The following is a 70,587-nucleotide window of genomic DNA, read 5'->3' as shown; positions in this document are numbered from 1 at the left end:
CTGTGCAGCATGTCCCCTGGCCACAGAGAGAAAGTGCAGCCATGGTGAACACTTCTGGCCCTCCAGGGGGTCTGCCCTTCTGATTGGCACAAAGGGACAGGCTAACCAGCAGTGCCCTTCTGAACCAAATTTAGGCCTTCCAGCAAGCTCACCTCACCACACGTGTGCCACCTGGAGCCAGATGAAATACCTGGAGTGAGGCATGTTCTGCTGCCAGCCCAAAGCCCACCTGGGAACATTGAAAATTGTGTGGGAAACCTGGTCTCACTAGAGACCTACTGCCACAGGGCATGGAGGGGCCAGGTAGCCCTCAGTAAAGAAGGGGTTAACTCCAGTGTTCCTGTGCTGAATACACAGCTCACCCTGGGGCAATGCCCTGACATTTGGCACAGTGTGGACATGGATGGACATGCTTGTGGGTCTGGCTACTGTGGGGATGGGAGGCTGAGCTCTCATGTGCTTGGTGCTGTCTATCTGAGACTCATCATTTGGATCTGGGAAGCATAGTTTGCATCCATTATAGAGATGTGAAAGGTGGGCCAGAGCTTTCATCTCTGCGTGTTCAGTGCTATTTCTGTGTGGATCCAGCATTCCCATCTGGTTACTTTGGTTCTGTCCATTTTAGAATGAATAGATGGGAATTACTTCCTTTACATAAAATTTGGCCACTGTTACTACCAAGGTGATTACAGTGGAGCTAGGCAAAAGTATATATTCATGACCAATGATCCCTCTAATTATTTCCATCTGTGGTGGAATAAATTTTGTCATGTGCACTGAGGCATGTGTGGATGTGCACCACCAGTAGAAACACATGCTGCTGGCTGTGGGAGCTCTGCTAATCAGCTGCACAGCACCTGAATCTCTCCTTGGTGGCCACCCAAGTGCTCATCTTCCAGGGAATGCTAACACAGCTAATTATAAAAAACCAAATGTATTTGTATATGTTGTTTTTATGAAAAATATATATTCTTTTTAATTGAAAATGTCCATTCTGGCTTTTCATTTTTTAAGACGTTTGCTTTATTTTTCTCTCAGAAAAGTGAAAAAATGGGAGAAAACACAAAGGCTGCGTCTAGACTGGCAAGTTTTTCCGCAAAAGTGGCTGCTTTTGCGCAAAAACTTGCCAGCTGTCTACACTGGCCGCTTGATTTTGCGCAAAAGCACAGATGTTCTACTGTCCGAAATCAGTGCTTCTTGCAAAAGCCCTTTTCCAGAAATGTTTTTTTCCCAAGAGGGCCAGTGCAGACAGCTAAAAACTGTTTTGTGCAAAAAAGCCCCAATTGCGAAAATGGCGATCGGGGCTTTCTTGCACAAAACTGCGTCTAGATTGGCACGGACGCTTTTCCGCAAAAAGTGCTTTTGCGGAAAAGCGTCTGTGCCCATCTAGGCGCTCTTTTCCTCAAATGCTTTTAACAGAAAAACTTTTCCGTTAAAAGCATTTGCAGAAAATCATGCCAGTCTAGACGTAGCCAAACACTAGTCATAAAACAGTTCTGAAAAGTGGAATGGAAGGAAATAGTTGCTTCATCCTGAAATTTTGTCATCAAAAATTGAAAACTTTTGATCAAAAGAATTTTCTGTGAAAATACTTGCCATGAATACTCCTGCTTTCACCCCCACCTCCCCAAAAAATAAAAGCCTGCCTTTTTGAGCACAGAATACTAACAAGGGGCATGGATGGACAGGTCTTGACCAGCTCTACTTTCAGGATTTGAAGCACAGACAGAACAAATCTACAACCCCCTACCCCCAGTATGACTGACACTGCACTTCTTGAAAACCATAAAGCATTAAGAGCCTTGTGGGTGATGAGAAACCACAACCGCCCTTGAAACTGAGCCCTCATGTCACTACAACACGTTAGAACAATACCTGGTCTGGATTTTGAAAAATAAAAATGGCTGGATAATTGTCAGTTCCTTGGAGCTAAAACTTTTCACGGGAATGCCCCAGTTTTGATGGGGAAAGTGTCATGGCTTCAGTATGGAATTTCTGGGCAGACAGTGAGCCCACCTGTGTATAGGTTAGGATGCTCATGCAGGAGATGTGTATTCAGCTCTTCATCTGATGGATATTTTATTATTCCTGTGATGTGGAGCATCTTTAAGAGGAGAGCTTGTAAGAGTCCCAGTCTCTAGCATGTTGTCAGTGAGGATTGTTTTCGTCTTTTTTGTGTGGTCCCGGACTAATTTTTCTGTGGGTCAGCGGCCCATGACCCAAAAAGGTTCCCTATCCTTGCCCTAGCCACCAGGCAATTGGCTGTTCAGAGGTTTGCTTTGTTCACCAAAAACATAACCTCCGGAGGGCTCCATTTCATCCCATCATGCAATAGAGACATTTTCATTGTCTGTTACTGTGCGCCCTAGCGGAATTCTGCACTGGACTGCAGCATAGTATCCAAGTGTCCTGGGCAACCATGGACAAGTCATTTCCCTGCTGTGTGCCTCAATTTCCCCATTTGCAAAATGGGGACAAGGCAACACCCCTCCTCTGTGGAGCTTGATGAGATGAAGCATGCTGTATTTGAGCTGGGCGTTACTAAAACCTGGAGATGAGCACAGCTGCGTGGCAGAGCTCAGAACTCTTTGCGGGCTGTCAGAGCTGGGGTTGGGGTTTAATCCTTTGCAAAGTCTGAGCCCGCTGCAAGGTTCAGCCCTGTGAATGAGCCAGCCACTCCCTGCCATTCTGGCTCATTCTGTATCCTCCGACTCAGTTTCCCTTCTCAACTCAGGGCTCCTTAAATTGCAGCCCCCAAAGAACTCTTCTGTGGGACAGCCTCAGGGCTGGACTTGTTAAAATAACGAAACCATTCTCAGTTATCCAGTCACCATCACGGCCATGCTCCCCGTCTTTCCCACTCAGGGGGTCCTCTCTGCATCAAAATTTTCCCCTGAAACTTAGGGCTCCCTGTTGGACACTGCTTGTTCCCAGCAGCTGTTCCCTGCCTTGGCACGCACCTGTACCCTGGCTGGGTTGCTCTCTGTGCAGCTTCTTGCTGCCTGAATATGGGAATCAACTCCCCCTGGATGGATCTACACCCTATCCCAGGGTGGCACATAGACCCATTGGAGGGGACTGCCCAGCGTCAGGCCTCGGGCCCTTCAGGCCCCAAACCCCACAGCTGTAGGCACAAGGTAGAGTGTGGCACCCAGAGCCCATGAATTAAATCACCTTGTGGTTTAATTTTTATTCACAATGATTTCACCCAGGTCTAACAGACCTTTGCAGCTGTCCCTGTACGAATGTAATAACAGGACTGATGTCAACGGGACTAGGCCAATGTACACCAGCTGAGAATCACACCAGGGTTTCTCTCTGTATAAAACTCCCTGCATAGTACAATGGGTCTCTATAGAGCACTTGCTGAGTTATGCATGGTCAGTACATACAGGAAACTATGCAAAAGTCATATGGTAACGGGGCTGTCACGCAATAAACTCTGTAATTAGCTTGAAAAATATCGGTGTGATATTTATAGCCCAGCTGTGTGATAACGTGTCTCCTAGTCATTTGCATCCACAAAAAGAGAATGTAGGAGAAAGCGTTTATCAGCATGCGGATCTGATCACCACACAACTTACTAGCAAGCTGCAAAGCCCTAAACTTGCGTCTATGCTGCTAACAATCCCAGGATGTTGCACTGTCATGTGGTGGGATTATATTACATGCGTGACAGTGAAACTATTTTAGAAACGGGTTAAAAGCTCTGACTGGCATTAATTTGCATCTTCCTCCACCTGCCAAACCAGTCTCCCTGAATATCATCCTCAGCTAGCCTAGATTTGAATTAGCTCCGTTAAATTCATTGGATCTATGCCAGTGCAGGTAAGGTGAGGTTCAGCTTCTGGGCTTTAGCCCTGGTGGCTTGCCAAATGTTAAGACATGTTGTTTGTTGTTCGTCCATCGAGGTCGATGAGGACCACCCAGTGTCATCAGTTTAGTTGGGTTCGGAGATGGCTGATTAGTCCAATCCGAGCCCGAAATTGACGGTTACAGTGGGGACATGGAAGATCGGACTGCCGACCGGAGGAAGAGAAGATACCAGCCCTGGACTTGCGAAGAAGACGTTTATCTGCAGCATAACGCAGTCTCTTTTGTTCGTGGGCTATTGCACCATCATGTATTCGTCTGTGCCAGGTGGAACGATCATCAGCAATACTCTCCCAATTTCCAGGATCTATGTTACAGTTCTTAAAGGAGGCCTTAAGGGTGTCTTTGAATCTCTTCTTTTGACCTCCAAGAGATCGCTTGCCATGTTGTAATTTGCCATAGAGCATCTTCTTGGGCAATCAATCATCGGACATGCGCACAACATGCGCTGACCATGTTAAGACATAATCCGGTTGTAGTTTTGGGCTGAATGTTACCTATCACACACCTCAGAGTACAGGTTGGACCTCCCTGGTCCTGCACCCTCCGGTCTCTGACCAGTCCCAAATGAGGGATTTTGCTGGACCAGTGGAGGTCATTTCTGGAGCCCTGGACACCAGCCTCCTGGCCAGCTTCCTTTTCCCCCACAGCTAGCCCCACCATGGCAGGCTATGGCCCTGCCACCGCAGCAGACGGTGGCCCCACCAAAGCCCACGGGTGCTCTAGCCACCCTGCCGGCTCAGTTGGACCCCTGTGACAGGGCTCCCAGCCACGGGCCCTCCACCAGGATTCTCTAGTCCAGGAACATCCATGGTCCAGATGTTGCCAGACCAGAGAATCCCGGTTTACAGTGGTTCGGCCTGTAGTGAAATTTGGAGAAGGGGTGATTGGGCAGTAGGTTTGCTGTGAGGTTTGGAATGTTGGAGGTGTTCCTAGCAGAGTGATAATGGCAGGCAGAGTACAGGCGAGGTTGCTACCTTACAGTGGATGATAAAGGCAGCTGGTTATATGGGTATCATTTCCACAGCATGCACATAACCCTGTTGTTGGAGCTCATTGGGAAAAGAATTTTCTGTTCTACAAGAAATGCCAACATTTTCATCAAAACAACAAAACCCCTCAATTTCTTGTGCAAGGAAAATTCCAAACAAATTTCCATTTGGGACTGTCATGTATAGACCATGTCAAAACATTTTGTTTCAATAAGGTAAAAATTCTTGATCTGCATAATATCAAAACGCTGTTATATAATGACCGGTTCTCCTGGGTACTACAGTAATTGTAAAATAATAATGCTTTCTTTTATAGTTCAGAAAACCGTATCTGTAAATACAACCTTAAAGCTTGTTATTTTAATGTAATGTGCAAGTCAACATGAAATTAATCAAAACAGCATCCAAACAAAATATTTTAACCTGGTTGAACTGAAAAATTTCAATCCGACCAAAACAAGAGAGTTACTATGATTCATTTAGACTTTTCTCCCATCACATTTTGTCAGAATCGACATGTTCCCATAGAATGTCTCATTTTCAACTAAGGTGCATTTTTTGGTCAGAAATGTTGTGACCAGCAAATCCTGGTTAACTGAACCTACTAGTCAAATTGTGGTTAGTTACCATCCTGAATATCACCATTCGTCACATGTTACTCTCAGGCTTAGGCAAAACTCCTTGAATGTGTCTAGCTGATTGGCTTGCGATTGACATAGAGGGTTCACTGAATTCGGTGGGTTTACACCAAAGCTGAATTTTACTTAGAGATTGAAGTTCAGTCTGTGCTGAGTGACCCCACAAGTTCTGTGCAACGAAATCCCATTTAATCTTAGATTCAATGGGTAGCTTGTGCTGGCTCATAGCACTGGCTGAGTCCTCTCAGAGGGAGAGGTTTTGATGGGACTATGACATTCATACTAGTGCCACAAATGTGGCAGAGCTCGTTGTGTTTTGGCTAGAATGTGCCAGCCAGAAGCCTATGCCAAGGACACCCTACCACTAGGAGAGCTGTGTACAAAGCCCAAGCACTGGGTTGGACGTTGGATTAATAGAGCGACAGATTTTCAACCAGAGAACTTCAGGCAGAGATTTCTATCCTGAGGCTGTAACTAGAACAGATTTTTTAGAAAGGTATCCAGGCTCCATGTAACGACTCCAAGTGATGGAGAATCCAGCAGATGTCTATGGATGTTGTTACAATAGTTGGCGATGCTCCTTGTTAAATACACATTTAGGCTGTGAATACGGATGTGGCTTGGAAACTAATAATTACTCCTGGTTTTGGCACATCCACAGCTGTTAATTTCACTTCCAGGGAAAAGTGTAAGTGTGGGACTCAGCCTCCCCTGTGGATCTAGCATGTGACAGAATATCTGTGTTGTGATTCATTTGGCTGGGAATGAAGAAGCTGAGTTCCGACCTTAGGGAGAGCTCACACTTTGCCCTGAGTCAGTGGAGGTCTGTGTGTTGCTCAAGGGATAGGCTCTGCTGGCATGTATATGGTTGTGATTTTCATCCTGTGTGTGTGTGTCAGCATGGCTGTGAGCACATGTACAATCTGTGCACCTGTGTGCATGTGTCTCATGTCGGGCATGTGGTATTGCTCACTCATGAGTGTATATGTCAGTCTGCTTTTGCAGCACATCTGTTAACTTCCCCCTAGGCCCTGCTGTTCAGAGGCAGGACAGGGTCTGAGTTTCTGGGGACACATGGTGCATTATGAATATTTGGTCAGTGTCAGAATCAGTGACACTCATACCAGTCAGTCTCTACTTATCCCAGACCATCACAGCAAGAATCCAAGTGGAATTCTAGGGAAGGGGTGGAGAATGGCCAGGGGCAGTGAGGCCAGGACAGGGGTGAGGGGAATGCTTAGGGAAGGTCTGGACAAGATGGGGTAGGAAGTGGTGAGGATGCTGAGGGACATCTTTGAACTTCCTCATCTCCTGCTACCAACTTTGCTGTTATAAGCTTGGCTGAATAGCAGGATGTTCCATTACATCATTTGCAACAGGGACATTGGGGGTGTGGTTTCCTAGTCCTAAACCATGGTGGATGCTGCTCTTTCAAGCAGTGGGATCCACAGTGGGTATGGCCCTCATTTCACATACATGTTTGCTTCACTCAGTGAGGGAATTTCATGACCCGAACAAAACCAGCTGCAATGGCCAAGGGGGAAGTGTGCTCTCTTTGATACCATCATAGGGTAGCATCTGGCAAAGAAACCACAGGCAGTTTCTATAGAGTTTTATTAACCTGGCACACAGAACAGGGCTTCTATCTTCTGGTTGCCCCGACCTACTGCTGAGTCTCTGTGATTGCCATGCCTGCTGTTGGTTCTTAGGGCTGGATAATGGGAGGACTTAGGGTGGGGTAAAAGAGGGCACCAGGGCTATGTGACAAGGGAGTCTAACCACTTTGGGGCCAAGGGTTTGGGGTCCAGCCAGTCATGTTTTGAAGTAGAGCCCCTTTAAGAAGAGGTGATTAGGCCTGCTAGAGAGAATGAGCAGGTCCAGTTGGGAAGGGATCATGCCAGTGCCCGTGGAGCATCTGATTGCTACAAAGCGCTCACTCGAGGGGGCCAGTTACAGGATGTCAATGGGTAGGAGGCAACTCCCAGGGAGATCCAGAGGACTAGGGAAAAGCTACCAGGGCAAGGTACGTTGAATTGCTACCGGGGCTTCCTGCAGGTTGCTGTGCATGAAGGGGGCTATATTGTTGATCATTGCTGGGCTGGGGAGTGGAGGTCCTGAAAGGATTTTTAAGTCAGAAGCTGCAGCCAGGGTGTGGATGGCCAGCAGAGTCAGGTGCAGAATTTGCTTCTGTTGGCTAATGTTATCCATAACTGTGGGGGGAGGGGAAGCTAAGCTAAGGGGCCTAGATGGCATCATGGCACAAGTGTTTAAAGGCTGTAGCTAGGGGCCAAGTGCTGGGTGCCACGGAAAGAGAAAACTAAAGTGTGGGGGATAGGACATCAAGTTGCCTGCTGTAAATTAGAGAAGGCCAGATAGACACCTGTCGTGGGTAGGTTAGATACATGTTGGCAGGGGTTAGCCTGGATGGCCCTGGGGTCCTTTTAATCTTATAGGTGTATGATGTGACGGTGTCCATGTGAGAGTGACCATGTTGGGCCAGACCCATGGTCCATCTAACCTGTATTCTGATGGAGACTTGTGCCAGACACTTCAGAAGGCGTGAACAGAGCAATTCTTGAGTGATCCATTCCATCATCCTGTCCCAGCTTCTGGCAGTCAGAGGCTTAAGGAGACCAAAAGAATGGGGTTGTTAATAGCCATTGATGGACTTATCCTCCATGAACTTATCTTATTCTTTCTTTTTATCCCAGTTATGTTTTCAGCCATCACAATATCCCCTGGGAACGAGTTCCATGGGTTAACTGTGCGCTTTGTGTGATGTACCTCTTTCTGTTTGTTTTTAAAAACGCTGACTGTTAACCTCATCAAGAGACCCCTAAGTTCTTGTTATATGCTAGAGTAAATAACACTTCCCTAGTCACTTTCTCCATATCATTCATGATTTTAGAGGCCTCTATCATACCCCTCCTTAACTGCCCCTTCTTGGGGCAGTTGGCCTTCTTGGATATGAACCAAAGATCTTGATGCAAAGACAAAGTAGAGGGAAAGGAGATGGGGTTGGGGAGCAGCTGTTAGTGTGTGGGGTGGACTCTGTGCCACTGATGCTATGGAAGGTGGTGCTGAAGTTGCTCATGTTTATATCTTCCTGGTTTTGCCCAACTAAGAACTTAAAGGTTTGGTTCCTCCCTTGTGGAGGGGATTCCAAGCCTGATGGAAGAAAAGACTGAAACTTGAATTCAGGGGAAATGACTTCAACTCAAGCCCTGCTTCTTCCCCCTGCTTAAGCAACAGCCATCTTGGTGCAAGGCATCAGGGGAGTTTCTGCTGCCCTAGAGGAAGTGACTAACCCTGATGTGTCATTTGACCCTGGGGTAAGCCCTCTACTGAAGAACTATTTGTAAATAATATTTTCCTTATTCCTTTTCAGCTTGGTGCATGTAGTTAACAGCTCCCAATGCCTGAGGGGACTGTTATGAATAGAAAAGACCAAAGGGCTTCCCCAACATTACTTCTACAGCAGATCTTTTGGGAAGACGTGGTCTTTATCTAACAATTGTCAGGGATGGAGAACTGACCGCAGCCCTTGGGAGACTGTTCTGTTAGGGGTAAAGGTTAGTATGGTGTTATGGCTTAATCACATGTAAATCGTTCTGAGGTAAACCGTTGTTTATTGTGGAGCCAATAAAGAGTCTGTGAATTCTGACCCCTGGACTCCACCTTTTTGTCTCGCTTGTAAACAACCCGGGTGCTGAGTCTGTACTGGCTCTGGCTGGCTGGAACTGGTTTTTCCCGCCAAAGCTGGCACCCAACATTCTATCACCTCAGAATGTTTTCTGCCAGAGATTACAGGAGGCGTCACTCAGCGCCTGTGTGCAGCTGCCCCTCTGAGAAACAGGGTTTGTGGTATGGGCCTCTGAGCTTCCAGACAGCTCCTCAAAGGACCCCAGCATGCCCGAGACTAGTTTGAGGAAAGGGAAAGCCTGTGTAAAGCACCAATACCATCTTCCTACCAAGAATCCAACTCACCTGTAATGAATCCTGCAGCCGAGTGACCATCTTCCTCGAGGGCTTCGCCAATGGTGAAAATGACCAGCATTCACTGGACTCCCTAGAGTTTCCGGGGAGTTGTAGGTCCTGGACCTCGTTGCCGCATTCTCACTGGCATCTGCATTTTAAGTGGGAAATAGGTTTCCACTTTGGGGTATTGGTTGTTATTTTAAGGAGCCAAAGGGAAGGTTTATAACTGTGGTATCCAACCAGTTCTGAAGCAATAGCAATTTCAGTGGCTATTGCTGTAGCAAACTAGCCATACTCAACTGGCCAAATAGCAACAGGCTGTGTCTACACTGTGCCACTTATTCCGGAAAATCAGCCGCTTTTCCGGAATAAGCTACACTGGCCCTTGAATTTCCAGAAAAGCAATGATGCTCTACTGTACAAAATCAGCCGCTATTTCGGAAAAACTATTCTGCTCCCGCTCGGGCATAAGTCCTTATTCCGGAACACTGTTCCAGAAAAGGGCCAGTGTAGACAGCCCAGTAGTCTTTTCCAGAAAAAAGCCCCGATCGCGAAAATGGCGATTGGGGCTCTTTTCTGGAAAAGCGCGTCTACTTTGGCCACAGACGCTTTTCCGGAAAAAGGGCTTTTCCGGAAAAGCAGCTTGCCAATGTAGATGTTCCTTTTCCGGAAAAACTGAAAACGGAATAGTATTCCGTTTTAAGCAGTTCCGGAAATTCATGCCAGTGTAGACACAGCCACAGTGTTTAAGTCAACTTGCCACGCTCAACTGGCCAAACAGCCACATGCGACTAGTGGCTAGCATGTAGGACACCATGGGTTTATGAGGTTGGGAACTGAGCTTCATGCTTTGGGTATTAGCCATAGTGTGTGGGTTTATTTTTCCCCTTTGTCCCAATGTTGTATTAGTTCCCTGAATGCAGATTTCTTGTTCTCCTCTTTATTTATATTTATGATAATTTAGTTATTCCACAGGTGATAGATCCTGATAAACAGGTGGATCTGCACCTTCTGAGAAAAGGCTTTCCTATTTCTATTCCCTCTGCCATTATATAGGTTAAAAGGAGTTACCTTCCTACCCTCGGGGTAACAGTTCACATTTCTCTCTCTGTTTAAAATGTACACCTTATTCCCAGACTGAACTTGTTTAGCTTCAACTTCTAGCCACTGAATCAAGTTACAGTTTAGGGATGTTAAACAGTTAACTGGTAAGCATGCTGGTAAGCATGAGGTTACCAGTATCCTTACTGGTTAATCCGCCGCTAGTGTTCACCACCAAGGGCTGGTTAACTAGTATGCTTTCCTCAAAATGTAATGGCAAAAAAGGAAGCTCATGATATATATATTTTTGTTAGTCTCTAAGGTGCCAGAGGGCTACTTCTTGTTGGTAAAACAGGAAATCATCACTGAGTGGTAGGCTGTTTCCAATGGGGCCCTGACAGGGTCAGTTTTTTACCTTGTGCTATCAAACATTTTTATCCATGACCTCGAAGAAAACATAAAATCATCACTGATAATGTTTGCAGAAGACTCCAAAATGGGGGGAGTGGTCTATTATGACAAGGACAGGTCACTGCTACAATCTGTAGGTAAATCAGGCACAAGCAAACAATTTTTTCTTTAATGCCACTAAATGTAAATGTTGCCATTTAGGAACAAAGAATGTAGGTCATAAGGGGCTGTCCTTACCATGAGGTGAACTTAGGCAGCCGCCTCAGGTGCCAGACTGTGGGGGAGCACCACTAGGACCCAGAGTGTAGAAAATTCAAGTTTTGGCCCAAGAGAGGGGACATGGGGGCGTCATTTGAGCTCCCCGCCTCAGGTGCCAAAATGTTGTGGGCCGGCCCTGAAGCCATAGATACCTTGGAAGCAGTGACTCTGGAAGCAAAATTGGGGGTTTGAGTAGAATATGAGCTTCCAGTGTGGTGCCGTGGCCAAAGGAACTAATGCAGATCCTGGATATACAATTGGTAGAATCTCAGGTAGGAGCAGAGAGGTTTTTCCCTCTGTATTTGACCCTGTGAAATAACATGTCCACTTCTGAAAGGATACCTTCAAGAAGGATGTAGATAAGTTGGAGAAGGTCTATGAAAATGCCACACGAATGATTAAAAGATTAGAAAACCTGCCTTAAAGTGACAGATGCAAGGAGCTCAATCCGTTTAGCTTAACAAAGAGACAGCTAAGGGGAGACTTGTTTAGAGCCTACAAGTACCTACATGGAGAACAAATATATAATAATGGGCTCTTCACAGACAAGAATCAGGAATTTTAAAACAGTTAACCACTTAAACTCAAAGCCTACCACCCTGCAGTGGTCCCTTGTGGCTAGGGATGTAAGCGTTTAACTGGATAACCAGTTAAATGATAAGCATTAGTGACTGATGGTTTAGTGACTCCTATAGATCTTGAATCAGATCCTGGGATGGTATAAATCAATGTAGCTCCACATAAGACAATAGAAAGATGTTGGTTTAGATTAGCTGAGAATCCTGCCCAGGATTTCTAACACGTTTTTGGTTGAACAAAACCCTTTGGATCATGTATTACATGAAAATGCCACATAAACAGTGTGATGGCAGATGGCACTGCTGTCCACCGTCTTCCAAATTCTTTTTTTTTTAAGCATGAGAGCAGGGTTTTGTCTTGGAGGGAATGCTTTTAGCCCTTTGCAGCTACAGTGTTTGCTCTGTGCCTTGGTTTCTCATTACAGTTGTTTCTTGATGCAGAGTTATTTCCTGGAAACTTGGTGTTGCACTGAAATTCCTGGGAGAAGAAATTGCCCTGCATGGTGTTTGATCACCTTTGTGCCAGGACTAGTGTGTATGGAAATACAAGAAGTTACTCTGACGATACCCGGACTCTGAATCACTGATTTGTCCTCTATTGGGAAGCTGACCTGTAAGGGCCCAGAATTTGTTTGTCTTTTGGCAGTGGGTTGACTCTGGTGTCTGAGGCAGGGGCAACAGTAGTTTATAAATTAACATATGCTTATCAGATGCCACATAAATATATAACAGACTTGAAGACTTACCCTGCATTGCCTGGGTCCTTCAGGGAAGGAGTCTGGTGGTGTGGGGTGGGGTGCAGGTATCAGGGCAGGGCCTTGGGGATGTGGAGGGCAGGCAGGGTAGGAGGCTGGAGGCATGGGGGAGTGGAAGAGTGAATGTTGGGGGTGGAGCTCAAGGAAGGGAGACCCTTCCAACAGGGCCTTCTCTCCCTTCTATCTCCCCTGCAGCACTGTGGCCAAGGGCCGGGAGGGAGAGTTTAGGATAGGGGGGCTACTTATCTGGTCTGGTAGCAAACAAGATGACAGAGTCCCAGCCCTACTGACTACTCTTTTGGTGATGTGGCTGCCCTCAGTGGCCACTTTGCAGTATAGCTCTGCCCTGTGGGCTCACTGCCTGTCCCCAGTGGCCACTCTCAGTATTACATCCCTCTTCTCTGTGCCCCTCCCTTTCCATGTTATGGAAAACAGTCCCATTCCTATTTTATTGGCACAACCAAACCCTGACCTTGCTTTAAGTTAGGAGAAGAGAAAGCTGTGTACCAAATTTGGTGGTCCTTGCTCTTACCATTTAGGAAGATTCTTGAACAAACGGACTCACAGGCAGATGCACAAATCTCTGAAAAATATAGATATGAGCTGAATGTAAAGATGGCTTTAAGCATATTAGAAAGTCCTATATGTTGTTGTAAGAATCAACCCATGGGACTCTGACAATTCATTACATCATTTAAAAAAGATTAATAAATGACTTATAAGAGGAATGTTAACATAACACGTGACCTGCCATTCATTTCACAAAGCATTGTTCCTTAAATTTAAGACACTATCTTTCTAGTAACATTTAATTTTCTAAAACACGTGTTTCTAACTACCATCCTAGAGTCACAGGGAAGAGCCTCCTCTAAATAACTGTGACTCATGTTTCCTAGGCTTTCATGGCAATAAATTAAGAAAGAGGCAGTATCAGCTGCCATAGCATTCTGATCTATTTAGGGATATTGGGGTAGGAGCAACTGGGTATTTGTGTGAGATCTGGAAAAGTGCTAACAAAAGGGTACATGGAGAACAATGGTGAAAAATAGTGTTTCCATAAAAAGAAAAATTGCCTGTGGAAGTGGTACTGCTGGCTGCCTAGATGCTATGGTGATGGGCAGATAGATGATACTTAGCAATTATATCCTCAGGCCTTGTAAAAACATTAATTCTTCTTCACCATCCCTCAGGCAATAAAATATCATTATCCTCATTTTACAGAGGAGGAAACAGAGGCATAGGCCCTGATTCAACTGCTGTGGGGGGTCTTTCCATTGACTTGAATGGCAGTTGGAGTGGGCTAGAAGTGATCCATCATGGGCCATGTAATTTATTTGTATACCAGAAGAGCCCCATGGACCATGCTAGGTGCCATACAAACCACAAATAAGAAGGCTACGTCTACACTGGCATGATTTTCCGAAAATGCTTTTAACGGAAAAGTTTTCCGTTAAAAGCATTTGTGGAAAAGCATGTCTAGATTGGCAGGATGGTTTTCCGCAAAAGCGTCCGTGGCCAATCTAGACGCGCTTTTTTGCGATCGGGGCTTTTTTGTGGAAAACAGTACTGGGCTGTCTACACTGGCCCTTTTGCGCAAAAGTCTTTCGGAAAAAGACTTTTGCCCGAACGGGAGCAGCATAGTATTTCCGGAAAAGCACTGATGATCTTACATGAGATCGTCAGTGCTTTTCCGGAAATTCAAGCAGCCAGTGTAGACAGCTGGCAAGTTTTTCTGCAAAAGCAGATGATTTTGCGGAAAAACTTGTCAGTCTAGACACAGCCAAAGTGTATAAGTAGGTGGCAGAGGGATGGAGTGATAGGACTTTTTAGGTTCTTGGTTCCATTCTTAAACCATTAGGCTGTGTCTACACTTTTTCCGGAAATGCTTAAAACGGAACAGCCCTTTTTCCAGAAAAGCGTCCGTGGCCAATGTAGATGCGCTTTTCCGGAAAAAAGCCCCGATCGTCATTTTCGCGATCGGGGCTTTTTTGCGGAAAAGAATTCTCTGCTATCTACACTGGCCCTTTTCCGGAACAGTTTTCCGGAAAAAGGACTTTTGCCCGAGCGGGAGCAGCATAGTTTTTCCGGAAAAGCAGCTGATTTCTTACAGTAAATCATCACTGCTTTTCCGGAAATTCAAGGGGCCAGTGTAGACAGCTCACAGTTTATTCCGGAAAGAGGCTGCTTTTCCGAAATAAGTGACCCAGTGTAGACACAGCCTTAGTGTGTGTTGCATTTGACAAAGATAGGCCAAATTCTGCTCTGCGTCATGCCAGTGCAACTCCACTGCATGTGATGGAGGCGCATGGGTGGAAATGAGAAGAGAATTTGGCATTGGTATATGTAGTCTATGCTTCTTCCTGTAACATGGCCTGTCTTTTCAGTTACCCCCTGGTCAATTTCTGTCTTGAACACTTTACAGCCAGTGGTGGCCCATCGGGGTTCTATGAGTGCCCACAAGACATTTTGTTACTGTTGCCTATTCACGGGGTTGCCAGACTCCACTGGTTTATTTCCCTGCCTCTATTACTAAAGTGACACACACGAAAAGCCAGGGCAGGTAAAGAGAGGTGTGCACTGATTGCACCCAGCACTGACTGTGGGTATGTCTACACTACAAAGTTAGTTCGAACTAACGGACGTTACTTCAAACTAACTTTCATAGGCGCTACACTAGCGCTCTGTTAGTTCGAATTTAATTCGAACTAACGGAGCGCTTAGTTCGAACTAGCCAATCCTCATTCCACGAGGATTAAGCCTAGTTCGAATTTACTCGTTCGAATTAAGGGCTGTGTAGACCCTTAATTCGAACTAGTGGGAGGCTAGCCCTCCCCAACTTGCCCTGGTGGCCACTCTGGCCAACACCTGGGAAACTCGTCTGCCCCCCTCCCGGCCCCGGACCCCTTAAAGGGGCACGGGCTGGCTACGGTGCCCGTGCCAGGTGCAAGCCTGCCAGCACCCAGCCAGCAGACCCTGCACCTGGCACGGCTTGAGCCACCCACCCGATGCCCCCCAGCCCTCCCCCTCTTCCCGGGACCAGGCTGGCGGCTCCCGGGAGCTTGCCCGGGACCGCAAGAGGCAGGCACCCGTCTGGGCTAGTGCAGACATCGTGGACCTCGTCCACGATCTCCGCACTAGGCACAGGAAAGTGGCTGGCTAGGGCAGGAGAGCTGCCAGCCTGGCCACCCAGGAGCAGGTGTGCATGAAAATCAAGGGGGTCCACTGAGACCCCCCGACCCTGAACCCTGAGCTTACAATGGCCGTCCTAGGTCAGACCAAAGGTCCATCTAGCCCAGTAGCCTGTCTGCCGACAGCGGCCAACCCTAGGGACCCTGGAGGGGATGGACCGAAGACAGTGACCAAGCCCTTTGTCTTGTGCCATCCCTCTCCAGCCTTCCACAAACCTTGGGCAGGGACACCACTCCTACCCCCTGGCTAATACCACTCGATGGACCCAACCTCCATGACTTGATCTCACTTCCCTTTAAACTCTGTTCCAGTTCTAGCCTTCACAGCCTCCTGCAGTAAGGAGTTCCACAGGTTGACTCTTTGCTTTGTGAAGAACAACTTTCTGTTACTAGTTTGAAGCCTGCTACCCATTCCTTTCCTTTGGTGTCCTCTAGTCCTTCTTTATGGGAACTAATGAAGAACTTTTCTGTATGCACCCTCTCCACCCAACTCCTGCTTTTAGAGACCTCTATCCTGTCCCCCCTCTGTCTCCTCTTTTCTAAGCTGAGAAGTCCCAGTCTCTTTAGCCTCTCTTCATATGGGACCTGTTCCCAACCCCTGATCATTTTAGTTGCCCTCCCCTCTCCCAGCCTCTCTCTTCCCCTCTCTCACCTCCTTTTCCCAGTCTCCCCCAGTTTTGTTCAATAAAGACAGATTCCATTTTTGAACACAATTGTCCTTTATTTTGTACATCAAGAAAAGGGGCTAGGGAAGGGTAAGTGGAAGGAGGTGAGGGAGGAATGGGGTACGAGCCCCCGATGGGGAGGACTGGGCTGGCTCTGCGGGCTTCTGGGGGTGGAAGCTCTCCTGCAGCCCCCCAATTGCCCCCTCTCCCCAGATGGCAGCCTGCGGCAAGTGCAGCCGGTCTGATGGCCGAGTGTTGTGATGTGCCCAGTGTGGGTAGTCCGGGCACTCCAAGCCAGGACTGCTTTGCAAGCGGGGCACCCCTGAGAACTGTCTGTCCGGGGTGGGGGTCGGGACCCTTTAAGCGCAGCCCTCGGCTCGCCTGAGACAGCAGCTCCACGCTCTAAGTCCTCCTCTGATGCCCGGCCGGCACTGCTTCCGGCCATCCTTAAGCCTGGTTCAGGGTCCACTTAATGTGGACATGCTAGTTCGAATTAGCAAAACACTAATTCGAACTAGTTTTTAGTCTAGATCCGTTAGTTCGAATTAGCACTGTAGTGTAGACATACCCTGTGAGAACCTTATGCTCCCTCTGCATCCAATCAAAGGGCTGCACAGCCCACAAATCCACATCTAGGGATGCAAGCACAGTGTCAAAACTACCCTGTCCCAGGAAACAGTCTTGGTTATGACAATCGTGTGGCCCCCTGCAAAGAGGGAGGACACACATGCAGCCCACTTACTGGCCTAGGTCGTCCATCACTTCTTTACTACAAAGTAGGAATCAGCTGCAAGCACATTAACTTGTAAAATGCCAATACCCAGCTTTAGAAAGTGCCCAGCTAAGGCAATGATGTCAGACACAACACAGCAAAGTCAGCTCCAGTCGTGTCCATCAGATGGACCCGAAGGGAATCAGTCATTCTGTAGAGAAATGCCAGGACTCAACTCCCCAACTACTGTGCTGCCCTCCAGGCAGCAACCAGGAGTTGGACCAGTGCCGTGTGACTGGGACAGTAGCCAAGATTTGGGCATCTCCTTTGAGGGTGATAATGCTCATGGATCAGATTCCTTTGAGCTCCTACCTGCTGCCACTGATTGTGCTCTAGTGCAAGGCCAGCTTTCCTCTCTCTCATCTCTGCTGTCATGTGGGGGTGAGGCTTTCTTCCCCTCTGTGTACTGCCTCCCTGGGGGTTACCATAGAGACGCACAATGAGGAACCCTCATGACCGGATGTTTATTGCATAGTGCCCGTTTAGAAATCTAAGGAAGCTGGCGATAGGGTCACATATGACAAATGAGTTCCATGCCACTGTGTTGCAGCTCTGTGGTATTTTGAACCATGACACTGCACTGATGTGTAAGGAAATTATGTTACTGTGATGCAGCATTAATCTAACCATATCTAGAGATCATCTCCAGAGATATCCCCTGCCTCACTGAGGATTATCGAGTACCAAGCGCCATGGAACTAACATAGGCCCTATGTGGTGATACTCCATGATCACAGAATCCTAGGGTTGAAAGAGACCCCAGGAGATCATCAAGCTCAATCCCGTGCTCGAAACAAGACCACCCCAACTCAGTCATCCCAGCCAGGGCTTTGTCAAGCTGGGACTGAAAAAACTCTAGGGATGAAGATTCCAACCCCTTCCTAGGGAACCCATCCCAGCGCTTCCCCATCCTCCTAGGGAAATAGTTTGTCCTACTATCCAACCTAGACCTTCCCCCACTGCAACTCGAGACCATTACTCCTTGTTCTGTCATCTGTCACCACTCAGAACAGCCTCTCTCCATCCTCTTTGGAACCCCCCTTCCAGCAAGTAACGACTAGCATGACATGAAAACACTGCATCCTGTTGTCAGCCTCCTGAGTCTCCCTTGCTCAAGGCCCAGACTACATCCAAGAGTCTTTATTGGCCCTACAAGATTAGTTTGGTGGGAAATACGAAGCAGAGCCATGCCGATGAGAACTGTCCCAGGTAGCTTTATGATGGGGGGAGATCTTTACATTCACGCAGAAAGTGATCAGTCTGGGGAGGTGTGTGTTTTAGTCTGGAGTTTGAATGGCTGTTCCTGGGATGTGATATAATACACTGAGGTTAGATCCATGGGTCTGAGCACAGATGCAGAGCTTGCTTACCAGGAGTTATATCTGCAGGGTGGGATCATCAAAAGAGCCAGTGTGGATGTAGTGCATGTGTTCCACTGACTTTTTCCCAATGGGATTTGTGCTTTTAAGTCACCTAAATCTTTTGAAGAGCCCCCGCCCTTGAAGCCAGTGGAGAGACCTGCAGCAGGTTCAGTGCACTTGGATTATGCTGTGCAGTGGTGCATCCTCTCTGCTAAACGTCATGCTCGTCTGTCCATTACAGACAATACCAGCCCGTATGTCCCACCTGAGACTTCCCATGCAGCCACGTGGCACTGCCCACCTCTTATTCCCCAGGACAGCCTAAGGAAGGGTACGTCTACACTACAGCGCTAATTCGAACTAACGCATCTAGAACTAAAAACTAGTTCAAATTAGCGTTTTGCTAATTCGAACTAGCACGTCCACACTGATTGGACGCAGGGGGGCATTTAAGGGCAGCTGAAACCGGTTCTGGCAGGGCATCAGGTCAGTAGTTGCTTTGTGTGGCTGCTGTCTGAGGCTATCTGAGGCTCAAGCTTAAAGGGATCCCCCTGGACAGCCGGTTCTCAGCTTTTCCTGCTTGCTTGCCAACCTCGCCGAGGGACAGCAAAGCGTCGGTCTCTGTGCCCGTCTGTGTCGGTGCTTCCCTTCAGGGGGGGGGGCCGCCGCAGGTGGCAACATGGAGCCACAGCTCGCCCTGCACCTTCTGGTGCACTTTCTGGACTTGCTGCTGCAAGCCTGCCAGCAATGGCTCGAGGCTGCCTGGCACCAGCTGGTGAACGTCAGCCCCCTGCCTCTCCGCCTGGCTGCCCTGGGGGCCGTGGAGGAACCGCGGCGGCGCCCCGGCACAGGCGTGCCCCGCCGCGTCTGGCGTCTGGACACCAGCACCGACTGGTGGGACCGCATCGTCCTGGAGCGCTGGGACGACCGACAGTGGACCCAGAACTTCAGGATGAGGAGGGACACCTTCCTGGAGCTCTGCGAGTGGCTCGCCCCTGCCCTGCGCAGAAGGGACACTCGCATGAGGCCCGCCATCCCCCTCCAGAAGTGGGTGGCCATCGCCCTCTGGAAGCTCTCCACGCCGGACAGCTACCGATCCGTCGGGAACCAGTTCGGCGTGGGGAGATCCACCGTCAGAGCGGTGCTCATGCAGGTACGGCACTCGTCGGCCACCGAGTCGGGGGAAGGGGGGCTGCGAGGAGGGGATGGGCCGCCCCAGGGACAAAGGGGGGGGGCAGGAGGAGGCGAAAGCGCCCCGCACCGGAGGGGTCGGGCTGTCCCGGCCGTACTACACGCCGCCAGGGGGGTTGCTTCCGGGAGTGGGGCGCGGGGCACTGCCAGGGCACGCACGCTCCCAGCCACCCGGGCGCCCCACTGATTGGCGCTTTTCTGTGTTTCTCTCCGCAGGTGGTCAAGGCCATCAACCGGGTGCTGCTCCGCAGGGTGGTCCGCCTCGCCGACCCGGACGCCGTCATCCGGGGATTCGGCGCCCTCGGCTTCCCCAACTGCGGTGGGGCCATCGAAGGGACGCACATCCCCATCCGTGCCCCGGAACACCAGGCGTCCCGGTACGTCAACAGAAAGGGGTACTTCTCCGTGATCCTGCAGGCCGTGTGTGACCACCGGGGCCAGTTCACGGACATTAATGTGGGCTGGTCCGGCAAAGCACACGACGCCCGGGTGTACCGCAACTCCTCCGTGTGCCAGCGGCTGCAGGCCGGGACCTTCTTCCCCGACTGCCACATCAGGGTCGGGGACGTGGACATGCCCGTGTGCCTGGTGGGGGATGCCGCCAACCCACTGCAGCCCTGGCTGATGAAGCCCTACACGGGGCACCTCAATCCCTCCCGCCAGGCCTTCAATGCCAGGCTGACCAGGGCCCGCATCGTGGTGGAGGGGGCCTTCGGGCGACTGAAAACCCGCTTTCGATGCCTCCTCACCCGTCTGGACCTGGCCGAGCACAACATCCCTCCCGTGGTGGCGGCATATTGTGTGCTCCACAATTTGTGTGAGCGAAAGGGGGAGGCTTTCCTGCCAGCCTGGATGACTGAGGCTGACCACATGGCTGGACACTACGGTCAGCCCCACACCGCCGCCATCCGGGAAGCCCAGCGGGGGGCCGTCCGGATCCAGGAAGCCCTGCAGGAGAGCTTCCTGGTGGAGGAGGAGGAGGACTGACCTCTCCCTGCATGCCCCACTGGGGCCTTCTTCCACCCTACCCCCCTTCCCTTTTCCCCTCCCTATCTACTGTAAAACAAAGACACCTGTTTTTTAAACAAAAACGTCTGTTTATTTAACATAACTGGGTGCGGGAAGGGAGGAATGAGGGTTGGAGAGGGGAGGGGGAAACCTGGGACAAGGGAGCTGGAAGGGAAGGGGAGGGAAGGGAGGAAGGGAAAGGAAAGCTCAGGGGTGGGAGTCCGGCTGCCTCTCCCGTCTCGCCACACTGCGGGTCCGGGGGCGTCGGTGGGAAATGGTTGTGGAGGAGGAGGCAGGAGGGACAGGGAGTGTGGAGGAAGCAGGAGCGGAAGCAGGAGCGGGAGCAGGAGGGGGAGCAGGAGGGGGAGCAGGGGGAGCAGGGGGAGGAGGAAATGGGAAGCGGTCGAGCAGGCTCTGGAGGTGGCCTCGCAGGGCACGGCCCTGCTCCTCCAAGGCCTCCAGACTCCTCCGGCGCAGCCTCAGGTCCTCCTGGACCCAGTGGTCCTGGAGACGGAGCTGTTGATCCAGGAACCAGAGGTGCTGCCTCTGGTACTCCTCCTGGTTCCTGGCTGTCCTGCTTGCCTGGGCGGGGCAGCTGCTGCAGGCAGGGTGGTGTGCCCTGCAGTCCCAGGTGCTGCAGCTGTGGTGCAACAAGACCAGCGGTCAATTTCCCCAGGGGCCCAGGTGTGTGAAACCCAGCTCCCCTCTGCAAGGCCAGGGACCCTGCAGGATCCCCAGCTGCTGCTCCTTGGTGGGCAAGGCCCAGGCGCAGGGTCCCGGGGCTCCCTCTCGCCCCAGCCCCCTGTACACATAAGGGGAACATGAGGGTACTCACAGGTGGACGCCTCCCTGGCCTCAGACGACACAGGCGAGCGGCTCTGTGGCGTGCCTCGGGGGTCCAGGGTCCTGGGCAGGCTGGCGGCAGGCTCCTGGCTCTCAGAGCCCTCTTCCTCCTCCTCCGTCTCCAGGAGTGGTCCCTCTGCCCCGGGGTCAATCACGTCCCAGGGGGCAGGGACGGCATGAGCCCCCAGGAGGCGGTCCAGGGCGTGGAAGTGGGGGCAGGCCTCCGGGTCGGCCCCTGGCTGGCAGGCCCGGGAGTAGGACTGCCGCAAGTCCTTAATTTTGCTCCGGGAGTGGACGGGCTCCCGGCTGCGCTGGTGGCCCCTGGCGGCCAGGTTGGCAGCCATGCGGCCGTAGACGGCCGCGTTCCGGTGGCTAGTGCGGAGATCGTGGACATTGGAGGCTTCCCCCCAAACCTCGATGAGGTCCACGATCTCCGCACTTGACCAGGCGGGCGCCCGCCTTTTGCGCCCCCGGGCAGGCTCCTGGGAGCCGTCAGGCTGGTCCTGGGGAGCAGTGGAGGGCTGGGAGCCCTCGGATGGCTGGCTCATTCTGTGGCAGGTGCAGGCTGTGCTGGCACGGGTGCTGGCAGCCTTGCAACTGGCACAAACTGTGTAGCCAGCCCGTGGCCCTTTAAGGGCTCCGGGGCCGGGAGGGGGGCAATAGAGTTTCCCTGGTGTTGGCCAGAGTGGCCACCAGGGAAACCTGGGAAGCCTTAGCCTCCCACTAGTTCGAATTAAGGGTCTACACAGCCCTTAATTCGAACTAGCTAGTTCGAACTAGGCTTAATCCTCGTAAAATGAGGATTCCCTAGTTCGAACTAAGCGCTCCGTTAGTTCGAATTAAGTTCGAACTAACGGAGCGCTAGTGTAGCGTCTAGGAAAGTTAGTTCGAACTAACGTCTGTTAGTTCGAACTAACTTTGTAGTGTAGACATACCCGAAGACAAACAGAGCAGAAAAGGACGCTGCGGGTGGAAACCCAAATTGCCTCAAGAGTGGAGGGAAACTGCACCAGCTCTGCCCTCTGATGGTGCTCTGTGCCCTGGCCCAAAGCCTACAAGAGTCCCTCCATGGATGTGTCTGGGCTTTGGGCTTAGCTAGTGCTATGACAAGTTGTCTCAGCTTCACAGCAGGAATCACAAATGGATTAATAGTGAATGGACAACATTTTGTAATTCTCCCCATAGCCAGAGTGATTGTAATGAAATCCACTGAGGCAGTCAGTACTCTGCTATTTTTACACCCGTTTCTGGGTTATGAAATTAAGGTGAATCTCAGGCAAACTGACATGTAAAATAACATTTTTTAAAAAGGGTTTTTTCACTGGTCTTCAGGTCTAATGAATCTGCTGTCAGGGACCCCAAACAAGCCAGCCAGCCAGCCAAGATATAGCCTTTGAGTTATAAAGATACAGAATCTATAATCACAGCCATATTACAATGCTCTAGTTAAACAGGGAGCAGGCAAGATTAGCTGCTCTCTGTCTGCTGTTTATCATCCCACACACTGGAAAGGTGAGCTGTAGGGAATAGTCCGAGTTCCCTTTAATGGTCATGGCTAAATAGGAAAGAGATTTTCTTGCTTTCTAAGCATGACTTTTGTCTCGTTTCTACAGCCAGATACTGGGAGTCGAGCTGGCTCCCTGCAGGAGCCTGGGAAAATCAGTTCCCTGCCTCAGTGTCACCAGTTGTGAAACTGGGATGAGATTTTTCTATTTGTCCTGGATTGGGGGAGCCTGGCCACAAGGGCCAAAGCCAGCTCTCAGTGACATGGTGTCAATCAGGGAAGGTCGCAAGGAAGCCCATGGAGTTCTCAGAATCAGAGCGTTGGTAGCATGTGGCTGCAGCAAAAGCTACAAAGGGGCACCCTCTGTGGTTGCTGCCTTTTACTGGAGATACGCCAGAAGGCCTTGCTAAGCAGACCTGCCCTTTGTGCTGCACCAGGGCCACTGGGCAGAATCTTTCCCTCGGGGGCTGCTCTGGACCTCTGCCCTGCACAGCAGCCCTGGGCAGGCAGAGCGAGAGGTGTTCTGGGGCTGGCAAGGCTCACTCAGAACCCAGCCTGCAGAGGGAGCGCTAGGGGGATGGAGTGGTGTCAGGAGCAGAGAAAGTGTCAGCCTGGGGAATCTACCATGAGAACGAGCCTGGGGCCAAGGGGATGTGACTGCGCTGGACTGGCCAGGCCCACATCTGAGTGCACTGCCTTAGAAGGAATCCAGGAGCAAGGCCTGCTCCATGGTCCGAAGAGACGGAGGCACATAATGGTGGTGCAGAGCCTGCCCCCTTCCCTTCTTGGGGATTGTGGGGTTTCCCCAGTGCAGTGCTAGGGGTGGATAAAGGGTGACACCCACAACTCAACACTTCGGCCCAGATCTTCAAAAACATTTATTGATTTCAGGGGGTGTTTATTTTGTATCCTCTTTGAGCTCTCCTTCCATAAGGCCCAGGGCAGTGTTCCCTGTAAGCTGAGCACTTGGGCAGCCATGCAGGTGAGACTCAAATACTGCCACGCTGATTAGCAGAGTTCCCACAGTGCCCACAGCCAGCCCCATATATTTCTATTGGTAGGGCACATCTGCACATGCCTTGGTGCACATAATACAATTTATCCTACACGTGGACAGAAATACTAGCAGGAGCACTGCTCTGGGTTCCCAGGAGGTCACATGCTAAGATCAGAATGCCAGGACCTCTGGGATGCTTACCCAGAAAGCATTGCTGCTCAAGTACCTCCCCACAGCAGGGCTAGAACCAACATGTCTGCTAACTCCTGGGGGCAGGGCATAGGGGCGGGCTCTGCACACAGAGCAGAGAGGCACTGAGTTAGATAACTCATTTGCAGCAAACCCAGGCTGGCCTGAGTGAAGGCAGGCTCTTGGGCCTAGATCTCAGCTGCCTAACACATTTTGAGGGGCATGGCCACGGTGAGAGCTCCTAGCAAGCTCTGGATGGGAGTCCTCTCAATCCTCCTCTGCCCCCTGAGTCTGTTCCAGAGCAGAACTTGTAGCAATAACCCGGCAGTAGGCTAACCCCAGCTTCCTCCACAATAACCCCACTGCAGAGTGTGCTCGCTGCTTGGAAGAGGCGAGGGCTCTCTCCGGAGGCCCTGCTTGCTGAGGGACAGGATAGGCTTGATGATAACTGCTGCTTCTGAGGAACACCAGGCTCCCCGCTATGGAACAGGCGGCTCCGGCTCAGCAGCTGCTTGAGCAATGCTTGGAATTCCAGGACAGAATCCATTTCATTTCAGTGCCAGCCAAGCACACAGCACAGGCTGCTGGGGGGGAGGAGTCAGGGATTTTCCTTCTGCAGTCTTTTCAGAGTGGGTTGGTTTTTGCTTTGGGTTTCCCCCGTGCACCCCCTTGCTTCTGGGAGGGGGTTTTCACCGGAAATAGTGGGACTGGCTGGCTCGCTGGGGGAACTTTGTTCATTCAGCTTCACCCTAAATAGGGCTTGTGTGGTTTTTCCCAAGATCTGAGCACCAGGAAGCTCTGCCCCCACTTTCCTCCCTGCCCAGTGGAGCTACACAAGGCTCTCCTGGTCTTGCTGTGGAGCTGGCCAAATGGGCTGCGGGAGGAATGGCTGAATTTCCCCCCTGAATTTCCTCAAAACCCCTCTTCCCCTAGTTTTGTGAACTAGTTACATGCCAATTTAGTGATTGTTTGGAATTTTGAATTGAAATTGAAACATTCATACACACTTTAAAAGCATATACAGATCTGTGTAACGGAAGAAGTATAATAGATTTGAAAAGTATGAACATGGACTAGCTTCCTTATACAGCTGTTGTTTTTATGACACTGTCAGTGCATTCATTTTGGTGATGTTGGCCAACCTAATCATTTCAAATAATGATTTGTAAGCAAAGTCAAAATGAGCTCTCTGACAGCTAGTGATGAGCTGGGGACTGGGGGGAAAGCTTCAGGCCAGATTGTATTAACATTCATACCTAATCTACCTAGGTATCCAGCAAACTGTGTTGCCCAAGTGATAGATTTTGGCTAGGGTTGGGTTACAAATCACTTGGGGGCGGGAGGGAGGGGGGAAATGAAATTGTTGTTGTTCTTATTGTATGAGTAAAGGGCAGTAAAACTGTACTTAACCTGTACTGATTGAGGACATCAAGAGAGAAGGTGGGGACAGGTGTTTTGCTTGATGGTCTGACTGAGTTACAGGTACTATTTGACCTGCCCCTCTCCATTGTTTAAAGACAGAGCTGATTAGGCTCCATATATAGTCTTTTATTTTGTTAAGTAACCACTACAGCTGAAATCACTGATAATCACTGATAAGTGCTTAGTCCTGCTGTGGGGACAGTGTTCCTGTGGGTACAGTGTTTTTGTGTAAGGGTATATCTACACTACAGCACTAATTCGAACTAACTTAATTCGAATTAGTTAATTCGAACTAAGCTAATTCGAACTAGTGCATATAGACCTAAAAACTAGTTCGAATTAGCATTTTGCTAATTCGAACTAGCATGTCCACATTGAGTGGACCCTGAACCGAGGTTAAGGATGGCCGGAAGCAGTGCCGGCAAGGCATCAGATTAGGACTTAGAGCGTGGAGCTGCTGTCTCAGGCTAGCCGAGGGCTGTGCTTAAAGGGACCTAACCCCCACCCCGGACAGACAGTTCTCAGGGGTTCCCCGCTCGCTTGTCTAACTCGATGAGGGACAGCAAGCAGTCCTGGCTTGGAGTGCCCTGAATGCCCACACTCGGCACATCACAGCACTTGGCCATCAGCCCGGCTGCACTTGCTGCAGGCTGCCATCCGGGGGGGGGGGGGTCAATCGGGGGGCTGCAGGAGAGCTTCCACCCTGAGGAGCCCGCAGAGCCATCCCAGTCCTCCCCATTCCTCCCTCACCTCCTTCCACTTACCTCTCCCTAGCCCCCCTTCCTGATGTACAAAATAAAGGACACGTGTGTTCAAAAATAGAAACTCTCTTTACTGAACAAAACTCAGGAAGACTGGGAAAAGGAGGTGGGAGAGGGGAAGAGAGAGGGTGGGAGAGGGGAGGAGGAAACCTGGGAGGAGGGAGCTGGAAGGGGGAAGCCAGGGGAAGAAGGAGGAGAGGAAGTATCAAACTATGGTACACCATATTGTCAGTACTGTGTACAGATGTGATCTCCTCACCCCAGAAAAGATATTTTGGCCTTAGAAAAGGTTCAGAAAAGGGCAACTAAAATGATCAGGGGTTTGGAACAGGTCCCATATGAAGAGAGGCTAAAGAGACTGGGACTTTTCAGCTTAGAAAAGAGGAAACTGAGGGGGGATATGATAGAGGTCTATAAAAGCAGGAGTGGTGTGGAGAGGGTGCATAAAGAAAAGTTCTTCATTAGTTCCCATAATAGAAGGACTAGAAGACACCAAACGAAAGGAATGGGTAGCAGGCTTCAAACTAACAACAGAAAGTTGTTCTTCACAAAGCAAATAGTCAACCTGTGGAACTCCTTGCTGAAGGAGGCTGTGAAGGCTAGAACTATAACAGAGTTTAAAGAGAAGTTAGATAAAGTCATGGAGGTTGGGTCCATGGAGTGGTATTAGCCAGGGGATAGAAATGGTATCATCTAGCTACTGGGCTAGATGGACCTTTGGTCTGACCAAACATTCTTATGTTTTTATGTTCTAAGCTCAGAGCTCAGGGTCGGGGTCTCACTGGACCACCTTGATTTTCATGCAAACCTGCTCCTGGGTGGCCAGGCTGGCAGCTCTCCTGCCCTAGCCAGCCACTTTCCTGTGCCTAGTGCAGAGGTCATGGACATTGGAGGCTTCCCCCCAAACCTCGATGAGGTCCACGATGTCCGCACTAGACCAGGCAGGCGCCCACCTCTTGTGGCCCCGGGCAGGCTCCTGGGAGCCGCCAGCCTGGTCCCGGGGAGAGGCGGAGGGCTGGGTGGCAGCGGGTGGCTGGCTCGTGCCGTGCCAGGTGCAGGGTCTGCTGGCTGGGTGCTGGCAGGCTTGCACCTGGCACGGGCACCGTAGCCAGACCGTGCCCCTTTAAGGGCTCCAGGGCCGGGATGGGGGCAGAAGAGTTTCCCTGGTGGTGCCCAGAGTGGCCACCAGGGCAAGATGGGGAGGGCTAGCCTCCCACTAGTTCGAATTAAGGGGCTACACAGCCCTTAATTTGAACTACTTAATTCAAACTAGGCGTTAGTCCTTGTAGAATGAGGTTTACCTAGTTCAAATTAAGCACTCCGCTAGTGTGTAGCGCCTATGAAAGTTAATTCGAAGTAACGGCTGTTAGCTCGAATTAACTTTGAGTGTAGACATACCCTAAGAGACAACCCAGACTGCACTAGCAACAAGGTTCCCCCACTGAGAGCTCAGCTGAAATCACTGAGAGCTGGGTGGAACCTCAAGAGACCAACTCGCAGAAGTCACAGTGGCAGATGGCAGCAGAAGGTGACGGTGTGGAGCCATTGGCAATAGAGCGATGGAGTGAATGGTGACACAACGAACAACCGTGGCCAGAGTGAACAGTGAGCAGCTGGAAGAACAAGCAAGGTGCCTTCTTGCCCCCGACCTGGGAGGTGTACTCACGTGAAAGCACCTGTGAACTCTTGAGTCTCCACTGACCAGGACAACACTAGTGAGTGGGGTGAGGTAGAGGGAAAAATGAGGGGCGTGTTAAATAAACATTTGTTTGTTGGACTATATTTTAGTGACTTTGCTCCAGAATGCTAGATTTGTGACTCGGAATGGAAATGTGTTTCCTAGTAGGCCAAGATATTTAAAATGCATTATTTGCCAAGGTTGTTATCTCACATTGTTGTTATCTTGAGAGGTCATTATGTTGGGGAGTTTCTGTACTAAACATTTTTATTATTATAATTAATTTTTTTACATAAGAATGATCACACTGGGTCAGACCAGTGGTACGTATAGCCCTGTATTCTGTCTTCCAACAGTGCTCAAGGCCAGGTGCTTCAGAGGGAATGAACAGAACAGGTAATCAAGTGATCCATCCCCTGTTGCCCATTCCCAGCTTCTGGCAACAGGCTAGGGACACTCAGAGCATGGTAATCCCTCCTCATCCTGACTAATAGCCACTGATGGACCTATTCTCCAGGAATTTATCTAGTTCTTTTTTTAATCCTGTTATAGTTATAGTCTTTAGTCTTCACAGCATCCCCTGGCAAAGAGTTCCATGGGTTGTATTTATGTTGTGTGAAGAAGTACTTCTTTTTGTTTTTTTAAAACCTAGTTCTTGTGTTATGTGAAGGATTAAATAACATTTCCTTTTTCACTTTCTTCACACCAGTCAAGATTTTATAGACCCCGTATCATAATCCTCTTTTAGTTGTCTCTTTTCTAAGCTGAAAATTCCCAGTCATTTTAATCTCTCCTCTTGTTTCATACCCCTAATCATTTTAGTTGCCCATCTATGTACCTTTTCCAATTCCAATATATCTTTTTTGGGATGGTGTGACCAGATCTGCACACAGTATTCAAGGTGTGCATGTACCATGGATTTATATAGAGGCAATATGATATTTTCTGTTATGTGTTTTGGTGTATTTTGCATTATCCTTATGTCAAATTTGCATTTTCCTAACAAAACATTTAATTTATTCATATCTCTTTTATACATTGCAGGTCAAAGTGAAAATGAAAAGACAAAAAACAATACATCAATTTTTCCACTCAAAGGCCTCAAAAACTAACCAAGGTGAAGAACACATCAAGAACCAAGAATATATCAACATGTCATCTGAAGGGTCAAGTGGTGTATCTACATCCGACCAGCCCGAAGCACAAATACAGTTACCTACTGAAGAAACAGTGTCTCCAAAACCTAAAGGCAGTTCACGATGTTTGTCGATCAAAGTATTCCCATTTATTGAAGTTACAAAAAATGGCTACTTGTGCACCTCTTGCAAAAAAACTTACAAAGAAGGAAAGCTTTCCAATGCTATAACTAGTAACAGTGGAGGAGCTTGGTTTGTCAGAACGATCAGCAAAGCCAATGCTGACAAACTATATGAAAAGGCAGCAAAACATCAGGCCTCTGGACTGCATCAACATGCAGAAAGCCTTATAAGCCCACTTTCAAAGCCAGTTTTAGGAGTATTTAATGAGGCTGTTAAGAATGCTGGAGACACAACACAGTTCATGCGAACAAACATGGCTGTGGCATCATAGGGTATGTCTACACTACCCCCCTAGTTTGAACTAGGGGGGGTAATGTAGTCATACGGAGTTGCAAATGAAGCCCGGGATTTGAATTTCCCAGGCTTCATTTGCATAAAGCCGGCCAGCGCCATTTTTAAATGCCGGCTATGTCAGACCCCGTGCCGCATGGCTACATGCGGCACAGACTAGCTAGTTCGGATTAGGCTTCCACCTCGTGGAACGAGGTGTACAGCTAGTTCAGATTAGGAAGCCTAATCCAAACTAGCTAGTCCGTTCTGCGTGTAGCCGCGCGGCACGGGGTCCGACCTAGCCGGCATTTAAAAATGGCGCCGGCCGGCTTTATGCAAATGAAGCCTGGGAAATTCAAATCCCGGGCTTCATTTGCAACTCCGTATGACTACATTACCCCCCCTAGTTTGAACTAAGGGGGTAGTGTAGACATACCCATACTTTCTATTTAAACAAGAGATACCACACACTACAAACTGGAGGCCAATGTTAAGTGCATTGTCACTTGTTCATCCTCAAGTTAGACACTGGTTCCAAACAAGACCAGCAAATGCTCACTGTCTTTCTGCAAGAAACTCAAGTTACTGGCTAGAAGCATGCGGTGCAACAGTGGAAGACTCAACAGTTGAAAAAGTGAAGAACTCTCTCACCACATTCAAAAAATTTGCATACATGGTTGATGAATGCATTGATGCAAATGGGCATCAAGTATTAAGTCATTGTGTATGTTATCTTCATGTCAATGGTAGGCCAGTAGATGCATTTCTAGATGTTCAAGTTATAGAAAACACATCGGCTGCATCTGTGACAACCCACATCTTAGAAGAGTTAAATGGTTGTCAATTGGACCCCAAACAGATGGTTGCTTGTGCATTTGATGGAGCTGCAAACTCCTCTGGAAGACATGGTGGAGTACAAGCTTTGCTCAGAGAAAAGTGTAGCCCTAATCTCTCCTATACACACTGCAGAGGCCATCTACTCCAACTAGCACTAGGATGAGCCACAGAATCTTCAAAAGACATTTAAAAAGCTATAAATTTAATGTCTTCATTATATTCTTTTTTCAGTAAGAGTCCAAAAAGACTGAATATCTTGGAAAATATAGAAGATACACTGGGACTGAAGTTCAAATTAGTCCAGCCTGAGAAAACCCGCTGGCTTTCTCATGAGCGATCCTTGGCTGTTGTCTTAAAATTACTCCAGCCGTTATTACTGGCTTTGGAAAATATCTACCAAGATGGGATGGATCTAAGTAGTGAGGCTGGTGGATTACTTTTGCTACTATGTTCAGAGAAGACTATTGCCATTCTCTCTCTCGTAAATCTACTGTTGAAACCTCTTGGGTCATTAGGCTATCCATTGAAAAAGTACTGGAAGAAGCAAAGATTTCAGTCCAGAAGTTGACTAATGAAGGCATTTATATTGAATCCTTAAGTGAAGAGGACAAGAAGTGTTTGTTAAGACAACTGAAAAAGTACACAGTCTTGATCCTTAAAAATCTACAACAGTGACTTCTAGATTCTACTCAACCTCTATGTAGCTTTTACAGATTCCTGTCCTATAAAACACCAAGGCTGTGTCTACATTGTCACCCCTTTCCGGAAAAGGGATGCTAATGAGACACTTCGGAATTGCAAATTCCGCGGGGGATTTAAATATCCCCCGTGGCATTTTCATGAACATGGCTTGAAAGTAGGAATAAGGGATCTTCCAGAAAAGGGCTTATTTTCCGCAAGATCCCGTCTAGACTGGCGCTTTTCTCCGGCAAAACCCCAAGCCGGAAAAAAGCGGCAGCCATGTTCATGCAAATGCTGCGAGGGATATTTAAATCCCCCACGGAATTTGCAATTCCGAAGTGTCTCATTAGCATCCCTTTTCCGGAAAGGGGTGACAATGTAGACACAGCCCAACAGTTGAGTGGAGTGAGGCACTACTAGCAATGGGGCTGCCATGTGCTCAGGACAGAATAGAGAATTTGAACACAGAGTGGAATATCATCTGACAAATGAATGAAGATTTGACTTGAACTTCTTTTTTATCATCACTAGTGGCTCTACCGGATCTTTGTGCTATGCTTCCAGGGATGAAAGAAGGAGGAATTCATCTCTTGCTACTCCCGGTCACAACAGCTACAGTTGAGTGTTCTTTTTCATCATTGAATAGAATTTTGTGTTCTGAAAGAAGTCGCCTTCTGCCTGATCATGTGAATGAACTAATGAGCATATCTATTGAAGGAATGGAAATACCGGACACACGAGAAGCCCTGAAGATGAACGCATTGCATTCGAGAAGTTCATTAACAGACTTGTGCAAAATTATAACAAGAAACCAAGAAGGATGTAGATACAGTGCTTCAGAAAAGGCTTGAGTAGCCAACTTTAATTTGTGTGATTTTAAAACATGAATTACATCTAATAAAATGGTCATGAAACATTTTTCAGTTTTTACTATGGTGCCATATAGCCCACTTTCACCCTCACGGTCTCACCCCTCATCGGCCCTGACACCTTCCCCTTTAAATTTGAACACTCCCCCTAATTTCAATTCCGGGGGAAAACACTACATCCTCCTGGTCTGCAGCCACCAGCATTCTAGCTCACAGGGGTCAAGGATGGTTTGGTGGGCAGGACCTTAGCTCAGGAGCCTCTAGGTCAAATCACCCCTCTGCTATAGCCCTTCCATGTGCTTTTTCATGTGGGGCCTCAGTTCCCCATCTGTACAATGGGGCTAAGATAAATACTTGGATGCTCCAGGCACGGGGGGCAGATGATTACCCTAGATAGGGCAGGGGACAAACTTGCAGCCTGGTATGCCACCCTGAGCTCTGGGCTTTGCTTCCCTTTTGTTTCTGTTGTATGACTTAGACTCCCGGGTGCTTTGGTGATGCACTAACCAAGACAATGTACAGTAGCTGTAGTTCTTTATGCAAGGCTCTTTGCTGTCAGAATGAGCCACACAACATTGTTTCTGGCTCAACACTGGAGGATTTAAAACAATCAGAAACTCCAGGGATCCATTGGGCGACAGCATCTGCCACGTTGATGGATTTCTATTGTCCTCTGCTTGGAGCTTGTTTCAAACAGATATTGATGTTGAGTGACTGTTCTGTGTACCTGTGGCCATGCATGCCCCTCAAGGCATGACTGATCAAGTATGGGTCTGGCCTGGTGCCGCAGTACACCACGTGGTGAAGATGAGTTGATGAGAGACATGAACCCGAGCTGAGAATGCTGGCAGCTGGCGCATGGGCACAGCACTTTGGGCAGAGACGGTAGCTCTGTGCTCTTCCAAGGAGGCAAGAATGTCCTTGGATTGTAAAATGTCCTGCTCATAAGGAGGACAGGATGAGGGAGCGCCAGAGGAGAAATCCCAGGTGATAGAGCAGAGGTGGACAATCTGTGGCCCATTGGGGTTCTATGTGGGGCCCACGAGATATTTTATTTACCATTGCCGGATGGTAAATACAGGGTTGCCGGATTCTGCTGTTTTTTGTCCACGTCGTTTTTTCCCTACCACTATTACTAAAGTGACACACCTGTAAAGCCACGGCACATGCAGGGAGGTGCGTGCTGATTGCACCCAGCACTGACTGAGAGCTGGGAGCTCCCTCTGCAGACAATCACAGCATTGCTATGAGTCAGTCGGCATAGCCCGCACGTTCTAGATACTCAAGTGCAGTTTGCAAAACTACCCTCACCCAAGAGACTGGCTCAGTTCCAATAATCTTGCAGCCCCTGGGATGAAGGAGGGACACTCATGTAGACCACTCGCTAGCTTGGGCTGCTCCTCACTGTGACAGAGAACACTAATACTTAGCCCTCATGAGCCACTTTTTTATGAAAAGATCCTAAGCCAGTTAAAAAATGCAGGCTTGGCATTATTTACTTTGTTTTGCTGATGGGAAAACTGAGGCCCATGAGGGCTAGCAGACAGCTGGTAATCTCAGATATCTCCTACGGGGTATGTTGGCTGCATACCCTGGAGTTGGACTGGAGCTATGCTGGAGTCACCAACATCACAACCAGCTCCTTTGTGTCACACTGTGCAAGGTCACAAAATGATTCACTAGCTGAGTCAGGAATCAACCCCGGGTCTCTTCACCATCTCCTTTCCAGGCATGAATCACCAGATCATGCCACCTGCTCCAGAGCTATGCAGAGAGGAGCAGTGACAGGACACCTTAGCAGATGACCAGAGCTCTAGGAAAGGCAAAAATAAGGTGCATGTAAGGGAGTGAAACTGACGGCAGTGCAGCAGGACAGCACAGGGCGGTGTGTCTGTTGTGACCATCAAAGGAAGAGTTTAATGCCCAGGGATTCAGTTAACTCTGCACTGGGTGAACCTCGCCTCTGCAGTGCAGCTGCTGAGCTGTCTCCCTTGCCCCAAACTAGAATCTCGCCAGTTTCCCAGAGTTCTCTCTTCTGGATCATCAGTGGCTGTGTCTCTGGATCTGTCTTTGGAATGGCTTGTGCTATATACATAGAAGGGTCTGGACTAGCTCCCAGTCCTGGCAGCATCGGCCCTCTCTTTCCGTATGGGGGACGAAGGGGAACTAAAGGAGTAGTATGCAGGGTTCGATGGAGAAGAGGACGTTGTGTGTTGTTGCCAGGTGAAGGCTGCCCGGGATGATGCAAAATGCTAACTAGTCACAGGCCAGAACCAATCAGCTCTTGGTTGCCAATCCAAACTCAGATCCAAATCATGCTACTCCCGCTGCTTGCTAAGGAGACAGTCCAAAGGTCTGTATCTCGATGTAAATACCCCCTCTTTCCCATCACAAGTTATAAGCTGTGTGGGGACCCATGACCCGCCCCATGACAGCTCATATCTCTCTGAGCTAAAGGAGTGACTTTGTTACTAAATGAGTAACAATAGTAGGCTGTTATCCTACCAACATGAATTTGGTTCTGCCACTGCATTGCTTTGTGATCCAGCACAAGCTCCTTTCCTTTATCTGTGCCTTGGTTTCCCCATTGGTTCCATAGGGATAAAGGTACCTGCTTCCACAAAGCCCAGGGAGACCTCTGACTGGGAAGCATGATAAAAGGGCAAGATGGTGGAGGCTTTTCTCGAGCCCCAGCAGCAGTTACAAGGTCCAGAGCAGGAATCCCTGTGTTAGGTTTCCCCAGGTTGTGTTGTAGGAGGAAGGCAGCCCAGAGGGTCAAAATGGTTCTAGAATCTACAAACCCTCAATGTGGGCCAGACACTAGAGGTGGGCATGATTCCTACTTGTCAAGTGAGTTGCCCCGTCCCCTCCCTCCCACTCCCACCCCCTCCAAGGGGAGCATCCCAGCCGGACTGTAGGGAGTGCAGGGTCCCCATGGCCTGATGCTGTGGGTGGGAATGGGCCAGTACCACGCTGCCCAGTCGCTGGAGCAGGAGGCTGGCGGCTGGCGGACTGCAGGTGGCTGATGTAAACAGCCTTCTTTGTAGATAAACAAGCAGCCCATGGAGGGAGAGAAACAGCTCCTCTTTGTTTTTGCTGTTCTCTGAACCAGCTTCATTCCATCCTTGCCCCAGGAGGGGCCTCCGCCTATAGTTGTTGTTCCCTACTTCAGGCGGGGCTGGCTTAGATTAGGATTGGTGGGACGCACTGGTGTTTAACCAGGAGGCCTGACTTCAGGGTAAACAGCAGCCTTATTTGGAATCAGGCAGGCGGGACTAGATGGGAAAGGAGGCTTGTGGAGGGCAAAAGGTCTGCAGCATTAAAAGGTAGGAATGGGGAGCAGAGAACCCGACTGCTCAGGCCTCCGAGGGCTTAGCGTGGATGAATAAGAGCTGTACTGTGAAATGCCTGCCACCCACAAGCAGCTGTGCCAATGGTCATGAAAACTGGCATGGCGAAGTCTGCCCCAGCTCGCATTTCTGCTGCCTTGTGAGGTCAGCGAGTGTTATGAAGAGAGGCTAAAGCGACTGGGACTTTTCAGTTTAGAAAAGAGGAGACTGAGGGGGGATATGATAGAGGTCTATAAAATCATGAGTGGTGTGGAGAGGGTGCATAAAGAAAAGTTATTTATTAGTTCCCATAATGGAAGAACTAGAGGACACCAAATGAAATTAATGGGTAGCAGGTTTAAAACTAATAAAAGGAAGTTCTTCTTCACACAGCGTGTAGTCAACCTGTGGAACTCCTTGCCAGAGGAGGCTGTGAAGGCTAGGACTATAACAGAGTTTAAAGAGAAGCTAGATAATTTCCTGGAGGTTAGGTCCATAAAAGGCTATTAGCCAGGGGATAGAAATGGTGTCCCTGGCCTCTGTTTGTCAGAGACTGGATATGGATGGCACGAGACAAATTGCTTGATCATTGTCTACGTTTCACCCCCTCTGGGGCTAGATGGACCTTTGGTCTGACCCAGTACGGCCATTCTTATGTTCTTATGTTCCCTGGAGGGCAGAGTCAGGCAGAATCCTTAGAAGACCTCTTTAGTTATTTAGTTGGGATTGGTCCTGCCTAGAGCAGGGGGCTGGATTTGATGTCCTCCTGATGTCTCTTCCTGCTCTATGGTTCTATGATTCTAAGGCAAGACCCTTCTGCTGATGTGGTAGTTTCCTGGAGAGCAACCAGCTGCACTCGCCTACGTTTCCAACGCCTCTGTGGGTTCCCTTTGACACAGAATCATGCTTCTCTGTTCACGTCTGGTTGACCGCCCCTCAGTGTCACTCACAATACTGCACATGCAGGACCGAGGGGTGCTGCACTGCTCCTAGGCTGCCTCAAACTCTCCTGCCCCTCCTTCCTCATCATTGGGCACAGCTGCCACCTGTCCCTCAGAACACAGCGTAGTGCAGCTTTGATCCAGTTAGTGGCTGGGAAGCTGGCTGTTGCACCAGCAGACTGAAATATGCAAGTGCACTGTACTGGCCCCTGTCAGTCAGAGATTGGGTGGGCCCTAAAGGAGGTGGGTTTTTAGCCCTTCCTGAAAATGTATTATGTTAACTATGGATGTTCTTGTTATTAACATAAATGTCTAGTCCTTTCTGGAACCCTGTTAAATCCTTGGCTACAATGATGTCTTATGGCAATGAGTTCTGCTGGTGAACGCATTGGCTAATAGGCCCATATCTCATTGTAAAAGAGGCCATGCACGGATAGATGGTTTGCACCTCTCAGCTGCATCTTGTGGCATCCAAAAACCTTGGGGCCAAAGCTAACCCTGGTGTAAACTCCTTTGGCTGAAAGAGATCTATCTGCTTTCACCACAGCTAGACTGGGTCTGTTAGGATCTGGATAATATAAACCCTTGGCTCCTTGTTATGGTCCCACAGAGCATTGACTTGCCCGAGAGCACAGTGTGGGCTGCTATGCATCTGTATCACTGAGGTCTGTCTAGAATTCAGCCCTATGGAGCCCTGGCAGCAGATGGGGGGCAAGCAACACCCGCATGGCCCCTTCTGCAGGGCTAGCATCAGTTACTCAGTGGTCTATCTGGCTCTGAGTGATCTGGGCAGAAAGCGGGGAGCTGTGACCCACACCACTTGGGCTGAGGAATCTCATGTGAGCCATGAAAGAGGAGCTGCCCCCCATCCTCTTGGGTCTCCAGGATCCACTCTGAGCTCTCAGCAGGCAGCTACCACCCATCCAATTGGGATGAAGACATTACACAAAACTTCTGTTGGGGTGGTTAAGCACTGGAATAAATTGCCTGGAGAGACTGGAATCTCCATCCCTGGAGATTTTTAAGAGCAGGTTAGACTGACGCGTGTCTGGGGTAGTGTAGATAATAGAGAACATCCTGCCATGAATGCCAGGGACTGGATGAGAAGGCCCCTCAAGGTCCCTTTCTGTCCTGTGATTATCTGAGAGCTCCAGCCCTGGAGCGAGGAGCTGCACACTGCCTATGGGCTAGATCTGTGGCTGTGAGGGGGCCGTCCTCCTCCCTTGCAACCAGCGGTAGGTAACCTGTGTGGCTGCAGCTGATCTCTGTCACTGGGCCCAGTTAGAGGCTGCCTGAAGAAGGAGCACATTCTACAGCCTTGATAGGGCTGCCAGTTGGTGAGAGACTCCAGCCCCTGCAGCCAAGCATGACTCAGCAGGAAGGCCTTTGCAGAACAGCAGCGCTCCACAGAGATTCTCTGCACAGCCCTCTAGGGTTGCCAGATGTCCAGTTTTCTACTAGACAGTTCGGTATTTGCACTGTCTGTGTGTCAGAAAAATTCAGAAAATACCAGACAGTGCAATGTGCAATGTCCGGTATTTTCTGAATTCCCGAGTGCTCACAGGACCGAAGCCTGGCGGGGGCGGGGGAGCAACTGGGAGGCGGGGCCGTGATTGGCCTCTGGTCGCGTACAAAAGCCGGGTGGGGCGGAGCGGAGGCCGGGACTCCCAGCCACTCCCCTGGCCCAGCTTTTGCACACGACCAGAGGCTCCCAGCGCCAATCGCAGCCCGCCTCCCAGCTGCGAGCCTCTGGTTGTGAGCAGAAGCCGGGTGGGGGGAGCAGCTCCTAGCCCTCCCCCACCCGGCTTCTGCTCACAACTAAAGGGAGTGCCTGCGGGGGGCACGGCCCAAAGGACTCCGGCTGTGGCCAGTGGCTGCACTACCCCTCCCCCACCGCCAGGTCTACTTCCCACCCCCCTTCCTCCGGACCCCCCTCTCATTCCGTCCAGCCCCACAGGCCCCAGACACCCCTCCCGCCAGCTCTGCTTCCCGCCCAGCCCATCTCCCGGCCAGCCCTGCCCTCCTCCCGGTCGGTTCTCTCCCCCCCCCTCCCCCGCCCATGATCAAGTGTGTCAGGTTTTTTGGCCGGTCTACCTGGCAACCCTACCTCTGACGCCTTCCCTGACTGCAGCACAGAGGGAAAGTGCTGAGTCACTGTTGGTTGGGGAGGGCACACAGACCCTGTCAAGCTTGGGATCCCCTCTGGGTGGAACATGGAGAGAAACACCCCAGGAGCAGACAACACTAGGAGGGGTTCCAAAGAGGCTGGAGAGCGGCTGCTCTCAGTAGTGACAGATGGCAGAACCAGGAGCAATGGGCTCAAGTTACAGTAAGGGAGGTCTACACTGGAGATAGGAAAAACTATTTCAGGAGAAGGGTGGGGAAGCGCTGGGCTGGGTTCCCTAGGGAGGGGCTGGACTCTCCATCCCTAGAAGTGTTTAAGTCCAGTTTGACAAAGCCCTGGCTGGGATGATTGAGTTGGGTTGGTCCTGCTTTGGACAGGGGGCTGGACTCACTGACTCCTGAGGTCTCTGCCAGTTCTATGATTGAATGACTCTGCCTGTTCAGGAGGCATCTGATAAGCCAAATATTTAAGCCAAATATTTATCCTGTTGTCCCTCCGCTCTGTCTCATCACAACAGTCTCTCCCAGCACACTGGGAATGGGTCCCAAGAGAGCCCTAAAGAGGGGAGAGGCAGGACTAGGCTCCATTGCCTGTAAGGGGTTAAGGCTGCTGAATTCAGGCAGACCCTGTGCCCTCTCTGTCTCTCTCGCTGCCAACCTGGGTCGCCACCCAGGGCTTCCTTCAGTCCTGGTCTGGGCTCAGCAGCCCTGCAAGGTGTTTGAGTGACTGTGGGTGCTTCCATTGCGGGGGGTACTTTGAAAAACCTTCCAGGGGCCTGGCTTTTCAGACAGCGCTGTGCGCCTGCCCTCGAAAAACAGGCCTTTTAACAAGTCTTTAAATCACGAGTTCCTCTGGCAAACCTGGGCCCTGTGCCAAGTGACTGCTCAGATCCGGGCCCAGTTCCAACAGCTGCATTGCCCCTCGGGGGTCTCAGACGGGCAGAACCAGGCCCCTGGAACCAAGACTCCCAGATAGTTTGGATGTGGCTCAGCTCTGCTGGGAGGCGGGCCCCTGTTTGGAGCCTCCAGAGCTGGCACTCTCCACACCCCTGCAGGGGGAGGCGCTGCAAGGGATTCATGGGACACAATGGGAAGCTGAAGGGAAATTCCCTGTGGCTCTAGAGTGGGGACAGGGGGTTGTTGCAAAAGGATCAGTGGGATCCTACTTTTCTGGGCACTGTCTGCATTGGGAGCCCCTCCCTAGAGCAGGAAGGATGCCAGAAGGAGGCCCAGCTCTGTGCATTGTTAATCATCTCAGCCCTGAGGCACTTCTGCTGCTGCAGGCCGTTCTGCCTGGTAGAGCGCCCAGGCTGGTGACATCAGAGCAGGCTGGTTCCTGTCAGCACAAGCCCATGGCTCAGATGCTCATAGAATGGCACTGTGGGCATGAGCAAGGAATAGTTTGCAGGTCTGTGTGGTGAGCAGAGTGGAAACCACAGGATATGGGCTAATGGCATTTGTCTGCATCCCCAGGGAGCCAGCTGGAGCTGCAGACAGTTCCACGCCCACACAGGGTTGCCAGGTGTCCAGTTTTGAACCGGACAGTCCGGTATTTGAGTGTTCTTTTCAGGAAACAAGTTGAGAAAATACAGGACATAGAAATCCCTGGGACCAGACTTGCCCATGTGCCCCGCCGGGACTGTGTGCAGGACATGCAGCACCCCAGAATCTGTGTGCTCCTGGGCCAGCCCCGCTCTCCGCTCCCCGCTAGCTGGTCCCCCTGCCCTCCCCGCAGCCAGCCCCTCTCCCCCTAGCCCCTTCTCGGCCAGCCCTGCTTCCCGGTGGCTGGTTTTCCCAGCCAGCCCCACGCCCCCGACCTCCTCCCAGCCAGCCCCACTCCCCTCCTGGCTGATGTCCCCCCCCGATCTGAGATCGTGTGTGTCCAGTATTTTTTTTAAACTATCTGGTAATCCTACGCCCACACCTGCTTCACCAGTCTCTGTGTGGCTGAGCCATCCACTTTGGCTGGCGGAAACCTTTGACTGACATGAATGCACCAGTAGAGGGAGCCCTGCCAGTGGTTCTCATCCAATCAGGAAGAAGAAACAAGATCATGTGACGAGCTGGCCAATTTCTGTAAAACAACAGTGCTTGTCCGTGGAATAAAGATTTGAGGAGGCCCATGGCTTAACTTGCAATCATGTGTGAACTGGAGGAAAGTGCAGCCGGAACTCAGATACCCTACCAGAGGGAAGAAGCTGTGATCACTGGATTTGTTAGCCATTGCCATTCATAAGTTCACCCCCAATCCTGATTAACCAGTATCCCTGAGGAGCAGAGAGGCCTTGGGACAGCACAGCCACGATTCCACTGAGCCAGAAAGGAAGGAGGATTCTAGGAAGGTATTTTCCAGCATCAGCCACCATCCCCTCTGCCACAGCACAGCATGGTGCTCAGGACATGCAGGTGGGACAGGCAAGAACTGCAGCACTAAGACATGACTTCATCCCTCTATGATCAGACTCCTAGGGTGCGTCTAGACTACATGGCTCCATCGACGGAGCCATGTAGATTAGGCAGGACGGCAAAGGGAAATAAAGCAGTGATTTAAATAATCGCCGCTTCATTTAAATCAAAATGGCCGCCACGCTGCTGCTCGACGAAGGGTTCTGGGGTCGGCAGATCCCTGTCTATACTGCTGTGCTGTGCCGACAATCAGCTGGTTGGTGCAGCGCAGCGGCCATTTTGATTTAAATGAAGCGGCAATTATTTAAATCGCAGCTTCATTTCCCTTTTTCACTTAAACTAATCTACATGGCTCCGTCGATGGAGCCATGTAGTTTAGACGTACCCCTAATATTCTAGGAGGGGATTTCCTGCTGGTGACACACATGACTAGTCAGTGGGCTTTGAAGTCACCTCTGCCCACCCTCTAATCAACGGCTTGTTTTTCCATTAGGTCATAATCTTCTCTCCCAGCTCAGGAGAGAGCGACACATAAACCCCTCTCCCCAGGGGACACTTCTTCCTTGAGCATACTCATCCCTTTTTGGGAATGTGACGTTTTGTCACCAGCTGTTTTATTTAGAGCAGAGATGCCGGGACTGACAGATCTGAGCGATACAGACAATGGCCCTCTTTTGTCCCCGCTGCAATCAATCATCAAGAAAGGAAGCTGTCTAAGTGCTCAGACACTTTCTGCAGAATAACCCCCCACCCCCTGGTAACATTGGGTGGGGTTGGGTTTTCGGGGATATGAATTCCTGAGATGAGATTTGATGTTGATCTTTCCCAGTCTGAGACAATACAATGGCTGGCTGGCCAGATAATTTCTGGCATTGTGCTTTTCCTGGAGAGAAACTGGAATCTCCTCCCCCATCTCATTTGCATCTGATTGTCTTGCTTCAGCCCAGTTGTGGATCTGCGTGCAGCTTTCCAGCCAGTTGTGTTATTTCAATGCTGCACATAATGCTCCCTCAAAGATGGGAACGGTTCTAATGTAACGACAGAGTGCAACTGACCCTGGAGCGGGACCAGTTTCTATCTGTGTTCACACTGGTGTAAATCAGGAGCATATCTCCACTCAGGCCTGGGATGGAAGCCTTTTGAAATAAATGGCCTACTCTTGGGAGGCTGTGTGATCTAGTGGCTAGGGCACTAGCTTGTGAGACAAGAGACATAAGTTCTACACCTGGCTCTCTACCTGCTGAGTGACCTTGGGCCAGTCATAAGAAGGGCCACACTGGGTCAGAGCAATGGTCCATCTAGCCCAGTGTCCTGTCTTCCTACTGTAGCCAATGCCAGGGAATGAACGTAATGCACACATGACATGTCTAAGAGAGATCTACCATTTTGCACATCCAGCTCCATGACTAAGCTCTGGGTAAATCTAATCTCTGGGGCCCTTTGATCCTTGGAAAGGCCAGGCAAGCCAGCATCAGCAGTACACGGCTTTCCATGGGAGCGCTAATGCAGCCTTCTGCCAGTGGACGTCAAGGGAGTGATGGCTGGAAAGGGAAGGGAAAGGATTCCTTTGAAAATGAGGAGGACTATGTGCCTGGAGACAACTGCCTTTAAAGGGCTTTGGATCAGGCCCTGTGTGAGCACAATGTAGGTAAGGTCCATATCCTGTACATCTGGACTAAGATTGAACTCAGCCTCTCCCCCAGCTTCAGTGATGCCTCCCATCTCCCAGAAGGGGGAGGAGAACTGGACTGGCAAATTGAATCATACTAAGGGCCCAGCTGCCATGTTGCGTTACATGCTCAGAAGGCGCTATGCTTTGGGAGGGGCTTGAAAGGCACGTCTAGAGCTCAGCTGCGAAGCCGTCAGCTCCCCCTCAGTGCTGCAGTGAGAAAGCTGAGGAGACAGAACAAAGCCCACATCTTTTGGACCAGTGTGTTTCTCAAACTGTGCTCCACAGAGCCCCAGGGCTCCGCGAGGCTGACAAATTGGAAATGTCGATAGGTACAACACACACAGTCAATGGACTGCTGGGGCATGGCATCAATTTTTATGCATGTAAAGGACTCTGGAGCCCAAAAGGTTTGAGAACTGCTGCTTTGGATAGTTACGGGACACGGCGCTGCAGGGCTGGTAAAGAGTCTGGTCCAGACGATGAAGGGCAATTGTGGCACGCCAGGCGTGTCAGAGTAAACAAAGGCCAGCGAGGGGCACGGTTGGCGGATGAGGCAATGGCCTGGGGAGATCGTGCTCCCAGTATTGATGCCTGCCACCATGTAAACAAACGGCACAGGAAGCTGTACAAAGCACAGGGAGGTGAAATCCTGAGAGCCGAAGCCTGTGAACTGAAGTGCACAGAATCCTACTATCCTAGGGCTGGATGAGACCTCAGGAGTCATCGAGTCCAGCCCCCTGCCCAAGGCAGGACCAACCCAACTCAATCAGCCCAGCCAGGGCTTTGTCCAGCCAGGACTTAAACACCCCTAGGGATGGAGATTCCAGCCCCTCCCTAGGGAACCCAGCCCAGCGCTTCCCCACCCGCCTAGGGAAATTGCTTGTCCTAGAACCCAACCTAGACCTCCCCCACTGCAACTTGAGCCCATTGCTCCTCGTTCTGCCACCTGCCACTGAGAACAGCCTCTCGCCAGCCTCTCTGGAACCTCCCTTCAGGAAGTTGAAGGCTGCTCTCAAATCCCCCCTCACTCTTCGCTTCTGCAGACTAAACAAACCCAACTCTCACAGCCTCTCTTCGTAAGTCATGTGCTCCAGCCCCCTAGTCATTTACTATTTCTCATTCACCCTGCTACTGCCATGCTAAAGGCAACACAGCCTGCAGAGAGACAGGGAACAGGCCCTAGATACCCAGTCATCACAGCTGTTTTCTCCCGCTTCCATTAGGAGCAAACATCAATCCCAGCCCCTGGCCAGGGCAGCTGGTCTGTGCACTGCCAGATGCACCACAAACAGCAGGGTGATGGCAGCTCAGCAGTGGTAGGGGTCATTACAACCCCACAGAGGGGCAGAAATGAACATGCTAGAGAGCAAGAGGCTGCTCGTGGGCCCGTGGCTGGTATAAACTGCTGCAGCTCGGTGGAATCAATGAGCCAGATCCCAGGTGACACATTGGCACAGGTGACTCAGTGTCACATTAGTGCTGAGCGTTAGGCTCCCTGTGATGGGGTGAGCAGGCTGTGGGGGATCTCAAGCTGGAAGCCGGCCAGCACAGCGTTCCCCACCACTGCTGCGCCCGCACCCTGAGCTGTGTGCTGCTTTTAAAAGCAGCGCCGGCATAGCTGAGGGGGGCGAACACAGCCAGGGCAGCCGGACCAGAGGCAAACGTGGCCAGGACAGAGGGAGGAGCGGCCAGGGCGGCCGGGATGGAGGAGGAAATGGCCAGGGCTGCGGGGACTGAGCCAGGAGCGGACAGGGCAGCCGAGGCCAGGGCCGAAGGTCTGGCGCCACCACGGGAGAAAGCCACGAGAGTCATTGACTGCGGCCCATCAGCAGACCCGAGCGCCGAGACCAGAGCGACAACTGCCGAGGCTGGCCCCGACCCATCCGACGCAGGCGGAAGGCGCCCGACGGAGGAGCATTTAAGCGGTGCAGGAAGCAGTCCCAGGAGGGGGTAGCTGAGATGGACGGCAGCCCCTGAGAGGGGTGGTGAGTGAAGCGTGTGCAACTTGCCATTTGGGTAAGGTCAGTGTGACTTCACCCTTAAGGTCCTGGGGCTGGAGCCCGGGGGTGAGGGCGGGCCCGGGTTCCCCAGACCCAATCTGAGACTGAGCCTTGCGAGGGTGGAGAAGAATGGACTACCCCTATCGGACCCCTATTGGACCCTGAGACTGATGGGGGCGCTAGCCTGTAGTGGGTGTGGACTAAACCCCCTCTGTGGACAGGTATCTGGGGAGAGAGATCGGCTCGGGGAGGCGTAGGCCGCTGTGACTCTGTTCCTGTCCAGGTGCATGGGCGAGCCTGTCTCCAACCGCAATTGAGCCAAGAGTAAACCTGGGATTGGGGCCTCTGTGCCGTAACCATGAGCACCTCGATCCTACACACCCCAGGGGTGAGGGTGGGTGGTTGGCACTCCCCCCATCAGGGGTCACAAATGTGCCATGGGAGCTAGGCCCTTCAGTTCCAACGGCCCCACCTTGCAGGGGCCGATGACAACGCTCACCGTGAGCTGCCCTACCACTGCTTGGCCCATAGATCACACCCTGCCAGGGCAGGAGGTAAGTATTAGCATCAGACCCATTTCACAGATGAGGAAAGCAGAACCCAAGCACTCCTCAGTGAGTCAGCGGTGAGACAAGACCCAGGGTCTCCTGACTCCTAGGCCTACAATCTAACCATTAGGCAATGCTGCTTCCTAGAAATGTGAATGAGGCTCCTTCTGCATTTCAGATGATTGAATTTGAGTGGGCCTATGCCATTCACACAGTAAAGATGCCACCTTATTGGGTGTAAGATCCTTCCCTTGGCCCATGAACTTGAGTTATTACAGAGCACTGAAATGTCATACATCCAAACCGCATATTATTGCTATTTGTTTCATTTCCTCTCCCCAGGGCGCCTGCCTTTGGTCAGAGTCTAATTTTCTTTTTCTAGTATCCCAGCACCAATCAGACAGGAAGTACAAACATTATGTGAATAAAAAGGGAGAGCTATTTAGAGAAGCATCCTCCTTAACCCCAGGTGGGGGCTCAGATCTTGATGTGTCAATATATTTTGTGGCTGGGGCCTTCTCCCCAACTCAAAATGTGGGGAAGTTCAAATCCCAGTCTGCCCTGCAGCTCAAGGTGAGCTCCTCTGATGTATGTTAATGTTATACTTATCATAAGTAATAACTCAGGAACATTTGGCTCCCAGAACTCAGCTGGGCCAGCTCCTGCCATGGCCCTTCCGGAAGAGGCTAATGTGTGAGATTTTTCCATCTGATACGGCCAAGAGTCCGTTTGTGCAGGTGTGCACACAAGAGGTAGTTTGACTTTGGACATGACAGTCTTCCTGCTGCATAAGAGGAAACATCTTGGAGAAATGAAAGAAATAGGGACAGACCTTCAGCTTCATTCGGTGGAAATATGGGTGAATGGCTAAGAATGAGTGTACAAGACAAGCATACGCAGGTAGAGACAAAATCAGAAAGGCAAAGGCATAAAATAAATTTCACTTACCAAGGGGCATAAAGGGCAAGAAGAATCATAGAATCACAGAACACTAGAACTGGAAGGGACCTCAAGAGGTCCAGTCCCCTGCCCTTATGGCAGGACCCAGTACTGTCTAGGCCATCCCTGGTGGATGTCTATCTAACCTGCTCTTAAATATCTCCAGAGATGGAGATTTCACAACCTCCCCAACCTCACAACTTATTCCAGTGTTTAACCACCCTGACAGTTAGGAAGGTTTTCCTAATGTCCAACCTAAACCTCCCTTGCTGCAGTTTAAGCCCCTTGCTTCTTGTCCTATCATCAGAGGCTAAGGAGAACAATTTTTCTCCCTCCTCCTTGTGACACCCTTTTAGATACTTTAAAAAAATAATGCAGCTATGCTACTCCCTTTATTTCAGTCAAATACTTTGTAGTCGGTGGCTTATTTATTTTTAGCAATATATTATTCTTGTCTGTCACTATATTCTCCGTAGGTTTTTTAATCAGGGTTAACATCACCTACTCTCATTTCTTTGGCAAGGAATATTACAGTAAAGATTGTGGTTTATTTTTCGTGTGTGTGTGTGTTTACTCTTTCTTTTTCTCCTTATTATGTATTCATTCTCCCTCTCTACTAGATACTTGTTCAGCTTCCAGAATGACTTCACTTGGAGTCAGAAAATCTCCTATTTCCAGCCCTGCCTGCTTCTTTCTACTCTACTCCTAAGCATCCAGTCTCCTACCAACCAACCAAACCAGCTAAGAAGAGGAGCAAGAGAAAGATGAAGGAAAGTGTAGATCCTCTATTTAGTGAGGAAGGAGAGCTAATAACAGATTACATCAAGAGGGTTGAAGTGTTTTTATTGTCTATTTTGCTTGTCCTCACTAAAACAATTATTTGTGACTAGATACTTAACTCAATATAAACAACAAGGGGGAAGGAATGTAATATTTAGATAAGTCAGATGTATTCAAGCGGCAAGCCTGAAGAAATTTATCCTCACGTACCTGAGGAACTAGCTGAAACAATCTCAGAATAGCTAGAGATGGGGTCCCAGAGAACTGGAGAAGGACAAACATAGACTCTATCTATAAAAAAGAGAAACAAAGTGGACCAGAGAAATTAATCAGCCTAGATTTGATACCTGAAAAGATATTGGAACAAATTGTTAAACAATCAAGTTGTAAGCACCTAGAGGATAATAGCATTGTAAGGAATAGCTAACGTGGATTTGTCAAGAAAAAATCATGTCAAACCATCCTAATTTCCTTCTTTGACAGGGTTCCTGGCCTGCTGGATGGGGATAAGCGGTAGCTGCGATGTAGCTTGATTTTAGTATGGCTTTTGACACAGTTCCACACGACATTCTCATAAGCAAACTAGGGAAATGTAGTCTGGCTTAAATTACTATAAAGTGTGGGTACAAAACTGATTGCAGGACTGTATTCAAAGAGTAGCTATCAATGGGGTTGCTGTCAAACTGGGCAGATGGATCCTGAGGGGAGAGTCTGTCCTGGATCTAGTATTATTCGATATATTATTCATGATTTCGGCAATAGGGTGGAGTGCATGGTTATAAAATTTGCAAATGATACCAAGATGGGAAGCTTGCTAGCCCTTTGAAGGAGAGGGCTAGAATTTGAAACAACCATGACAAGTTTGAGAATTGATCTGGAATCAACAAGACGGAAGTGAATAAAAACAAAAGAAATGTACTACAGTTAGGTAAGAAAAATCAAATACATAAATGTAGTTGGGGTTGGTCCTACTTTGAGCAAGGGGTTAGTCTCAATGGGTGTGTCTAGACTACATGCCTCCGTCGACGGAGGCATGTAGATTAGACAGATCGGCAGAGGGAAATGAAGCCGCGATTTAAATAATCGCGACTTCATTTAAATTTAAATGGCTGCCCCGCTCTGCCGATCAGCTGTTTGTCGGCAGATCGGGGCAGTCTGGACACGCCGCTGTTGACAAGGAAGCCTTTGTCGATTGGCGCAAGTAAACCTGGTTTCACGAGGCATACCTGCGCCGATTGACAAAGGCTTCCTTGTCGACAGTGGCGCGTCCAGACTGCCCCGATCTGCCGACAAACAGCTGATCGGCAGAGCGGGGCAGCCATTTAAATTTAAATGAAGCCTCGATTATTTAAATCGTGGCTTCATTTCCCTCTGCCAATCTGTCTAATCTACATGCCTCCGTCAACAGAGGCATGTAGTTTAGACACACCCAATGGCTCCTGAGGTCTCTTCCAACCTGAACTTTCTATGATTCTATGAAAGACAAAATGGGGAATACTGCAGAAGAGGCTCTGAGGGTTATTATAGGTCAGGAATTGTATGAATCAACAGTGTGAGGCAGTTGCAAGAAAGGCTGCTATCCTACTGTGTGAGAACAGAAGTGCTGTATGTAAACCACAGGAGATTATTGACCCACTCTACTTGGCACGCATGAGGCCTCCGCTGAAGTGTTGTGTGCAGTTTCGGGCACCAGACTTTAAGAAAGATGTAGACAAACTGGAGAGAGACCAAAAGAGAGCAACAAGATAAAACCTGACCTAGGAGGAAGGATGAAAAGCATCGGCCCATTCCATGTGGAGAGAAGAAGTCTGAAGCGTGACTCAGGGCTGTCGTAAAGAGGACACAATTGTTCTCCTGAAGGTAGAAGGAGGAATGGGCCTAATCTGTAGCAAGGGAGATTTAGGTCTGATATGAGGGAAAACGTTCTAACTCTAAGGATAGCTCCGTACTGCAGCAGGCTGGCTGTGGAATCCCTCTCTCTTGAGATTTTTAAGAACAGGTGAGACAAAAGCCTGTCAGAGCTGGTCTACAAAAACGAGGATGCCGGTGGTATCTTAGAGACTAACAGATTTATTAGGGCCCTAATAAATCTGTTAGGGTATGTCTACACTACCACCCTAGTTCGAATAGCGGGGTAATGTAGGCAACCGGAGTTGCAAATGAAGCCCAGGATTTGAATTTCCCGGGCTTCATTTGCATAAAGCCGGGCACCGCCATTTTTAAATGTCCTCTAGTGCGGACTCCGTGCCGCGCGGCTACACGCGGCACGGACTAGGTAGTTCGGACTAGGCTTCCTCGAACTCGAGGAGTAATGGTAGTTCGGAATAGGAAGCCTAGTCCGAACTACCTAGTCCATGCCACGTGTAGCCGCGCGGCACGGAGTCCGCACTAGCGGACATTTAAAAATGGCGGTGCCCGGCTTTATGCAAATGAAGCCCGGGAAATTCAAATCCTGGGCTTCATTTGCAACTCTGGTTGCCTACATTACCAGCCTAGTTCGAACGAGGGTGGTAGAGTAGACATACCCTTAGTCTCTGAGATGCCAACAGACTCCTTGTTGTTCTTGCAGGTACAGTCTAACCTGGCTCCCCCCTGAGAGCTGGTCTAGAGTATCTGGTCCCACCTCAGCACCGGGGTTGAATTAGATGACCTCTCGAAGCCCCTGTCACCCTTTGCCCTATATTTCAATGATTCTAGGAGTCATTGACTTTGGTGGCACTGTACTGCATGACTTCAGCGGAAGAGCTAGTCCCTAGGCTATAGAAATAGTTCCCTTTCTACAAATAGTTCCCTCTCTCTCTCCATCCCTCCCACTACCTCACTGCCACTCCCTTGGTGTCAGCTGAGTTCTGTCCCCATGATGTTACCCTGTGAATCAAAGAAAACAGATGTTATCAGATTACTGAATGGAAAAACTTGACCTTATGGTTTGGGCTTCCCCTCTCCCTCCCCCCACCCCAGTTCCTATTTTTAATCTAATGACACTAAGCCCCAAAGACAAATGTACCCAGAATATCTCTTCCTCAGCCCAGGGGCAGTTGTGAAAACCAGTCCTCTTCTCATGCCTAGTGTCTGGGATCATGGACACAAATTCCCCCCCAGTGTTGTACACAGTTCTGTCTTCTAGTCCTAGCCCTGGAACTAAGCACCAGACTGGAAAAAGACCTGCCTGGATTGATACGTGGGTGAAGACACATATATACAGAGACATGTACATTGTACACATAGAAGCACACACATGTAGATTGTCACACAGTCACACTCACACTTTTGCATGCCTTCTCCATGCGTGCACATATCATATGGACAAACAAGCAGGCTCCCAAATGTATGGCACACAGAGGCAAACAAACACAGATGAACATTCCCATTCAGACAGCTGGTACACACAAAAACATGATCACACACAGACTTTCCTTATGCACCCTGATGTTAATAGACAGATGTCAGCACATAAGCATCTACATAAATCACACTGCCAGACCAAAAGGCACGTAGATACGCAAACGCATCCGCATGCACACCTGCATCCCTACATGCTTGTGGTCAGATATACAAACACATCAACAAATACTAACACATTTGTACAAGTTTGCCAGAAGCTGGGAGCGGGTGACAGGAGGGATCACTTGGTGATTCCCTGTTCTATTCACTCCCTCTGGTGCATCTGGCAGTGGCCACTGTTGACAGACAAGACACTGGTCTGGATGGACCTTTGGTCTAACCTAGTCTGGCTGTTCTTATGAACTATCATATCAGTATGCCAGAGGATATTATAAACAGACACGTTAATTTACCCAAGTTAAAGTTACTCCTCAGATCTTTATAAAGTCTGCTGTCATGTTCAAGATCCAGTTTCAGAGCTCTCTCCTGACTCTGGCCTCAGCTTTCGCAGAGCATATGGTTTATGGGAAATCTGGGACAGTACTGTTAGTTTCAACCACTTATAGACTCATAGACTCATAAGGCTGTGTCTAGACTGGCAAGTTTTTCCGCAAAATCATCTGCTTTTGTGGAAAAACTTGCCAGCTGTCTACACTGGCCGCTTGAATTTCTGCAAGAACACTGACAATCTCATGTAAGATCGTCCGTGTTCTTGCGGAAATACTGTGCTGCTCCTGTTCGGGCAAAATCCCTCTTGTGCAAATCATTTGCGCAAGAGGGCCAGTGTAAACAGCACAGGACTGTTTTGGGCAAAAAAGTCCCGATGGCTAAAATGGCGATCGGGGCTTCTTTGCGCAAAAGCGCATCTAGATTGACACGGATGCTTTTCCGCAAAAAGTGCTTTTGTGGAAAAGCGTCTGTGCCAATCTAGATGCTCTTTTCCGAAAATGCTTTTAACGGAAAACTTTTCCGTTAAAAGCATTTCTGGAAAATCATGCCAGTGTAGACGTAGCCTATATAGACTTCAAGGTCAGAAGGGACCAGTATGATCATCTAGTCTGACCCCCTACACAGTGAAGGCCACAGAATCTCACCCACCCACCCACCCACTCCTGGAATAATCTTCTCACCTATATCTCAGATATTGAAGCCTTCAAATACTTTGAAGACCCCAAGATACAGAGACTCCTCCAGCTGTGATCTGTGCCCCATGCTACAGAGGAAGGTGAAAAACCTCCAGGACCTCTGCCAATCTACACTTCAGAAAGTTAACTAATAAAGTCAGTTTCATTTTTATGGCCCATTTCACTTCTGATATTTGTGACTGTGCTACAAGTCAGTGACAAGATTTGCTTCCTTACAAACAGCTGTTTCCAACAAGCTTTTAAAAAACCAATGAAGGGAGGTGGTTTCTATTTTTCTTAAAACCACCTATGTGTTAAACCAGATTGGCTCTGGCAAGTGACAATGTTCCTCTGCTGCTCAGCTGGTCCTTTGCTTGAGAACAATAGCCATAGGTTTATGTGCTCTTTATGCATTTTGTCATAGATACATGCTCACAGTTCCACACATTTCCTACACACATGCCAATCGGGACACATGCACTCCCAGCCCCACACTGCAGACATGATCATTTCCATGCCCACTGTGTGTGCGCACGCTGTGACATAGTGGAGGTGCTGTCTGCTCTGTAACCCGGGGTTCCCCCATGCTGTGATGTGTGGAGGATGTCCTGGCTTTCTGGGAAAGGCTCGCTGAGGACATGGGCCCGGCCAGAGAGACCATGGGCAGAGTCCAAGAGAAGTGGAAGGGCTGGTCCGACCACAAAGAGTGGGCCCGCGCCGGCCCCCTCAAAGCTGTGCAGCAGCCAAATGGGGGGGAGCCGGCTCCCGCAGGGCACTGCCGTGGCCGGCCCAAGCCAAGGGAAGGTCCAATATCACTGCTGCGGCTTTACCTGGCAGGAGGCCCGAACTTCCCCAGGTCATAAGCAGAGTAATACTCAGTTCGCTCTCGGAGGGGGGAGAGATGTGACATAGTGGGGGGCTGTCTGCTCTGTAACCAGAGGTTCCTCCACACTGTGATGTGTGATTCCCACTGACTCACCCAAATGAGGATTGGTCCAGACACCTAGTCCCAGCCTGAGCAGATAACAAGGCTCTTCCCAGGGGGAGAGACAAAGGAGGGGAGGCGGAGACGGCCACCTGGCTGGGGGGCAGAGCCTGGGAGCTAGTCAGTCTTGTCTGGAAAAACATGGAGAGAAGGGACTAAGCTGAGTACTGGGAGTTGAGAGGGGCAGTGGACCCCTACCCCAGGGGGTCTGAGGCTGCCTGGCCCTGACTCTTGTAACCACATCACATCTATGTTGTGCAGTATCCTGGAGAAGCAATAAACGCTCACTATTCTACTGGCTGGCAGTCTCATCTTGCTGCTACGAGGGTGCAGGATCGGGGGGATCCCCAACATGCCGTCACAGACACACACACACACACGTACTCATATGCACACATCTCACACAGACACATTCCGATTCACACTCGTGCCAGTGCATTATTTTTTGACTGAAACGAACACATGCTCACTGAGGCCTTTTCTATACTTTCAGGCTTCTACTTAGCAAGTCTAATAAGGACCCACTAGATTGAATGTTGGGGGTGCCCCTGTTGATCCCAGTACTCCTCGGAGTCATGGGGAATAAGGGATGTTGATGGGAGAGTTTCTCCCATCAACCTGCAACAGGGCTGCCCCAGAAATGTAAGGTATTTCAACTCCAGCTACACAATTCTCATTGTTGGAGTTGTGCATCTCAAGTCGAACTTCTGGCATAGTGTAGATCTGTCCTGAGGATACATCTACATGGCAAAAAAACCCGAACTCCAGCAAGGAGTCTCAGAGCCTGAGTCAACTATCACAGGCTATGGGGCTACTGATAACAGTGCAGATTTTCCTGCTCAGGGTGATCCCTGCCCACTCTCTGAAACATGGCAAGGTGTAGGTCAGGGTTACTCAACACGCCGCCAGCAGGTGGGATCCTTTGAACATGGCTTCTGCTGGGAAGTCAATATAATGGCCTTTTGTTGAGCTGTGTTTAGTTGTTCAATTCCTGCACTGTCATTACTCATTAAAAGTGCTGTCATATGGGTGGAAATAGTGTAAATGTTGCATTTTATGAATATCAGCAGAATGACTTAAATGGGGCCTGCGTGTTGTGTGCTCTTTGTATTCATGCCCATCTGTGTGAAAGAAGCTATTTGCATATATTTGCATACATATTTGCATGTACATGCAACCACACTTAAGTTGTGACCTTCGGCAAGTGCTGAGAGTATCATCCTGGCTCCCGGGGTTTCCAAAGTTGAGTAGCCCTGGCATAGGTGGTCTCAGAACCTGCTGTTTTTTAGCCCTGTAGTCTGAGTCTGCATTAAGTTACCTGAGTGCTGTGGTTCTCGGCTGCACATTTTTATTGTTTGCAGTGTGTCAAAGCACCCTAGGAAGAGGGCTACACTTCAAACTTTTGCTGGGGTGATGTTTTAATATTTGATACAGACCATCAGTGTAGTGTAGACACAGCTGAAACAGTGTAAATGTGCTTCCTGCAGTCCAACAGAACCTCAGAGTTATGAACACCAGAGTTGCAAACAGACCAGTTCACGATACATCTCATTTGGCAGCGGAAGTAAGCAATCAGGCAACAGCAGAGACTGGAAAAACAAACCAAAACAAACCCGCAAAAGAAAACAAATACAGCACAGTGCTGTGTTAAACACAAACTCTTTTAAAAAATAAAGGAAAAGCAGCATTTGTTTCTGCACATTAAAGATCGAAAGCTGCAGTGAGTCAACACTCACTTGTAAACTTTTGAAAGCAAACCCATATGGTTCACAGTTCCAAGCAGCCATCATTCCCGAGGAGTCTGTAACTGGGGCTCTACTGAAGAGCTTATTTCATGCGGGGAAGCAGTGTAAACCTTCCTGGGAAAGCACTTGCTTGCTGGTACAAGCTACATGTGAACTGAAAGGCTTCACCTGTCTGGCTGTAAGGGCAAACCTTTCTCAGCGCAGAGCAGGCTTAACACAAGCACCCACCTGGCATACATAGGTCCCACCACTACCCCACTGTTCTGCTGGGCCTGCCTAGGAGCTGCCTGGCAGGAGAGCAGCAGCTTCTGATGACAGTCTCCCAACACAGCAGGGGAAGGGGGCATGGAGGAACATTGGGGCCAGCAGTGTCTGTGCCTCTCCACACCACCCCCTTCCTCTGAGAAATCGGGGCACTGCAGCAGCGAGCAGTTTCTGATCTGCCTGGTCACAGCATCACTAGGCAGCCACCCCTTGCGCCTGGCGCTGCTGGGACACTTTCTAGCACAGGGGTGGGCAAGACGCGGCCCGGGGTCAGATCTGGACCGCGGCCCGTCCCACTGGTGCCAAAGGCAAGGAGCAGCCCCAGGGCTCAGTGCGGCTGTCTGCTCCATCTGCCTCTCTGTGTCGGGGGAGGGGGGAGCTTTGTGCCTTGTGAACCCCCCTCCTTTGCCTAACTCCCTCTCAGAGCCCAGGCCCTCTCCTGCACCCAGTTCCCTGCCCGAGCTCTCTTCTGCACCCACCATCCGTCCCAGACTCCCCACCCTCTCCCTAGAAAAGTGCTCCCCTCAAAACGTATTGCCCGCCCCTGCTGTAGCAGCCTGGCCCAGGCACTTCAGACGCAGCAGGGGAAGGAGTCCTGCCCGCTGCTGGCGGAGGCTGGGACCGGCAGGACACTGCTGCTAGCCCATGCGGGACAGCCCCAGGCTGGGCGCGGGGTGCGGGGGCCGGGGATGCCCGAGAAAGGTGAAGGCAGCACCAGATGCTCCTTTCGCCTTCCCCCTCTCCTCCAGCGGAAACAAAGGGCCGGCGCTGGCGGGTGGCCAAGGTGATTTCCCATAAACCACATGCTCCGAGGCAGTATAAGGGCGAGCCCAGGAGAGCAGGCAGGACAGAGCCACCTCCTCCTCCGTGCGCGGAGCCGCAGCGAAACTTCCTCCCGGCAGCCCGCGATGACTGCACAGCTCCGCGCCGCCGCCGCCGCCGCCCCCCGGCCCCGCTCCCAGGAGGTGCCAGCTCCGCGGACGGCTGTCCCCATGCGCCGGCTCGGCCCCAAGGTAGGGGCGCGCAAGGACCGCGCAGGGCGCGCGCTGAGAACTCCAGGCTGCAGCAGGACAGATGGCCCGAGGCGGGGGACGCGTCTGGCTTTTCTGCGCTCTCTAGTTGCCTGCGCTGCTGCTTCCCCCCACCGCGCCGCACCCTTCGCTGCTGCGCGCCTGTCCCGCGGCGCCTCCTGCCCTTTGCCGAGCGCCCTAGCGCAGCTGGGATGCGCGAAGAGCGTGGGGCGCCTGGCTCCGGTCTGCCAGGGATGGGGACCCCTAACTCCCTTGGGAGTCCGCTCCCGGCGTGTGTCGGGGCTGAGCCCGTTGGGTGCTTCCCGGGCTGGAAGGCTTGGCCCCAGCGTGGTTGTTTAGGGCTGGAGTGAGAGCGAAGGAGCAAAGTGAGCAGCTCTCTGCCTGCGCCGGACACTCCTTCTTTCTGCCCCTTGCTTGCTCCCCTCGGCTGGGCTCTGCCTTTGGATGGAGGCAACTGGCTGCGTGTCAGGTCTGGCCGGCAGGCGCTTTCTTGCCAAAAGTGTTGACAGCACAGGGACTGCAAGAGAGGTGGAGACCGACGTTCCTCTCGGCCTTGTTTTGCACCGCGTAGCCAGGGACTGAGCCAAGAGAGCGGCTCCAGGCGGGGGCATGGCAAGGAGCTTTGGGTTGGTTTGGAGAGAGCCCGGCGAGCCGTGGTTGGCCCCTTCCCGTCGGAAGTTTGCAGGGGATCCCCTCGCCTGTTGGAGCAGAGCGCAGAGCAGGGAACCAAGTCCAGCTAATCAGCTGTCCCAGGACACTGCTTCATCAAAGGATCCAGATAGACCAATATGCTAAGATCTAGGAGGGTAGATCGGTAGCTAATGAGGTTAGTTTGTCAGTCCCCCTATCTATCCATCTAGCTATTGATCTATCCCTATAGATAACATCTATCTGTTCTCCTAGGTCTTAATATTCTGGTCAAGCTAACTGACTAGATCAGTGTATTAAGGTCTAGGAGGGTGGGTAAGTAGTTAGCTGGATAAATATAGATAAGATCTAGTAAGAGAGTTAGCAAGATAGATAGATAGATTGATCAGTACACTAGCTAGCTAACTTTCTTCCTAGATCTTCAGATATTGATCTAGTTTGATTGATTAATTGGGATACCAGGATCCAGGAGGATAGTTATCTTAGTATACTGATCTGTCTACCTAGGTCTTAGTTCAGATGATGGGTCTGTGTACTAAGATTCATCTATCTATTCTAATCTAATCTAATCTATCTCCATAAACCAGCTATTTATTATACTTGTATTATTTTATTATTTATTGGTACCTTGTAATTAGCCATTTAATCTATTTTCCACTCATCTAATTTCCCCATCCATTTCTACCCCATTTCAAAGGAGCCACCCTGGGGCTGCCCTGAGTTTCCCATGTAATCGTGGGTTAACTCCCCCCCCCCCCCCCGGACTCCAGCTAGAGGGTAGCAGGGTATGAAGCAGGCAGGTTTATATTCCTTCCCAGCCACTTGACTATTTTTTTAGCATTTACCTTTGTGATTCTGAGTGTTCTCATTTTCCACATAAATGTTCAATCCCTTTTGGAATCCTGCTAGGATTCTGGCCTCATGGAGAGCCTGTGGAACTCATTGCCACAAGGTAACTGCATTATGTGAAAAGGAATTTGTGGAGTTAAAGCCGAGCCCCAGCTTATACAGAGGGATATGGCTCCATGATGGGGCTTTGTGAAAGGAGGTGCAAAAGGAAGCTGAAGGCTGGGGTGCAGCTGCACGGAGGGCCAGGGAGGGGTCTTGGAAAGGGAGGACACATTTGCAGCTGGCTCTGTGCTGGATGAATTCAAGGGTGTCAGGGACTGAAGAGTCTTCCCCAGAGACAAGGCGGGGAAGGGGACCATAGGGCAGGGTGAGAGTCAAAGGGGCAGTGGGAAGGGAGTGATGGAGGAGACAAGAGGAGGGAGCAGAAGAGAAGTTGGAGTGGGAAGGGAGAGACCCCAGACTGCAAGGAGCAATGGAGGGAGCAGGAAGGCAATGAAGGGAGAAGTGTTGGAGTGGTGAAGACAGGACAAAACTGTGCCTGGTGCACTCTCGGTTGGCAGCAGCCCAAAGCAGCTTGTGCACACTTGTGTCCATCAGCAGCTTGTGTGGCCCTCAGAGAGCCAGGCTGGGGAATTCCCAGCAGGGTCTGCTCAGCTGACCACTTACCTTTCTAATAATAGCAGGCCAGGCAGTGGGAGAGGGAAAGGGCAGCAGGGGAGGGGGAGATGTGTTCCCAGACTGCAGTGGGAATGCCTGGGTGCACACTGGAAAGGATTTGTGCCCTGAGCTCCTGTTTCAGCAACCCAGTGCAGCTTGTATCTGTCCTGGGGAGTGCCACTCTGTGCTTGCCTGCCACCTCTCCTAGCTATCTCTGCCTTGCTATGGGGCAGGGACTGGCCCAAAGGTCCACACCAAAGGCTGTTGGCAGAGGAAGGCAGGGGATCACTCCTGGAGCCCGCCCTGGAGGCTGCTAGCCATTGGGGCAGCGGGGAGCCCAGGGACATGGCTTCTCGGCTGACAGCTTCTCCCTTCCTCAGGCATGCCCAGTCTCCTGCACCCTGCTGACTTTCCTCCTCCTCGCCACCTGCAGCATCCATGAAACTGAGCAGAAAGGCTACTGTGAGAATATCATCACCCAAAAGCACCTGGATAAGCTGCAGGAGTTGGTAAGTGTCACACCCAGCCTGCTGCTGGGATGGGATGTGGAACATCAGGGTGTGAGGCTGGGGCCTGCTGCTAGCCAGGTGCCCATGCTAGGTGAGTGCATGGACCGTCCAGGGGAGACCAGTGTTCACAATGGACAAGCCCCATGCCTGGCTGAGCTGGGTGGCCAAGCCAGAGGAGAGTGACTCTGCTGGGCCAGCCTGGCCCGGTGTGAAGCCCCGGCCCCAGCTGAGATGGGTCTTTGTGCTCCATGTGCATGGGGCCAATGCTAGGCAATGCTGACGCAGAGCACCCTCATGGAGCAAACGTTCTGGGGGAGAGGCTTACAGAAAGCAAGGGGAAGGCTGCTAGTCTGGAAGTTGGAGAGGGTAGGAATGCCCAGACTCTGGGACATGCATTGCAGGTTCTGGGCCTTGTGCAGATGCATTTCAGGCTGGGCTGATCACAGGCTGGTCCTTTACATCTGGGATCCTTCTGTAGCCCCAGCCCAAGCTCCTCTCTGCTGCATCAGCAACTTGCATGTAAGGCACTTTCTTGGAGTGAACCCTGGCTCGCTCTGCACTGACCCTCGTGAGTGCTTAGGAGGCTGGAGCACTAAATCTGCAGCTGCCGAAGGGTTAACCTGGGGATCTGGCCATCCTCAGGCAGGATTAGCTGTGAGGGAACTGGCTCAGGCACCCCCCTAGGTTTCCAGCATTGGGGGGGAATTGTTCAGCTGCTGAACATACTGGTAGGTGCTGCGAGGGCAGCTGCTGAAGGCATGAAGGAGATGGGTGTATGGTGCCATGTATGGTTAGACAGGCTTGTTCTCCCTACATCACAAATGATTTATGATTGAACCCAGCTGATTTGGGGTCAGAGTCCAAAGGAAATTCCTGCGCTTGGGGCAGCGGATATTAATTAGCCAGGGCCCTGTTCAGTTCTCACTTGCACTGTCCTCATTGATGAACTTTTGGGGTTCCCCCTCGGTTACACAGGGGGAGTGAGAGGAGATTCGGGCCCTGAGGAGTTACTCAGATTTATGTGGGGGTGAGTGACAGTGTAAACACCCCACTAGTGGTCCCGTTATGACACGCCCACTCGCAGCCCGTAGGTCCCGGGCCAGGCTGTGAAGCCAGATGTGGGGCCCCAGGCGAGGCTTCTGCACTAACCCTGCTGCTGCCGCGCTGGCGGCACACATGCTGTGGCCCGGCTTGGGCAGGGTGCAAAGTCCAACGCTCCCCGGGCTCCATGACTGCCAGAGTCCTTGCTCCTTCGGGCACAAAGGTCAGAGCCTGGAGTGTGAAACCAGCTCAGAGATTGCAGGAATGGGCACAGGATTTCCCGGTCTGCTGCAGCCATCGCAGGTGCACGCCCCTACCCAGCCCCCCTGCCTGCTCTACACTGTCGCTAGCAACCGCTTCCCTGCAAACCCGGCAGATAATGAAGCAATTGTTCCCAATAAGACTGGAAGGCAGGTTACCAGACACTGCCCTACGCCGCAGAGGCGAGCGTTTCCTGCTGAAATCGAAGCCCTCGGCCACTCGGGGCCTTTCCAGACACTGTCGCTGCCAAGTGGAATGCTGAGTCAGCGCAGAAAGAGACGGGGCAGCGGGGTCCATTCGGCGGCCTTGTGCTTTCCTCTGACAAGGCAGAGCTGGCTCCGGAGGGAGAAAGATGACTCTCTTGTTTGTTTGGGCGAGAATTGGGAATGCGCGGAGCCCAGCATCCTCACTAGGGCTACGCCTGTCCCCAGCACTGCCTCTCCCTTCATTCTATGTGTCTCCTCTGGATCTCCAGTGAACTGCGAGGAATTCCAACAGCTCTTGGACACACTAGGCCTCCCACCAACAGGGAGCCAAAGAACGTTACAGCCCCCCGTAGCCACTCCTTAAAAGCAGCTGTGCATGGGGTGAGGAGCAGCAACCGAGGGGCACAGAGGAGAAACATTTTGGCCAGGACATTAAGGCAAATCCGTCTGTGCAGAGAGGCATTCTGGGATCGCGAGCATGTGCACAGAGCGGGGGTGGAGGGCTGGTTTTAAGATCTGGGTGGGAAAACGAGAGAGTGGATGGAAGAACTGATTTAGTAGGTGATAGAGGCTGGGATGAATCTCACGTCTCAGGGCAATGAGCCTGTGATGCTGGCGACTCCTAGTGCACAGTGCAGAGACTTCCTGTGGGCCGGCCAGGCCCCTGGCTGCACCCCCTGCTCTGCCGATTCTCTGCTCTGCGGGCCCTGGAGGCTGGTGCGATTATCAGGTGCCTGCTTGGGGGGGCGCAGCAGCCTGGCTGGGTCCCTGGAGAAGGGCTGCAGGGTGACTTTATGCTTCTGTTTTGCAGATCGACTCCCAGATGCTGATGCCCTGCCGCATCTCCTTTGAGTTCATTGATGAGAAGCAACTGGTGAGTGGCCCTGGTCAGACCAGCTGCTCACCTGAGCCAAGAAATCCCTCGGCCTGGGCATCAGGGCTGGGGACAAGTGGAGCTAAAATCAGAGCCGAGTCTCTGCAGCCTGGAGAGAAAGGAAATGCCTGTAGCTTGTGCCCTCAGAGAGCTGGACTTGACTCTCATCCGGCCACAGACTACCTATGTGATTTTTGGAAACTCCTTTAATCGCTCCCTGCCTCCGTTTCCCCTCTGCAAAGTGGGGGTGGCAATTTTTCCTCTTTAGGTCTCTTAGTATTGACATGGTTAGTATGTAACATGATAGGGCCGGTCCCCTTTGGCCCAGTGGGTTGCATTGTAATTCACAGAAGAGCCATTTCCTGGGTATTTATACCTTTTAGCCTGGAAGCGCTAGGGCTTTCGGCCCTCTGAGAGACACGCCCGCTGAGACCCCTGACACAGCATCCCTCTGAATTTGGGCCACTCTAACTTAAACCCAAAGGGCCAGATTTTCAAGAGTCTCCGACTGTTCCATCATCTTTGAATGTGGCAGGGACTGGGGGGAAGTGGGGCGGAGCTGTTACTCTGGGTACCCGCACCCCATGTTGTGCGATGCAGGGGGCAGGGCAACATTTGTGTGGCAGACAATAATCTGTCCCTTTTGGCCTCCCAGGAGGACTCCATCTGCTTTATCAAAGCGGCCTTCCCTGGGCTGGCGGATATCCTGGAAAAAATGCAGTTCAAGGAGAACTCTGACAACTTCAACAAGACAAGGGACGTGCGGGCCATGTACAAGAAGATCGATGAGAATGAAGAGCCGTGCATCAGCGAACAGAGCGAACATGAGCACGAGGTACGGCCAGACAGAGCTGTCTGCTGCCAGGTCTCCATGGCATGGAGTGGTTTGGTTCAGGGTGGGTGTCCATACTGGAAAGAGACTAATCTCTGGAGCATGGAGGGTGACCACGTGGACTCCAGAGGCTGGCCTGCCTGGGCAAGGGGACTGCTGGATGGGAATGATCATTAACTACACACTGCACTAATTAAGGCTGGAGCTGGGGTCAGCGGGTCCCAGCCTGGCAGATGAAAGAGCACAGCAGGAAGTGCAGGGCTGGGAATATTTCCAGCTCCCTGGCTGTCAGCTGAGAAAATAGGGTGGGAGGGAAGCATCCAGTGGCCCTGAGCCACACTGGGGAGCGGGTCCTGAACTGTACCCAGGGCCACCCTCTAAGCTCTGTCTTTTCCCTCATGCCTTTCTACCTGTGTTTGCACCTACCTGGAATCCCAGCCTGGGTGTAAATGGGCCTGATCCAGCTCTCGCTGCTGGAAGTGACAGATCCCCACCCATTTCAAGGAGAGTAGGATCCCACTCAATGGGCCCGAGCCTGGTCTCTCTGGGGGATGTGGGAAGACTCCTGTTGATTTCAGTGAGGGGGGGAATCAGAGCCCGTGCTTCCGATCTTGCCCCCAGCCTGTTTTTCCACAGGGTGATTTCACCGACTTGGGGAGAGCTGCGCGGGGAGGTTTGGCAGTTGAAGCCGAGGGGCAGTGGGATGTGGTTTCTGCTTTCCGGGCTGTCTGCTGGTCACTGAGACCTGCTCTCTGCATAGGTATCCCAGGCCTGCTTCAAGGAGTTCTCCGTGCCCCCTGAGGAGATGCTTCAGCTGGTGAAGGATTTCTTTGGCAAGGTGATGGTCCACCTGAAGAAGGGTGAGGATTTTGCACGCGACTGCAGCACCACCTACCAGAAGTGCTCCAACTCCCCGCAAAAGGAACCGCCTTCTCCAGGTGAGAAACCAGGCCCTGGCTTAGCATGGCAAAGATTTATGCAGCTTCAGCACGGGAGCATATTTGTGTGCAGGCGAGCATCCATCCCGGGAATGTGTGTGCATGTGTGTTTGCAGGCTCGTGTGTGTGCACTGGATTGCCCTCCCGGGCATGTCTGTATGTCTAGAGATGCTTACATGTGTGTATTTTTGTTTCTCTGTGCATGCTTATATTTGTGAGTGTGTGCATACTGGACAGGTGTGTGCATGTGTATTCGTTTGTGTGACTAATAGGGAGAAAGCTCCAAAGCTTCGGGTCGGAGAAAGGCCCCCAAATTGGGAAGTGGCTGCCCTGCTCTTCGCTCTGAGAAGAGAGCTGGATGTGCCCTGGGAACTGACTCTCTCGGGCTGTGGTTTGACCCTAGTACTGCAAAGACGGCAACCTCATTTGTGGTATTTCTGCCTTTAGCTGAAACCAGGAAGTTAAGAGGCAGGAGCACAAATTAAGAACTTGAAAAATGTTCCAAGCAAACTTCCAGCCTGACTCAGGCTGGACTGCAGGTGTGGGGACTAGTCGTTCACTTGCAGCCACTTGTCTGGGCGTTAGGATGGACTTGGGGCTCAGGCACATCTCTGGGACACAGGACTCCTGGATGCTTGCTGCCACCAACTCACTGGCCAAGTCAAGGGCCTACCCTGTGCCTCAGTTTCCCCCTCTGTACAGTGGAGGAAGTTATTCCAGCCTCCCTGGCAGGCTGTGAGACCACTGACTCCAATCCGGCGGCACTTTGCAAAGGCAGAGTGGAAGACGCAGTGCTGTTGTCATCGCTGGGGGCAGTCCATGTCTGGTCCATGTTCCATGTGATGTGTTTGCATGTGCGCCACGAAGAAACTCTCCTCCGTCCTGCCTGCAAGTAGGACCTGTCGTGTGCCTCGTGCCTGAGGCGAAGGGACAGGCTGCAACTAACCCTTCCCTCCCTCTGAGCCTGCTGCTTGTGCGGTGGCTGCTGGTGATGGCATGAGCCCCAGACACTCCACAGCCTGTGCACGAGGGCCGGCTGCAGTGTGGAGGCTGCCGGTTCACGCCCTTGCTTGGACTCACTAACAGTCATGGCCCTGATCTCCACACACCCGCTTTGCACCACCACCTCTCCCTCTGCCCCGGGCCACCGTCTGCGTGCCTTCTGGTGCCTGTCTCACTAATCACTTCCTCTGCCCAGCTCACATGCTGCCATCTGTGCGCGCCTCGCAGGGCTGCGTCTCCTGGCCTGTCTGGGCAGCTCCCCTCCTCTGGCTCTGCCTGCCTCACGCTGGGCTCTCCCGCTACCCCCATGTCACTATGGCTTGTTGGAGTGACTGGCACCCAAGCGAAGGCTGGGTCTGGGGGTAGGAAAAGGACAGAGTCGAGCCTAAAGGCTGCTCCCTGCTCTCCCTGGAGTCTGGTTGCTCTATGCCCTTTCTCTCTGCTTCTTTCAGGTGTGGTGACTGACCATGACTGCAACTGTCCATCCCCCAGCCCCCCAGGCGCTCCCCACCCCACCTTGGTCACCAAGCCCTCCCCTTCCACTCTGGGCAGCACCCACCTGCCACTCAGCCAGCCCGGCACCACACCAGCCCCAGCCAAGTTACTCAGCAGCACCAGGCCCAGGGGACACAGGAGCACACACCGAGGCCTGCTGGCTATGGAGATGCAGGGAGCCTGGGCTGGCATCTCTGCCATTGTGTCCTCGCCACCAGCAGAACTGGGGCCTGGCAGTGGGGCCGAACCGCTCCTGGGCCTATCTGATCCTCCCAGCACCGAGTACGTCTCCAGCTCCCCTGCCAGCCTCCCGGCCTCTGGGGCAGAGATGGACACAGGGACTGAGGTGGAGAGACCCCAGACCCGGCCGACTGGGCTCAGGCAGTTCCTGCACGCGCCTGGTTCTCCAGTCCCATCACTCAATGCCAAGCCGACCCAGCCTTGGACAGGACAAGAGGCCTCCCAAGCCACCTGGACATCCTCCACAGAGGAGCTGATGGATGTCAGCAGCGCCAATGCCATCTCTAGCCCAGCCCTGATGTCTGCCGCCCTGGATGCCCTGGGAGCAGGCCCCGGGGACCCATTGGGGACTCCTCTGGCCAGGAAGCTGTGGCTGATCCCCTCTCCGGGCTCCAAGGAGCCCTTCTCCATCATGCAGCACCGGTTCTCCAGGATGGCTCCTACTGTGGGGAGCCCTCCTGCCCCAGAGAGACACCCCAGGGTGAGCCCTCGGCTCCCAGCCGGGCAGGGCAGAGCCCCGGACCTGCAGCACCCCACGGAGCCCCGAGGAAAGAGAACAGGGGGGCAGGCCAGCTTCCGAGAGCCTGAGGACAGACTGGCAGGGCCTGTCCCCGGTTTTAACATCCTCCCTCCGAACGCAGACCAGCGCAGGAGGGAGGCCCTGCCCCGCGAGAGCCGGTGGGTGGTCATGACCTACGTGCTGGTGGCGTCCCTGGCGACCGTGGTGATCCTGCTGGCCGTCGGAGGCCTCCTCTTCTACAGGCACAGAGTCAGGGTAAGCGCCCACCCTGGGGCGGGCAGGGGTGTCTTGCCACCTCCCAGCCCCTGCCTGGCCAGCAAGTGGTGGTGGAAATGGGGACCCCAAACACCAAAGCTTTGCAGGAGGCCTGGGCTTTGTTTCCAGCTCTGCAGGGTGGCCTTGGGCAAGTCACTCCCCCCCCCACAAAACCTCCCCATGCCTCAGGTTCCCCAGCTGTGACACACCTGGCAGGGAACACTCCTCGGGGGCAGCCAGGGCGGGGCAGTTCCATTCCCCTGCCCCTCAGGGGGACTCTGCCCTTCGGCTCGGCAGGGGGAAGGGAAGGGAAAGGCCCCAGGAGCTTCCCCCTCATGGAGGGAGTTCCTTGGCAGCACAGCCCCCTAGCTCGGCTCCTGCCCAGTCCCAGACTGTCCTTCTCCCCCCAGGTCCTGGAGAGACGGCTGCAGTGCAGAGGGAATGCAGGAGAGGAGCAGGAGGGAAGGTAAGAGGCTGAGACTGCAACCCGGGGCTTCTCCTCCTCTGGGCCTGTGTACAACTGGCACGCAGGGCCCAGTCCCACCTTGGAGAGGCCCAAGAACCCGCGGCAGCCCTGGGCCAGGAGGGGCTGCTTGGCAGAGGGGCACCCTCACCAGGCATTGTTGGGGAAGGGCTGGACTCGATGGCCCCCGAGGTCTCCTCCCGCCCTGGGATTCTAGGGTCTTCCTGGGCATCCCCAGCTGAGACCTCTTCCTTACCACTGGCTTGACCCCCTGATGTTGTGTCACTTTGCAGGCCGCTGAATGGAGTGGAGGAGCATCTGGAGCTGCAGGGGCAGGGTGCCCTATGAGGTAAGGTGCCCCCCTTTGTCCGGACGGCAGCCCCCCTATAATCAAGGCCCCTCTGCTGCAGCCCGGCACAGCGGGAGGTTCAGAATGGCTTATCCAGAAGCCAGGGTTAAAATCCAGCCAGGCCCTGAGCCAGGTGCCAGCTGCTTGCTTGGCAGCGTTAGCGCTTGGGAGCTGATCCCAGTCTGCTCGCTGAGCCCGTAGCGAAAGGGAATGTGGCTGCCTCAGCATAGGGCCATGAGCCTGGCAGTGGTCGATCAGGGATCAATCTTGCTGTCAAGTGCAGCTCTGAAGCTGGGCTCTCCCTGCTCTGCAAACGCAGTCCCTGGGGGCATCCGAGCCTGCGCCGTGGCCCTGCTCTGGTCCCTTCTGTTAGCCCTGCAGGGCCAGCCCAGCTGCAGGAGGGTCTAGCTCTGTCCCTTGCTGTGCCTGGGCAGCAGTGGTTATGACTGGCCATCAGCGCAAGAGGCAGCTAACTTGCCTGCAGGCCCTTTGTGGCGGGGGACATGCTAGCAGGGCAGGGCGAGTGGGACTCGGCTCTCTGGGCAGGGGAATCACCTTGTTACATGTGCAGGGGGCATGTTTGTTTTGGCGTTGCTGAGTCCAAGCAGAGCCATGCAGCTTGCAGAACCAGCTGTGCGTGACTCTCCCCCCAAGACAGTCCAGCAGCCCGGACCCCGAGGGCCAATCCCCGTGCTCCTTGATCTGCAGGCTGGTTTTTCCAGGCCAGCTCTGTGCCTTACTGCTCTGCTTTCACTTTGAGCCAGGTAAACAACCTCCCCTGCCACAAGGCTCCACTCCTGCAGCTCCAGGAAGCTGGATGCCTCGGGCATAAACAGGACTGTCAGTGAACCACCCGCTCCCTCCTGGGTAAACATTTCAGCCAGGCTGGGCAGGCTGCTTTCCCGGCTGCCATCTCTTGCCCGACTCCCTGCCTGTGCTGACTTCGCTCTCCTCTCCAGCGGAGCCTGTCCTGTCCCAGGAAGAGTAGCGGTGGGAGCCTGGATTCCGGGCCCTCCCTCTTGCGTGGGATCTCGGCCCCGGATGGAGAACTCTCGGCGTCTCGTGCTGCTTGCCGCTTGCTCTCACTCTGCGCCTCTCTGCAAGCTCCGGGAGACTGGCCGGAAATGGAAGCTGTTGGTTCTTTGCACGGGAGCCCTGGTTCTGGGCTGCCTCACGCCCCAGCCAGCCTGCAGGACCTCAGCCTCTCAGCGCAGCCTGCAGGACCAACCAGCAGACCTGGCACCAGAGGGACTGATGACGAGAGAGAAACCGCGTGGAAAGTGTCAGGCGGACTCGGCAGCAGGGGCTTGCTGCTGCTGCCCGAGGGGCTGGCTGTGCCTGCCGTGGAGGGCTCGGCGAGAGGGGCATGCCTGGGCAGGAATGAGAGGACTTTGCTGAGCCTGCCAGGCTGGCGTTGCTCTCTGCTGGTGGCTCCGGGATGCAGGAGTGATGGGGACTGCAGTCTGGGGCCTCTTTCTTCCTGCTTCACCCACCAGCTCCATCTGGCCACAAGGGAGAGAGGAGCAGCTGCTGGTCCAGAGGGCTGCCCCGGTGGCTCTCCCGCCGCTCACTCTGTCCACCCCAGCACAGAGGCGTTTGGAACGATGAGCAGCAGCGGCTCCAGGCCAGATCAACCTTTCCAGGAACCCTTTAATTACATGCACAGGCTAGTGCCAGCTCCCTCCAGGTCTGGAAGCTGCTGTGCTTGGCCCTGGAGCCATGAGGATCACAGCCAGCACTTGCTCTCTCCCCTCTCCCCCCTCCCCCATGTGCTGCCCTAGAGGCCGAAGGGGGCAGTGCAGCACATTGGGCTTCAGGATCAGTCTCTGACTTTTGGGGTCCCCCCCCGCAAGGTACGTCCCTATCTCCTATCTCATCCGCCTCTCCCTCCCCCTGAATCCCAGGGGATCCTGCTCCCTCCCGTACCCCGGGCATGCTGGGGAGTGGGTAATAGAATCAGGGTCACGGGTCACAGCCCCGGAAGGGAAATGAACCTCTACACTGTGAATTGTAACTTTCCTGCTGAGCAAAAGGGGCTGGCTGTTGTTTGAGGAAGTCCCCACCAGTCCTCGCCCTATACTCTCAGCCATCGTCCATCCCACCTGCACCTTCTGCCTACCCAGCCACCCTCCCCATCCCCTGTACAAACCAGCCCAGTCCAGGCTCTGCTTGAAGTGACCCTGAGCTGGCCTCAGGCGTGGAGAGCTGCCTTTCTGCGTTAATGTATTGGAGAAATCGCCTGTAAAGTATTTTATTGAGGGGCGCGGCCAAGAGCGGCTGTGACTGCTGCAGGCAGTGGGCCGTGTCCGGCGGGTGGCGTTCTAATGCGAGCTGGCCTTGCATGGTGGACGGGATGGTTGTGACTGTGATTAAGCAGACTGGGTATGTCTCGTTCTCTCCAGGACTTTTTATGCCATCACATGGGTGCAAGAGACGGTTCCGCCTGCTGGCCTTTGCCCTGTGTGTATATCTCAGCAGGGGTATGCGGGAGGGAACCAGTGACAGTCCTTTGGCGCCCCTCGATGTGGCTCTGCTCAGGAAGAGGGAGGTGTGCTGATTTCATGCTGGCACTTGTCTGTCTTCTCCTGGCGCAGCTGTTAAAATGCCGGGAAGCTTTGCCAGCTTCCTATGCGATCCCCCTGGCACCGCAGGGTTCAGGCACTTGGAGAGCACATAGTGTGTCAGCGTCAGGACCCCTGTGGATCCCACATCTCCCAACGGCTCAGTCTGTTCCAATGGGCCTCTGAGGCCACTACAGACCACTACAGGGGTTTCCGGGTATCCTGGAAAAACTCCACTGTGTCCAGGGAATGCGTCTGCTCTTCCGCTTTTATTTGCGGAAGAGCAGACGCGCCCTTTTGGAAGCCCTGTCGTCCTCCTCCCATGAGGAAGAAGGGCTCTTCCAAAAGAGGAGGTGTTACCGAAATGTGGCCCAGTATAGACAGGCCAAATGTCAGAAAAGCCTCTTCCGAAAAATCTCTTGGAAAAAGGTTCGCAAATTGTGCAGATCAGTGTCGTCTAGACCTGGCCTGAGATACTTCTGCCTTCATCTGCAGTGGTGTCCCGTCCCACTCAGAAATTAACCCCATGTGACCACTCATTGCCTCCAGCCCCTCTCTGACCGCTGCTCTCTCCTCCAGGGCCCTCTGCCACCTGGGAGAAGGCCTTACTCTTCCAGCTGAGCTGTGCCCGCCCCTCATTCCATGAACCTCCCAACTTCACCGCTGTCTTTAGCCTGCTACTGGCCTGCTCTGCGGCATGATCTCGGAGGTGGCGCGCGGCGGGAGTAATTCATCAGCGTTCCCGTCACCCTCACGCTGACACTGGTGTGAGTGTGGGGCTGGAAGCTCAGCGGGCGTCAATCCGTAGAGCTATGGAACACTGCTGAGTTACACCGCCTGGGCCCCATCTGCGCAGACAGGGATGGCTCTGCTTTCAGCTATACATTTTATTTTTTTAAATGATGGGAAAATACCTATTTAAATCAGATGGTTTTAAATTATTAGCAGTATTAATATTTTTCTATTTATTAACTCCAATGGCACATTCCACTTCCAAATTGCAGTACAGTGTGCGATTAGGGTCAGATATACACACAGCTCAGGGGCCTATGGCACAGCCTGTCTGCTCTGGGTCTCACGCACACCTGTGCAAATCAGTGTGCAGTGAGACAGGTGTAAGTAGGGTCAGAGTCACGCCTATACAGGCCTCTTCCTGTCAGCAGCCCAGATCTTTGTGTGGTGTCAGCTGATGTGTCTCTGTGGCAGTCGGTGGCACCACCTCGATTTCCGCTGACGAAGGGCCATCAATCCAGGCTCTGACTCTGTCTTACTACAGCTGTGCACTCACCTTGGCATGTTGTGCCACATCTAGCAGCCGCTGGGAGAGTCGCTCCCGATAAAGGGAGCCATTGTCTTGGTCCAAACCATGTTGTGGTTGTTTTTTATACTTTGAAATTGTGAATTATTTTATACAAAGTCATTTAATAAATATTGTCTATTTAAACAAATAGAAAGCAGCGTGTGTATTTAATAGTAGCCCCGGGTGCGTGACGCTGGTCGTGTGCTCGCTGGTGCTTGCACAGTGCCTCCGCTGCCTCCAGCCTGTGTGAGTTCCTTGGGCTCAGGGGCAAAGTCGTTAGCTCAGCTCAGTCCCACACTTAGATCTGCAGCAGTTGCTAGCCGTTGGGGGCTCGGGGAGGGGGGAATGGTGGAGTCACCATCCTCTAAGAAGGGGGGAGGCATTGGATTCCCATCACTGGCAGATGACTAGACTTACGAAAGACCTTCCTCCTGCTCTCTGGCTTCTCTGTGCAGCACCTACGCAGGGGGAGGGGAAGTGTCTTACAGCATCTCCCTAATTATCTAGAAAATGGCCAAGACGAAAGAGCATTCCTGAGTCAGGGTTTGAGCCAATCTCTCTGGTAGGGTGGGGGGAAGCAATGTTGGGCAGATGACCCCAGACCTGCTACGTCAGGGTTCTGACACCTTCCCCAGCTGCGACTCGCACTACCCACCCAGCGACTGGGCTGGCTGGATCTTGGGGCTGATCATCTTCCTATGGGCATGTAGATGCTCCCGTGACGGATGCCTTGAGACAGCTGGCCACAGACAGTGTATGAAGCTCTAGGAGGCCAGCTGGATCTATCCAGAGATCAGGGCCTGTTGCTAGGGTACAAGGCAAAAAAAAAAAAAAAAAGGAGCTGACAGGAAGAGGTGGTGTCTGGCATGAGACAATAGCAGTTACACCCCTGAGCCTCGGGTCCCATCCTGCTGGGAGGCTGAGCAGCCTTGCCTTCAGCCACAACTCATCAGCTGTGTCCCGAGTGCCGGGGAGCCCCAGAGAGGGAGGCGAGGGTGGAGAAATGCAGAGTGGGCGTCTGGAGCAGAGGGAGAGCCAAAGCAGACGCTGGGGCTGGTTGTATTTCTTCCTGGCTGTTTTATGTGGCCTCCGAGTTATGTCCCTGCTCCAGCACTCTGGTGGCCCATGAAGAGAGGTGGCCGAGGTTCACTGCTGCCTTTGACCTCTCTCTATTGACAGGCCTCAGGAGCCCAGTAAGCACAGAGCAGGAGCATAGGATCAGCCTTCCCACGCTGG

At 51.6% G+C, this 70,587-nt stretch overlaps 1 protein-coding gene across 3 annotated transcripts; it reads left to right on the top strand.

The window, feature by feature from the left end:
• Positions 1 to 55,024: 55,024 nt before the first annotated feature.
• CSF1 (colony stimulating factor 1) lies at positions 55,025 to 69,505 on the top strand. Of its 3 annotated transcripts, none has more exons than XM_025189332.2 (9): positions 55,025 to 55,333; positions 57,886 to 58,014; positions 60,334 to 60,396; positions 61,052 to 61,231; positions 61,989 to 62,166; positions 64,545 to 64,678; positions 65,089 to 65,144; positions 65,435 to 65,490; positions 66,450 to 69,505. In XM_025189332.2, the coding sequence occupies exons 1-8, from the start codon at positions 55,124 to 55,126 to the stop codon at positions 65,487 to 65,489; spliced, it is 1,005 nt and encodes a 334-aa protein (XP_025045117.1). In that variant the 5' UTR covers positions 55,025 to 55,123; the 3' UTR covers position 65,490; positions 66,450 to 69,505. The 3 variants fall into 3 exon arrangements, with proteins under 3 accessions (XP_025045117.1, XP_075772126.1, XP_006132474.2); XM_075916011.1 differs by lacking the exon at positions 66,450 to 69,505 and adding an exon at positions 66,255 to 66,443 and having other exon boundaries at positions 55,027 to 55,333; positions 63,621 to 64,678; XM_006132412.4 differs by having other exon boundaries at positions 55,029 to 55,333; positions 63,621 to 64,678.
• Positions 69,506 to 70,587: the final 1,082 nt, after the last annotated feature.

This window comes from Pelodiscus sinensis, unplaced genomic scaffold (genome assembly GCF_049634645.1).
Source record: "Pelodiscus sinensis isolate JC-2024 unplaced genomic scaffold, ASM4963464v1 ctg47, whole genome shotgun sequence".
Classification (NCBI taxonomy): Eukaryota; Metazoa; Chordata; order Testudines; family Trionychidae; genus Pelodiscus; species Pelodiscus sinensis.
This window is presented reverse-complemented; position numbering and strand designations above follow the sequence as displayed.

Coding starts and splice junctions, on each gene's coding strand:
- CSF1 (XM_006132412.4), top strand. CDS start 55,124: ATGCTCCGAGGCAGTATAAGGGCGAGCCCAGGAGAGCAGGCAGGACAG. Junction 55,334..57,885: donor TGCGCCGGCTCGGCCCCAAG/GTAGGGGCGCGC, acceptor TCCCTTCCTCAG/GCATGCCCAGTCTCCTGCAC. Junction 65,145..65,434: donor GGAGAGGAGCAGGAGGGAAG/GTAAGAGGCTGA, acceptor GTCACTTTGCAG/GCCGCTGAATGGAGTGGAGG.